General features: G+C 41.9%; 1 non-coding gene and 1 pseudogene across 1 annotated transcript; one reads left to right on the forward strand and one right to left on the reverse strand.

Moving 5' to 3' along the window:
• The first annotated feature begins 26,536 nt into the window (after positions 1-26,536).
• On the forward strand, positions 26,537-60,739 carry LOC102954737 (annotated as a pseudogene).
• On the reverse strand, positions 30,295-30,464 carry LOC122240691. Its single transcript, XR_006220461.1, has one exon. It is a non-coding gene; the product is annotated as a U1 spliceosomal RNA (small nuclear RNA).
• Positions 60,740-65,445: the final 4,706 nt, after the last annotated feature.

Consider the following 65,445-nt stretch of genomic DNA (forward strand, 5'->3'; position numbering starts at 1 on the left):
TGGGAAGATGTGAGGTTAGCCCATGCAGCCCAGCCTCCGGGTTGTGCAGGAGACCCTGCTCTTCAGGGCCTCCCTACTCCAGGCTCCTTCTGCTTGCCAGCCACCTATCCCCACCCCCACCCCCACCCCACCCCCAACCAGGCCAGGTGATTTCTCCACCCTTCACCTTGTCTGACCCCTGGACAGAGCTGATCTGGAAGCAGAAAATTCTGGGGGGAGTGGGGAAGTGGAGTGGGGACTGCTGAAGGAGGGCTCTCATGGTTCTGAAATCTGCCCAAGGACCTGTGCTCACAAGGACACTTCGGATCGGCACCCTACACACACACACACACACACACACACACACACACACACACACACTCACAGACATCACCACTGTAGATAGATAGCTACGTAAAGATTCAGAATTGCCCCAAAGATGAAAGAGATGTCTCCACACTATTAACAGCAAAAAGTAGAGAGAGCTTACTGGATGCCCAAAATGCGATAAGCCCTTTACATCAACTCACACATACGTCAACTTGATTCTCGCAACGACCCTATGAGGAAAATGCTATTATCCTGATCTATAGAGGACAAAAATTGAGAGGTTAAAAGCATGTCCAGGGTCACATGGCTAGAAAGCAGCAGCAGGACTTGGACCCAGGCTGCAGAGCATCTGTTCCCAACTACAACTTTGCTTTTCCTCTCCGCATTATAAATGCATGTGGATAAAGAAAACCTACCCAACAGGGGCCTGATCTCTCAAGTCACCGTAAAAACCCTGGGAGGTAACCCCAGTCGAACCCTGAGAGAAATTCCAACCAAACCTAGGCTGGGGGACATTTTATAGGCTACCCGGCCATACTCCCTCAAAACTGTCAAGGTCATGGGAAAGATCAAGAAATAGTCACAAACCCGAGGAGACTGCAGAGACAAGACAAAGAAATGTAGCGTGGTTTCCTGGATTAGATCTTGGAACACAAGGAGGCTGATGGAAAAACTGGGGAAATCCAAATGAAGTCTCGAGTTTAGCAGTAACATACCAATGTCAGTTTGTTATTTGACAAAGTGCCATGATCTCTGCAACTTTTTTTTTGTAAATCTACAATCACTCCAAGTTTATTAGGTAAAGGCCTACCAGATAGGTCCTATGACTATTTTACAGACAACTACAGTTTAGAGAGGTTACCTTGCTCATAGTAAAACATCTTTTGGAGGAGTCACCCCAATAGCCCCTCGGACAATTTGAAGAGAATTCCATGTGATTAGCTTAAGCTCTTAGAATTTTGTATTGTTTATGTTTATAGCAGCACTCTCAACAATAGCCACATTATGGAAAGAGCCTAAATGTCCATCAACTGATGAATGGATAAAGAAATTGTGGTTTATATACACAATGGAGTACTACGTGGCAATGAGAAAGAATGAAATATGGCCCTTTGTAGCAACATGGATGGAACTGGAGAGTGTGATGCTAAGTGAAATAAGCCATACAGAGAAAGACAGATACCATATGGTTTCACTCTTCTGTGGATCCTGAGAAACTTAACAGAAACCCATGGGGGAGGGGAAGGGAAAAAAAAAAGAGGTTAGAGTGGGAGAGAGCCAAAACATGAGAGACTCTTAAAAACTGAGAACAAACTGAAGGTGGATGGGGGGTGGGAGGGAGGCGAGGGTGGGTGATGGGTATTGGGGAGGGCACCTTTTGGGATGAGCACTGGGTGTTGTATGGAAACCAGTTTGACAATAAACTTCATGTATTGAAAAATAAATAAATAAATAAAAAGAATTTTGTATTGTTTAATCCTCAAAACAACTTTGGAAGTATCATTACATCTAACAGACAAGGAAAACAATGCTTAGGTGGCCACCCTGTAACCTATCCAGAAAGCCAGTAACTTCATACTCCAAGCGTCCATTCCTAGCATCTCTTCAAGTTGTATTCGCTCACTTCACTAACAGAACCAAGATTTTCAGGGTTTTTGTTTTTGTCTTTTTGTTTTTTTACTGCAAGAGTCCATATAGCTATGGTGCAATAAGCTGGAGGCTATTCTCTCCCGTGCATCATAGACAACCAATTGTCAAAGAAGAATCAAAGAATATACATTCTATTTGTTACTGAAACAAACAAAAAGCATGCAACTTCAACGTCCAGGATGATTTTATAAAACCTGCAGTTGAAACACAATTTTGTAACTTCATTAGCCCAGTGTTTAGAGACACAAAATTCTTTGTCCAAAATTCTTTGTAATTCTCGTTAAAACCAAGGTGCTTATAAAACTTCAGTCTTTTCTTAAATACATTTGTGTCCTATTATCTGTACACAGAATAAGCATTATAGAAGGTCTCTTCTTTTGCTCTTCAAATTCTAATTCTAATTTCTATGGAAACTTATTTTTTCACAGAACAGAAAATTTTTCCATTGCAGCAGGTGCTAGTTCTTTGTAGTTCAAGTTAAGAGCTAGTGTTTTACTTTCTCCAGCCACCAAGAGAGAGAAACCACTGTTATGTTCTTGGTCAAGAGACCAGAAAGGTCAATTGGATCATTTAGAGGCAATAAAGAGAACAAAGCAGTAACCTTTAACTGTCTCTCCCAATAGCTTGTCTGATAGGTCTGATAGCTTGGCCCAATGCTGGGACCATAAAACACATCTTCCATTCAGACCCTTACCTGCTGCCAAGGTGAAAGCAGCTGCTCTATTCTGCCCCAGGTGAGCAGTCTGAGTGGAGAGGCGGAAATACATCCTAGAGGCTCACTGAGAAACACCAAGTCTTGCACTGAAAGATTAAGATTTTCTTTCTGTGAAAGAAAGGTCATTTTTCAATAGTTCCGATGGTAACACTAGAAGGAGCTAATGTGTATAAGATGCTAAGTGGTTTCATTCAGATGATCTAATTTAATCCCAAGTCAGGTACTACTATCTACATTTTACAGGTGAAGAAATAGAAGACAATGACTTTGAAACTTTGTTCCTTAGGGCTCCCTCACTGTGGCAGATGGAGAGGACAGAGCTGGGAAAAGCAGGAAGCCTGACGAATGAGAAGCCAGGCTCCAGGACCCCCCTTCCTAACTTCACCAGAGCACTTATGCTTTATCTATTCTTTTTTTTTTTTAATTTTATTTATTTTGAGAGAGAGAATGAGTGGGGAAGAGGGAGAGAGAGAATTCCAAGCATCAGAGAATCTGTCAGCACATAGCCTGATGCGGGCTTGAACTCACGAACCATGAGATCATGACCTGAGCTGAAACCAAGAGTTGGACGCTTAACAGACTGAGCCACCCAGGCGCCTTATATTCTGCTTTTTAAGTGTAAGTGGAAATTTCCCTTTAAAGAAAGGGTTCTAAGATGTGATCAGTTTTATGGATCAACTTGGCTGGCTACGGCCATTTAATCAAACACCAATGAAACAGAAGTGTGGCTGTGAAGGTATTGTTGCGGATGTGGTTAGCATCTACAATCAGTTCACCTAAGGGAGATTACCTTAGATAACGTGGGTGGGCCTCATGCAATCAGTTGAAAGCCTTAAGAGCAAAAATTAAGGTTTCCTGGAGAAGAAATTCTGCTTCGAGGCTGCAGCAGGAGCTCTTGCCCCAATTTCCAGCCTGTCTGTCCTACAGACTTTGGACTTGCCCACCCCCACAATCACATGAACCAGTTCCTTAAAATAAATACCTTCCTCTCAATACCGACCCCCCACACTTATGTGTACGTATCTCTATTGAATTGGTTCTGTCTCCAGAACCCCCCGACTGGGACACGTGGCTTAAATAAAAGCCCTTATAACCTTGCTACTCAAAGTGTGGTCTGCAAGCCTGCAGCATCAACCTCAGCTGGGAGCCTGTTAGAAATGCACGGTCTCAGGCCACGCCAGATTTACTCCATCAGAGACTGCGTTTTACAAGACCCCCAGATGATCCGTATGCACGCCACATTACAGGGTTTGATACAACACAAAGACAGGAAAACACAACGTGTTTTACCTGAATAAAATCCTCAAACGTTTCAGCCTTGAGGGAGAGCCACTCTGAACATCTGAAAAAGAATAAAAACACCAACTTGTCTCTTTTAAGCTAGTTACCTTAATAGCTGCCTGTGTCAATGTCATCAACCAGATGAACTTGTCAGTAATCCTTCAGGCCACCAAGTGGTCATAAGCCCAGAAATAGGCCTATTTGCTTCAAAGACCTTCTCAGCTCTTACTGTATTCACATCCCCTTTCTCATCCTCCCTCCAGGAAACCAAGCATTTTATTCCTTTTAATTACTAGGAAAATAAATCCAAGGCTGAGAAAAGTGTTGAAATTCAGTTTCTTCTAAAAGAAGTTGCAAAAGAACTAAAAAAGACATTGTGCAGGCTCAACCTCAGCTGAAACCCATAAGGCTTAATAAAATTTAGCAGTTTTTTTTTTTAAATTAAAATTCTGCCTGCCTCTTATCAAGATTTGCATTCAATTACCATGTGCTCCTGGAGAAAAGGATGAGATAATTTCTTTAGCTGTTCCTGCTTAGCCCATTTTTCAGCCCAGGGATCCAACACCTGACAAGTACTTTGTGTCCTCCTCTGCAGCTGGGTTTTACGTTATCAGCGGGCAAATAAGTCACCACCTGCACCGTATAATATATCAGATTTATTTAAATCATTCTCCGCTTCTGCTAGAACTATCTTCCTGATTCATTTAGTACTCTAAAAGATTTGTGGGGTGCCATTTCACATTCCAAGAGTCAAAACAAATGAGTTAATGTGGTAGGAGACCGTGAACATCTTTATCTTCAGGCATCACAACAATTCTTCATAGAAATTAGAACATTCATGGGCTGCCTGGGTGGCTCACTCAGTTAAGCGTCCAGCTCTTAATTTTGGCTCAGGTCACGATCTCATGGTTTGTGAGTTTGAACCCTGCGTTGGGGATTCTGTCTTGGGATTCTGTCTGTCTGTCTCTCTCCTCTCTGCCCCTCCTCCATGCATGCTCTGTCTCTCAAAATAAATAAACTTTAAAAGTTAAAAAAAAACATTGTAAAACTCCCTCTGATAGGCATAGGCCATCGTGCCTTCTCTTTTGTGCCCCGCCACCTGCGGTTTTGTGGGTGCCCGGAGACCAGGAGGAAAGCCAATCCTAACCTAAGTTGAATGCGAGTTCCTATGGGTAGACCTTCTTCCCTCAATAACTTGGTGGCCAGATAGCAGCTGATAATTCCATTTTAGGTTGTCCTAAACATTAATGACTCTCAGGTGGAGAGCATATGGTAGAATTGCACCAGATACTCTCTGAAATTGCAGCCATACCTGGAAATTTTGGTTCAATAGACCCGGTCAGACACAGAAAATCATGGTGGGAAGCTCTCCATAGGTAATTCTGATCAAGTCCTTACCTTGGTTGGGTCTCCAACTTTACGGAAAGCGGCCTCCTTCGTTCTACATCTATTCTGATGTGGGTATGGTGGAGGGGGGTGGTGGATGAGGAAAGGGGGTATGGTTTCTCCACCTCAGCAAGTAATTCTCTGACACCAATTGGGTGTCCTACAATTCAGCTCAATTCTGACACTATCTACTTGGAGATAGTGTCATACCCCACAGGTTAAAAGTTCAGTTTTACAAAATTGTCTTCTTGACCCCACTTCAGATGCTAGTCTGGGTTGTTACCTGTACTTCTGACTGGCTATAAATAAGATTCCCACAACCCCCTCCTTGTGCTTAATTAACTTGCTACATCAGCTCATAGCACTCAGAGAAACATTTTACTTACCATATTACTGGTTAATTACAAAAGAATATAACTCAGGAACAGCCAAGTGGAAGAGACATATAGGGCAAGGAATGGGGAGGGGATTGGGTAGAACTTCCATGCTCTCTGAGTGCCCCACTCTCCCAGGACTTCTACATACATTCACCAACCCAGGAATTCTTCACGGCCTCACTTTCCAGATTTTTATAGAGGCTTCATTACATAGTCACGATTGATTGAATCATTGACCATTGGTGATTGGGGGGTGGGACTGAAAGGTCCAACCCTCTAATCACATGATTGGTTCTCCTGGCAACCAGCCACCATCCTTAAGTGCAGGCCAAGTCACCTCATTAACAAAAATCCAGTTCAGGGGGCACCTGGGTGGTTTAGTCAACTAATTAAGTGTCTGACTCTTGATTTCAGCTCAGGTCATAATCTCACGGTTTGTGAGTGCTAGCCCCGTGTTGGGCTCTGCACTGACAGTGCAGAGCCTGCTTGGGATTCTCTCTCTGCCTCTCTCTCTCTCTTTCTCTCAAAATAAATAAATAAACTTAACAACAACAACAAAAAACAGTTCAGGTGGGAGGGGTTTGTTAGGAATAACAAGACGTGCATTTCACTCTTACGCCTCAGAATCAATTTTAAGACAGGAGACCAAAATCAACACAAGAGACTCCCATTGCTCTTATTCCTTGGGAAATTCTAAGGGTTTTTTTTTTAGGAGCTGTGAGCCAGGAGCCACAGAGGATACCAAATACATACACATATGAGAAATAATTTTGATTATCTGAATGACCAAATATATATTTCTTATAAATCACAATATCACAGCTACACATTAGAATCATCTGGAGTGGAGCTAAGGGGTGTTAAAAAATAATTAATGTCTGTGCCTCAGGTCAACTAAATCTGATGCCCTGGGAGTGAGCCCAGGCACGTGTATTTTTAAAGCATCCAAGTGATTCCAACATGCAGCCAAGGTTGAAAACCATCATGTCAGGAATTCCTTAGATCAGGGCTTCTCAGACTTGAACAGGTGAACCCTTTACCTGAGGATCTTGACCCAGTGCAGATTCTGATTCAGCAGGTTCGCTGTGGAGCCTACATTTCTAGTAAGCTCGGGGCGAGGGCGCTGTTCCAAGTCCCTGGGTCAAACGCTGAGTAGAAAGGCATTTCTCATAGTTGCTCCATAGCCCCAATGTCCGTGAATTTAAGAAAACTAAGGTCGTGAGATAAAATAGTTTAATTTTAACTTCAGATAAACAACAAATAATTTTTTAGTATAAAAATATCCCAGATATTGCTTAGGGCATTCTTATACTAAAAAACTGTTCATTGCGCATCTGAAATTCACATTTTATGGATATTCCATTTGTTTTGTTTTGTTTTTGTTGAATGTGTCAATAGATTACTCAAATTTTTTTTTGTTTTGATGGCAAAGTGTTACTTAGGGAAGAGTGATGAATGACAAGAAGCTGATTTTACTCTATGTCCGTGGTTCCTTATCTTTTCAGGTTGGGATGTCTGAGAATATAATGAGTGTTATAGACCCTCTCCCCAGGAAGAAAGCACACGTATGTACATACACTCAGTATTGTGCATAGAGCTACTGGGCTTTGTGGTGCCTGCCTCAAGCCCACCCGTGGACCCTCTAGAGATCCACAGACCCTGGGTAAGAAAACCCGTGTCAGCCTCTCACTCGGCAGAATAAAGTTGTACTCAGTCGCCTGTGTTTCCCCAAAAGATATCCTGTGGGTTACTAGTTTCACAAAATATTTACAGATTCTGCTTGAAAAAAAAAATCTTTTATGAAAAAAGATGGAAAATGCTGGATTAAACTAAGTGAAGCAGGCTTCTTTTTTTGCGGGATCTTGCAAATGTTTAATATACCACTGTGTTTTGGGATGCTCCCAAAAGGAGATAGTGTCTAGTAGTTCCCAAATTTATATGTATCTTATTCTTGCAGGATGTTGCCAGGCATTAGTATTCTCCAAAATACTGTGCTGTGCTGCCTAAATAAGTCTGTTTCCTTGTGTCTCTTCTTAGCATAAGAAGAATAAATGCTCATTAGGAAAAATTTGGTGAGTTCAGAAAAATATAATAAGAAAATGTTACTTATAATATTGTGGTCCAGAGGTAACCAGTGTTAACATTTTAACCTATTTCCTTCTAAACTATGAAGGTTCATGACTCAGAAAATGAAGTTTTATGAGGAAAGCAGGATTTTTTAGTGTAAGAATGTAGTCCCGATAGGCTGGAGGAGAGAGGGCGGGATGGGAAAAAAAAATAACTCTTCGAATGTTGATAAAAATAAGTAGAAGGGACCAGGAGATAATTTTCCAATTTAGTGGCTCCTCCTGTAGATAAGAGACCATATAATTAGATTTCTAGATATCTACGCCAGTTGCTAAATTTCTGATAAACACACTGCGGAGATCTGGCCCAGTTAGCATAGAAATGGCTCCATAACTTCAGCTTCTACTCTATTATTATTTCCTGCATTTACCACTTCATTTGATCTTGAAGACAAACAGTATTGCTAGAATAGGCAGTTGAGCATTTTGCTACAACCATTGAAATAGGGAGATATCCCCCATCAGTCACAAAGTCACACGTAATGTAACCAAATGACAGTGTGTCCACCTGATACACAGCAAGCCAATAAAAACTGACACTGAACTTTTGCAGTGAAGAAAGACAAGTGATTTGTTGGTTTAGCACCACCCAGGAGAACAGACAGCTAATGCTCAAAAATCCTAAACAAGTGAGGATTTTTAAGCGCAAAAGTTGGGGCAAGGGTCTTTTGAGAAGGTGGATGCCATTGATCAGTGGTCCATGAGGCCATGCCAGCAGGTGTTCTGGTCCCCCAGAGGTCCTTTCCATCTCAAGAGACCTAGAATCTGAAAAATATCTTTATTCTTTATGTTAAGCTAGTGGGGTTGCATTCCTGTAGGTTCCTTGGCCATTTCAGCTGTGCCTGCGGGTGATAGGACTTCTGTTCATTCTTTCATCTGAACTGACAAGATGGGACACCGGCTTCAATAACATGCTTACCTTCTTCCATCATCAATGTAAAAAAATAGGTAATATCCTGAGAACCCTTAACAGTTGACACTATTACGAAGCACGTTCACATATGTAATATCTCTGGAGTCTAATAGCCACCGAGAAGGGGGGAGACGGCACAAGAGTGTTGGTGGGTTTTACTGCTTCTTTAATTTTTAACAGATAAAGAATGTAGGACTCGTGATTTACTCAAGCTAGTAAGTGGCAGAGTTTGAACAAGAAGTAACATCTCTGAAACCCCCTTCTGTGTGTTGCATAAAACAGCCAAGACAACAAATTATGTGGTGCATGTGGTTGAATAAAGACTTCAATATCTTTGTATTCATGGAAGACAGAAGACAAACATTTTTTGAGGTTAGTAAGTATAGGTATTCCTTAAGCGTGGACTTTATCTTCAAAAGCATCTCATATTTCATTCTCAGTCTTCTGCTACCATTTGGGCCCCACTATGTGAGTGTTTCAAAATAACGTGTTCTTAAAGCTGTGAGCCCAAACTTGAACTAAATTTTGAAACTTTCACTCAAGAGATTGTTAGTGGGTGCTTTTCTGGGTTTCGAAGGAGACACAGCCGGGTATTCTGCCGGGCCATTCTGTGCCACTGATCACTATGCTATCCACACTGTCCAGGTATGCTTTTGAGGAAATCCCAAACAGAGATTTTTTTTTTCGGTTTTACCATGTTGAAGGGAAAGATCTCCAATGAGCAATGCCTAACATTCATTTTGTCATTCCGTCAACAAATATGTACTGAGTACCTGCCAAGGAGCTGGGGCAAAATAGAAAATAAGACAGAGAGGATGCCTGCACTTGAGGACGCTCTACAGGAAATAATTTCAACTACATGCTGTAGAAAAAAATGAAATAGGACAATATGATGAGGTTGGTGATGTGAAATAGAGTGAGTGACCAGGAAGCTCCTTTTTCTTTTCTTTCTTTCTTTCCTTTCCTTTCTTTCTTTCTTGAAGGCTTTAAATTGGGGTTTGGGAAATCCCTCCCAGAGCTGGTATTTGAGCTGAAGATCTCAAACTTCTATGATGTTAATGGGTCTCCAGTTTGTTTCCAATTAACGCTCAATCCAAACGTTTCTACTTCAAGCTGTTTCATCGCTTTGGTTTGGTATTTTGGTTTAATTCCAAATATTTGAAATTTTCTTCTTTTGGCAAGGTTTCTTTGTGAACAGTTCTGTATTGTTCGATGCTTGAAAGGCAGGTTGGTAGGACTTATTTTTATAAGAAATAGTTCTCTACTTCCCTTTTTCTTCTTAGTATGGCTGTGTTGGCTGCATCAACAAACAGACTTTGAAAACATGCTCATTCCTGGTGTGTGAGACTTCACTTGGGTGTGTATGGTTTCCTCGCCTGGTGAGAAGGAGAGAAGGGAGTATCATTTGCCCTCTCTCTGCCCCCTTGCAGGTGTGCACAGTGGGAAAGAGTCTGTCTCCATTCCTCTTCAACTCACTGGACCATCCTGCATCTCTCTTTCTCTTCTTTTTTAAGTTTTTATTTAAATTCAAGTTCATTAACATACAATGTAATATTAGTTTCAGGTGTACGATACAGTGATTCAGGACTTCCATACATCACCCTGTGCTCATCACATCAAGTGCCCTCCTTAATCCCTATCACCTATTTCACCCATCCCCCAAAGACCGCCCCTCCAGCAACCCTCTGTTCTCTATAGTTAAGAGTCTGTTTTTTTGGTTTGCCTCTCTTTTTTTCCCCTTTGCTCATTTGTTTTGTTTCTTAAATTCCACATCTGAGTGAAATCATATGGTGTTTGTCCTCCTTTGACTTATTTCACTTAGCATTATACTGTCTAGCTCCATCCACATCCTTGCAAAAGGCAAGAGTTCATTCTTTTTTATGGTTGAGTAGTATTCCAGTGTGTGTGTGTGTGTGTGTGTGTGTGTGTGTGTGTGTGTGTGTGTGTGACATCTTCTTTATTCATCAGCCAATGGACACTTGGGCTGTTTCCATAATTTGGCTATAATGTCTTCAAGCAGCCTAGGAGCCACAGAGCCCAGGGCCCTCAGAAGGAACACCTCGGAAATATGTGACTTTTTTTTTTCCTCAATGTTTATTTATTAGAGAGAGAGAGAGACAGAGTGTGAGTCAGAGAGGAGCAGAGAGAGAGGGAGACACAGAATCCAAAGCAGGCTCCAGGCTCTGAGCTATCAGCACAGAGCCCTTCGTGGGACCCAAACTCATGAGCTGTGAGATCATGACCTCAGCTGAGGTCAGACGCTTAACCAACTGAGCCACTCAGACACGCTGGAAATATGCAACTTTTGAGTGTGTGTTTCTTTTTCCCTCAGGAAGATGGGAAATGTATATATTACAATAATCTGGGGAAGCCTTTTTGCAATACACTCATTCCATCACCACAGACTGTGTGAATGAGGAAGGAAGAGAAGCCAGAGAAAGCTTTCAGGTGAACCTCATGAATCCCAGGCTACTCACCCTTCTTAACAATGCATGAAGGTAGTGGACCAAATCTCATTTGTAACTCAGATTGACAGTGATGAATTAATTATCTTTTATTCAAAAAGTAATTTTTGAGTCAGAATGTTCTGCTCAGCGGTAGGGAATAGAAAGATAAATAAAACATGATTTCTACCTTCAAGGGCTCCCAATTTAGTTGGCAAAGCAGAATGGAAAATAAATAAGTTATAATGAAGTGAAATAAGTGATTATATAAGGAGTAAGGGTTCATTCAGTATCATATTTCCTTAAAATGCAGTAAGATCTAAATGAGTATCCAAGGCGGGGTATCTGGCCGGCTGGATTGGTAGAGCGGGCGACTCTTGATCTTGGGGTTGTGAGTTCGAGCCCCATGTTGGAGGTACAGATTACTTAAAAAAATAAAACCTTAAATGAGCATCCAAGGCTATGAGACTATTTAATAAATGTTGCATTTAAAAGGAATACATTTATAAGGAAGGAACTATCCCACATGTTCCTTCATGTGAATCCTCCACAAATGTTTCTTTTAAGGAGGTAGGTATATACTTGTCAAGGCTCAGCTCACAGAACATATGTAGAAACTACTTCATTGCTAGGCACTGTGAAATGAGGTGGGGAAATCTTTCAGGCCGAATGTTATAGGAAAGTTGGCCTGTAAGTTTTAGCATTGACAAGGACCTTAGATATCATCTTTTTACCAATCCACTCCTTGATAAGCCCTGTGAAGCTCAGTGTAAGTGACTTGCTCAAGGTCACACAGCTAGGTAGTGGTGGAGGCAGAGAGCCTACATTCTCCTGATTGCTCTAGTGCTATATTGCAGATGGCAACCCTGAGTTAGTTGGAGATGTTTTTGTAGAAAGAAATAGATAGCAAAAATCCTTCTCATCCTACCCATGTAGTAAGATCTAATCAAGCACAACAGACTGTTGAAAAAGAAAAAAGGGACAGGCTGAGAGATATAATAGGAAGTATTTGGCACATGCTCTGTTCACTCCTGTCCCTCCCCCCAACATATTCCGTGACTCTTGGCTGCAAGGATGCCCTTACAGGCTGGGTATTTTCCCTCAGGATGGATGTGCTATTAGTGACCCTTTTAGGGTAGCCTGGACTGATACTGAGTCGCTATTCTTGGTTGCTTTTTCTACATGGGAAGTTTAAAGGGTCGAGTCAGAACTTGATGATGTCACTGCAAAACAACTGCCTCAGAAGGGGAGAGTCTTTGTTTAGGGCTCAGTGCAACACACACACACACACACACACACACACACACACACACACACACACACACCTATCCATATGAGCAGGGCCAGTTTCTCACTAATCCCCTTCCTCTAATTGGCATTGGCTCAAGAGTCTGTGTGGATGGGTCTTACCAATGCCAAATTATCCCCCACTCATCCTACATTCCAAACTAAACATTAAGTATCTCTTTTACTTTGCTTCTACTCAGGGTGACCTAATCTTAAACAATTCTCTGTAAAATGTTCTGCAGGCTGACATCTGCTTTCCTTTCTTCATCTCCCAAAAGGTGATCATAAACAGAATTTCAAGAAATTTCTCCTGCAGCTGTTTGCGTTATACCACGACTTCTCTAGTTTCAGTCCTGAGGGTGTTTCCTACTGTCTGTTTATATTTGTGTTACCTAAGAAATAAATCCTCTTAATTTAAAAACAAATAAACAGTGTGTGGTGGCGAAGTTCTAGGCATGATATAAATCTCTCCAAAGTAATCTTGTTCACTGAAAACTCACAAAAATGGTTTCAACCTCAACCATTCTGCTTGTAGTAGAGAACCGTTTTGGTAACAGCCACTAACATTAAAAGATTTGTGTTGTGTTTTTCTTTTTTCCCAAGCACCCATATTGAAAACAGAATTCTCTGCGTTTGCTCAACGAAGAGAGTCTTTCCAAGGAAAATCTCTTTAAAAATCCAGACAAAGGAAATCTTTTGTAATGACAAAAGGGATTTGTGATTCTGGAGATGTGCTTGTTAGTTCCATAAACCACAGCTCTACTACATACAACTCAGGCCAACAGGAAATGCTGACCAAGGGGAGGCAATAATGCAACCTGTTCAGAGCGCAGTGTGTGTATGTCATAACATCATGACTGAGTGTTGTCTGTGGGGCAAACTCATAAAGTTGTGGTAAAAACACTGACTCTGGATTCACACGGATCTGGACCCCAATCCAAGTTTACCAATTGCAGTCTCTGTGAGGAAGCTATTGTTTTCCTGAAGATCAAATGGGGTTAATTATATTACTTTCTTCATAGGGTCACAGTTAGGATTAACTGAGATGATTCAGGTAAAATTCCCAGCCCTGGCCCTGGCGGATATCAAATTTGCCATAAATGTTAGTTAATAAGTAAATGAGTTGATCTGGAGGCTGAAGTACTGGTGAAGTAGACCAGTGAGCTACCCTTAGAGACAAACAAAAGTAATCCCTGTGCTATGGAGAGCTGAGCCAGAATGCATGCCCCAGATACGGAGGATGGCAGGGCATGCCTCGCTCATCCAATATGGCCAAAAAGGTACCTGACTAAGTTTAAGAGTCGCTCAATCAATTACAGACTCAAAGGATAATTGAGCATTCTTTGTTTCTCTTGGCAAAACCATGATTTGCAAAATCCTATTTGGCAAGAGAAATGTTCCAAGTTCTCTTTTTTTTTTTTTTTTTGAGAAAATTATTTTAATTGCAAAAAGTGGATTACATGAACAACCTCTAAAGTTCTTTTCAGGTCAAAGCATTCTGTCTCTAAGCATGGAGTATGTAGTAGAAGGAACATGCTTGGGCACTGGTGCCAGCCAGACCTGAGAGTAAGCCTGGGGGCCACCTCTTACCGCATATAACTTGGTCAAGGTCCGTCATTTCTCTGAAGCTCCATTTTTTCATCTGTATACATGGATGTAATAAAACCCACCTTACAGTATGGTTGTAAGAACTAAATAAGAATATTATACACACAAGGGCCGACCATGGTTCTTAGCACATGGTACATAATGAATAAATGAGAGTACCTTTACCCTTCCTTTCCAAAGTCACCAGCAGGGTGACCCAAGTCACTATGAACCTCCCAGGGGGAGCTCTTCCTTAGGGAACGATAGCTGTGGATGAGGCTTTGCCTCATGTTCAAATCATGAGTATATTCTCCATGTGGCCTATTACTTAAATAGCCTCTTGAGATTTTTATAGGAGGAAGAGGGATGAGAGAAGTCAATGGCAGAAACCTATGGGCTGGAACTTTGGCACTGCTTAGCTGGCTGCTTTGAGGACATTGCCCTGCCCTATATCCATCTAGCCACCTACCTATTCAACATATATTTATTGAGCACCGACGATTCTGTGTTAACATTGCACCTGGGCCTGGCAGACAACAGCGAAGAATCAGTGACCCCTACCCTTTAAGGGTTCACAGCACACTGGGTGAGACAGAGAAAGAGAAGTACACAGGCAATTAAAATACAGTCTGCTGTAATCAGAGCCAAGAGAGGGGAAGTACAAAATGCCACGGGCATGGCAAGAATGAGACGTGTACTTCCTGGGAGGCTGTTAACTTGACACTACTTTAAATTCATTCAGTGAGGGGTAGGAAAAAATGGATTTTTAAGCTATTTTTTTAAAAAGAACATAATAAACACTGATATATCCATTACACCACTTGAGAAATAAAACACTACAGGAGCACCTCACTGGCTCAGTCAGAGAAGCATATGGCTCTTGATCTCGGGGTCGTGAGTTCGAGCCCCAAGTTGGGTGTAGAGATTACTTAAATAAACAAATAAACTAAAAAAAAAAAACACTACAGCAGGGTGGGGGGAATGGGTGAAGGTGGTCGAAAGATAAAAAATTCCAGTTATAAGATTAATAAATGAGATATAATGTACAGCATGGTGACAGTAGTTAACAACACTGTATTAAATATTTGAAAATTGCTGAAAGAGTAGATCTTTAAAGTTCTTATCACAAGAAAAACACTATAACTACACGAGGTGATGCATGTTAACTAAACTTACTGTGGGGATCATTTCGTAATATATTACCTATATCGAATCATTATGCAGTATACCTTAAACTAATGCAATATTATGTCATTATATCTCAATAAAACTGCAAAAAAAATCAGAAAACAACCTACTAGAAATACCATTGAAACCTCCTACGTATCCCTTCCTCCCCTATTTTTACACTTTTATTCCATAGGCATGTATGCCATGTGATATATACAATATTTTAGTGGAACGAACATTAATAAAAAGTAGGCTTAGGGCCATTTACTTAACTAACTCACTTTTACTAGCTGAAAGTTAAAGCCAATCAAAGTTCTGAGAGATTTTGCAAAGATTTTTATTTTTCACTTTTTTATAATTATTTCCCAAGTTTGCCTTTGGGTTTCTGAGTCCCACACATTTGGGGGAAGAAAATTGATAATTTAAAAAAATTAGAAAATACAATAAGTCATTCATTCACTATAAATATCACTACATACTGTTCAGTTTCAGAATTTCTGCTGCCTTCACAGCTACTAGATATACATACTGTAAAAATGCTCAAGAGCATTAGGTCTGTGCGAAAGAGAACGATTATTTAATTTTTTCTAAAAGGTTCTGCTCAAAAGTGTTGTTTACTACAGTAGGCATGAAACCAATTTTCATCTCCACAGCTATGTAAGAGTTGAGTTTCCAATGATGTTTTAGCACACTCTTAGGTGGGCGCCCTGGGAAGTCCTGGTTATGAGAGCACACCAAGGGGGTAGCCGATCTGGACATAAGGTTTAGGGACAGTATTCCATCGCTGGATGGAAATGTGAAGGATTGGTAGAAATTACCAGACCAACAGTTAGAGGTTGGAAGGAGTACAGGCACTATTTCAGGCGTAACAAGAGAAGAGTCAGAAGTGAGAAAGAACATGGTGTATTTGAGACCATAAATGGCATTTGGTATTGCTGAGGCAGGGAATCTGAGGGGAAATTGATAAGGAATGCACTAGAGGAGCCACATGATGCAGGAGAACCTCTATCCGAATTTCCTACACTACAGAATACATTTATGGAAGTTAAGTAGAGCATGCAAAAAAGCGCCCAATGGATAGAACTGATAAATTCAGGTAGAATTTGAATGCATTAAAATTCTGAGCATAATTTGCCCTGAACATCCCTGTACAATGCCGAAAATGCGCCATATTCTTCCTATATCCTCTTCCTCCTTTATCCTGTTCATCATTTATTCAATAATGGGGCAAAACTATTAAACCAAAGAAGAAACTGAGTGCAATACAGTACAACTCCTAATACTTCTTGTAAGAACGGCACTTTTGCGTCCTGTTTGATTGTGCCAGGAAAATGCATGTGACCTCAACTGTAACACTAAATACAGCACTGGAGGACTATGCTGCGAGAGGAGGTTGCATCAAAACAGAGATTCTAGGTCACATTGGCTTGAAGAGCAATTTTTTTAAAGCAAGGGTTTGGGGTCTTCTACTTGTAACACTGGCCCTACAGCATACCTGGAGAGGAGGGAAGCGGGAGCTGGAGAGGAGCAACCAGATCCACAGAGGTCAGAGCCAGGTACCCTCCCTGGGACAGATGATCAAAAACCAGACATGGGCAAAAAGATTCAGTCTAATTTCAGACCTTCCACTCAAGTTCTGAACAGAAACTGGACCTCCAAGCACGGGGCACGCAGACAATGCAGCAGGAAGCTAGGCACCTGTTAAAAAATCACGACGGGGATGAGCCAGGTAATTCAACTACCCGGCATGAAGCAAAGGAAACAGGAACTGGAAATAACTCCCAGAGAGAAGCAGGTCTCTGGCCATCCCTGGAGGTAATTGGGGGGCAGAAGATGGCACAGTAGAAGCGTATGGATTATTCAAGAGATCCAGTCAGCATGGTGCACCCTCTAATAGCATCACAAGAGTGCTGGCCTGGCCCCACTTCCTGGACTTTGTAATAGCAGAAGCCACATGGTCTGGACACAGGGGAGACGGCAAGTTGTCCCCCCAAGTGCTCGGAAATAAACTTCCCCTCTGAGATGTAAACACATCACATTAACTGCTCAGAGATATACAGCTCGGAGAGGCAAAATGGCTCTGAGGCCCGCAAGACTTGACCTGGGTGAGGGCATCATGAGAGCCAAACACATGTTAATTCAGTGCAAAAAGCAGAGGTAGTTCTTGACTTTCCTGCGTATGTTACGCAAACTATAATTTTATGTATCACAAAGACACTCAAACCATCCTGTCATACGCTAACCGTGCCCTTTCCGGATTCAGCTGGCCAGTGACACTTGGAGCTACCACAAGGTGGCACTGCCTGCCACCCAATGGTTTAGTTCATCAATGTCAACCTCGTTGCTCTGAAGATTACTGAAATCATGTACATATTTGGTTGCCCTTTTCCTTATTACCTTATAAAATGTGCCAAAATCGGATGTTGCCATAAAGGAGAGGATATTCAGGCAAGGAGGCTCAAGTATCTAGTCCCTTTCGTAGTTACATTTTCTCTGTAAAATAATAAATTATCACTCTTATTTATAATTTTCCATCTCTCGGGAAGTTTCAGTAGTATAAGTCACCATCTCTAACTATAACCAACTGACAAGATCACGTACAATCACCTGCAAGATCAGACCCTGGATCAGGGGAAGCCCATCAAATAACCATTACTGTTTCTTGGCAGATTTCTGACTTTTCCTATTTGCACAACTCTATTTTTTAATCACTGTGTGCTTATCCATTTGAGGTTTTTAGATTTTTTTTCAAAGAATTTAAAACCACATAGATGTACAGAGTATAGATTCTGAGACCCTTTGTGTCCCCTTTATAAGGGAACAAGCAGATAGGAGAGGGCTGCCAAATTAGTGGGGACCAAGGGGTTGACTAGGATGGATGTGGGCAATCAATCTTAGGGAGCAGGTGCCAAAAGTCAGCATCAAAAAGATCCAAAGCAAACACCAGGGTCAAGGAAAGGAAAAGGATCATAAGGTGAAGACAAAATTTGGGAAAGGGACAGAGATGAGTATAAAGAGGAAGCAGTTCAGGAGCTAATGAAGGGGATCTGAGATGACATTCCGTTAAGACAGGAGAATTTTTGCACCTTACCTTGGTGAGTTGGCAGGTGTAGTTTGGACATGTACCAAGTTAGGTTAAAGCTTTCGGGTCAAGGGGCACCCGGGTGGCTCAGTCGGTTAAGCATCTGACTTCGGCTCAGTTGTGGGTTCGAGCCCTACGTTGGGCTCTGTGCTGACAGCTCAGAGCCTGGAGCCTGCTTCGTATTCTGTGTCTCTCTGGCCCTCCCCCCACTTCTGCTCTCTCTCTCTCTCTCTCAAAAATAAATAAACATTAAAAAAAATTAAAAGCTCCAGGGTCAAGACAGACTATTAAATTGCTAACTCGCCACCTTCTCCGTGGTTGCTTGGGGGTGGGGCAACATTCTGTCAAAGCCGAGAACTAATTAAAAGTCTCTGTTATGAGGCTGTCAAACGAATGATCCTTTACTCCTGTGGGCCTGGAGGGGCCAGCTGACTTTTATCCTCCTTCGCTGTGTGCCCTTCTCAGGTTTCCAGCTGAGTAAAAGGTATGGCTGCCAGCATCATCGGGGAGCAGGTCAAAGTTGAAAGACTGAACTGGGAAACAATAAAGGGAGAATTTGTGGCAGCTACTGTTTCAGTCCACGTAGTGCACTCCCTCCCTCTTCTTGGGCTTATGGCACCACCACCTCTTCCGTTGGGAAAATGCTGTTCCCCGACTCTAGAGGATTTGGGGAGACTGCCAGCCCAATTTCACCTGGCTGCCCCCAAGGATGGGCGTGACCAAGAATGTGCCCATCACAGTACTCACCCCCTGGCCAAATTATTGACCCAGTGTCCTTCTCTAGAATTTTCTGGAGTTCAAGGAAGATCTTTCTTTTTCCTGAGATGAAAATCTAGAAGAATGTGACCCCAGAACGGCTGACAGTCACATCCCCCACTGGATGCCGGGTCAAGATTCCTCCTCAGCGAAGGACTTGCCCCAGCTGCTGGGAGTATTGTTGGCACATAACTTTTGGCTGTCAGCCTTCAGGAATTGCCTCAGCTACAGACAGCCTCCTTGCCCAAGGTCACTCCCTTCCCTGGGCAGCCTACATGCAAAGACCGATGGACCCAGGAGCAAGGTCATCTCAGTCCAATGTGGGACAATTCTGACTGGCCATTCCAGCTCCATGCTTTCTTATGCGGTCAGCCTAGGCTGCCATTGGGTCTGCACCATAGCTTGACTTTTTCCTCTACCCAGTCCTGCATCCTGCTGTTCCCTTCCCTAGGCATTAGTCCTGACGGTACTCCTGAGCATTCTGAGCATTAAACTTCATATAAGGGTCTTCTCTCCAGCCTGCAACACGCACCACACTGAGGAACTCGAAAGAGTGAAGTCAATATACAAAGAGAATCTGACTTAGAGAGAGAATGAAAGAACTGGCTGGATGCAATCACGCAGGGGCCAGAGCCAGTCTTGACATCCTGGGCTTTGACTGTGTGAGTCAGTTAATCCACATTTGAGATGTTTTGTTTTAAAGCTGGTTTGAGCTGGCTTTCTGATATTTGAAGCATAAACAGTCCCAGCTAATACAAAGGCCAACTGAACTAGCTGCATGGGTTGTTTTTTTTTAATATTGGTTAAAAATAGAGGACTTGTGCGGGCACCTGGGTGCGGCTCAGTCGGTTAAGCCTCGGATTCTTGGTTTTGGCTCAGGTCATGATCTCACGGTTTGTGAGTTTGAGCCCCACATCAGGCTCTGAGCTGACAGTGTGGAGCCTGCTTAGGATCTCTCTCTCTCTCTCTCTCTCTCTCTCTCTCTCTCTCTCTCTCCCCCTTCCTGCAGTCTCTCTCTCTCTCTCTCTCTCTCTCTCTCAAAATAAATGAATAAACTTAAAAAAATAGGTGACTTGCGGAGGGTACTTCAGTGATACTGTATAAGTTACTCAACCTCTCTGGGACTTGGTTTCTTGGTAAAATGGCTACTATTACCTATGTTATTGAACTGTTGTGGGGATTGAGTGCATTAATGTGTAAATCACTTAGAACAATGCTGGCACATAAATTATTACAAATTGATGCGAATAGGAGCCTTTTTTGTTCCTTCACTTAAAATCAGTGGTACCAGGCCCATGCCAATCCTGAACCAGCGACTCATGTGGATCCCTTTTGTGTTGCTTTGTATGCTGATGCTACTATGGTACAAGACAATGAAGATTATTTATTACTGTACATCTGGAGTTGCAAACTCCAATGGCTATAAGGGTAAGCCAGTAGCCCAAAAGAAGAAAGCCAGCCTTGGGCAAGAATAATCAAGAAGGAAGCAGGAGAGGTGGGGGACTGTGGCAAAATGAAAAGCACACACTTTGAGGTGGGCAGCCACTCAAGCATAGCTGATTGCTGCCATATGCAAACGAGGGCCTGTTACTGCCAAATTTTCTGATTTCTCAGGAAAATTTTTTTAAACTGGATTTTCATGCAAAACATTACATTTTTTGCAATATTGGCCATTTAAAAAATACAGCGAAGGCCAAACAAAACACATCTGTCAATCACAGCTTGAGGCTTCACTTGTATGATACTTGTAGAGTAGTACATAAGTAATAGAATTTTCTTCCTTAAAATATTTTAATCAAAATAATACATGAGAGATGCCTAGGTGGCTCAGTTGGTTAAGCATCTGACTCTTGATCTTGGCTCAGGTCATGATCTCATGGTTCCTGGGATCGAGTGCCACGTCAGGCTTGCACTGACAGCTCAGAGCCTTGGGATTCTCTCTCTCCCTCTCTCTTTGCTCCCCACCCTCCAAAATAAATAAATAAATAAATTTTAAAAAGATAATACACGAGCATAGGCTTTTTCAAAATAGTGTAGAAGAGCTTACAATGAAAAGCCACAATCCCCTGCTTCACCTTTTCAGGCGCCACCCCAAAGAAAAGTTGTATTTTCCTAAATAATACCACTACCTCTTGATTTCTCCACTTTAGACATTTTAGATATCATGTATTTAATTCATACCATGATACATGAAGGTTGAAGCCATTTATACTTAACTGTATTTTTTGAGATTCAACCATGGGTATCTTCCACTTCCCCCTAATCATCTGATTTCTTTTTTCAACATTGAGAGCAGAGCCAGTCAGGGTTCAGTCAAAAAAACCATGCAATTATTTGGCCAGAAGGAATCTAATGTAAAGACTTGTTTGTGTATAAAAGTCACTGAAAAATTAACAGAGTTTCTCAACTTTGACACTGTTGACCTTTTCTTCTGTTTTTAATTTTAGAGAGAAAGCAGGGGAGAAGGGCAAGGGGCGGGGAGGGAGAGAGAATACTAATTAAGCAGGCTCCACACCCAGAGCAGAGATCGACACAGAGCTCAGTCCCACGAGCCTGGGATCATGATCTGAGCCCAAATCAGGATTTGGACACTCAACCGACTGAGCCACCCAGGCACCCCGACACTGTTGGCATTTTAGACCGAATAATTCTTTGTGGTGTGGGCTGTCCCCTGCACTGTGGGGCGGTCAACAGCCCTTCTGGCTCTCTGGCTGCTCTTCACTAGGTGCCCGTAGTGTTGCCCACACTTAATGCTGAACTGTCACAACCAAAAATCTCTCCAGACATTGTCAAATGTCTCCTGGGCAGGGGGCAAACTTTCCCCTGCTTAAGAACCATTGCCCTAAGGCACCTACCACTCCTAAGGTTGGGGGAACAAAGAGCAAAAGCTGGAATCATTAAAACTTAAAAATGTAGAAAAGGGGACATTTAGCCCCTCGGACCTCTGCCGGTGCTGGTGTCTCCGAGGAGGCACGAGGAAGCCGCTTCTGCAGATGTTGGAAAAACTGCCAACTGGATTCGACTGCTGCCAGAAGAGGGGCCGGCTCCTGCGGAACAGCTTTGCAGGGGTGAGGCTCTCTAGAGCAGGAGGGACACAGGGAGGGCGAGTCACGTTTTTTGCCTCCAGCCCAGACATCTCCCTCTAGTTCCCCTATAGGCAGAGCCAGCTGGCAATGCCCGGTTTGGTTTGCAAATCCTAGTCCCAGCTTCACAAAGCTGATCTAGGTCATTTGAAGCTAAAAGACTCTTACTGGCACAAACACCAAGCTCTCATGTATGATCCCAGGGGATTCTCAAACTTTGAAGGGCTTACAAATCACTGGGAACCTGAGATGAAATTGGGAAAGCAAGCAGGGATGACGGAGAGTCACGGTAAGAAGTTTGAACTTACTCCCAAGGACAGCAGAGAACCACTGAAGAGTGTAAGCACAGGAGACAGCATACTGGATAATTTTTCCTGATGGCTAATCTTATCCATCGTGAATTCTTACCGGTATCAAAAAGAAAACCACAGACCCAAAATGGAGTCACTTATGTCAGGCCACGACACCAAACCAGGGCTTAATACCTAAACCAATGGCCCTTTCAACCTCCCCCCGGAAACATAGTCTGAACTGGTCAGTCAGGAATTTTATGGTCAGCACCAGCAAGGTCACATGGGTCCTCTCTATCCCCCAAAGAAGGATGAGGTAATTGACCTAATAAGACCCTTTTGTCCTCAAAGGTGACTTTACCCCAAATAACCCTTTTTTTCCGCTTATGTCGTCCTTATCCTGTCTTTAGAAACCTTTCTGTAGCCCTTTGCAGCTCTCCTCTACTTGCTAGATGGCATGCTGCCCAATTCATGAATCCCAGTAAAGCCAATTAGATCTTGAAATTTACTCAGTTGAATTTTGTCTTTAACACTGGTTTTGCTCTATTACTTGATTTCCAATCTTAGGGATATTTCCCTTAAGCCACTCTAAGACTATCATCCCCATCAGATTTAGTGGCTCCCTTCAATGGGCGCTGAGAGCTTTGCTATATATGCCTTTTTGTCATTGTTGTTATTGTTTAAACGTCTGTTTCTCCCACTAGACTGTTAATGCCTTGACAGGAATTGTGTTGTATTGATTTTGTTTGCCCGCAGTCTAACATAATAAGTGTTCCTTAAAGGCTTAATGGAGGGGTGAACCTGGCAGGAAGGCAGAAAGAAATAAAAATATAAATGTACTTGCCAACCTACACCTTCTAGATGCATAATGATTCCTCATGTGAGAAAGAAGTATTTTTAAACTGCAGACCACAATTAAACATTTAATAATGTAGAATTAGCAGTGAGATGGCAGAACAGGTAAGTGAACCCTCTTTTTAATTATACATGGACATTTCCTAGTATCTGTGTAATAAATTACTCTGGTGGCAACTCTAGAAACAAAAGTAGATTTTCTCAAATGACAAAAATGCATAATAATTATAGGAAACTGCCAAAGTTGCATTTATTTTAGTTCCTTCAAAGATGTGCCCACCCAGTGACACTCCAGGGTCCACAGAGCATAATTCTGGGTTTCAGATTAATACTAAATTGCTGGGGCGCCTGGGTGGCTCGGTCCGTTAAGTCTCCGACTCTTGGTTTCAGCTCAGGACGTGATCTCACAGTTCGTGAGTTCCAGCATCGGGCTCTATCCTGACAGCACGGAGCCTGCTTGGGATTCTCTCCCTCCCTCTCTCTGCCCCTCCCCCACCCATGCTTGCTCGCGCTCTCTCTCTCTCTCTCTCCCTCAAAATAAATAAAATGAACAAACAAACAAACAAACAAAAAAGACTAAGCTGCTCTACTTGTTCGCTCCTTCAACTCATTCTTCTTCCCCTACTTTGTATCTGACTCTTCCTACCTATGGATCTCAATGTCAGCCTCCCCAGTCTGGCAGAAGAGTTGACTTCTTCAGCCTCCCACCTTGACTCCTTCCTTGCTTTCCTTGCTTCCTCACGGCTCAGCCATTCTTAACACCCTCCCGACCTGACCCCAGTGCCTCGCATTCCCACCCCCCCACTTCCCACCAGATTGGCCCAGGCTCTGGGTGGCACCTGAACAGGTAAAGCAGCTAGTAGGTTGAGGTGTCACAGTGACAAGAGCATAGCATTGGAGTTAGGTGGCCTTGAGTCAAATCCTGCCTCTGCCACTTTCTTAGCTCTGGGACTTTGGGAAATCTATTCAACTTCACTAGTTTTCAGTATTCTCTTCGCTAACATGGCAATAATGTCTACCTTATTGGCTGTTAGGAAAATTAAAATACGTGTCACATGTAAAGTGCCAAGCATAATGCCTGCTGTCTTACGTGGGAAACTGGCTCTGAGAGGGAGGCTTGTGTGCAGGAGTTTTTTTAGAGAATGCCCTTGGGATCAATATGGGGGAGGGAAGAAAACAGAAGGGGGCAGAGAAGAAAGCTGAACTATACTGTGGTCACAGTGAGCTCTGGAGCTGGGAAAGTCCTTCAGAGTAGCTCTGTTTTCCACCCTATAGGCCAGTTGACATTCCTCGGAGACGTTATGTGACCTTGGATGAGGCGACTGTCCTCAGTTGACGGCAATTCCCAGAGGCTAAAAGCTGTCAACTGCCAACAACACTCCCTACAGTTGAGGCAATGAGCCTCAGACCTGAGTCAGGGATCTGGACAAATGGTGGTGTGGGGGAATACAAAAATCTACGTGGTCTTTGTCTCTGGTTCCAGCCACAGAGCTCTAAAAGTTCTTGGAATTTCCTGAGTGATGAGATGTATTTTATTATTCATAACAAGCCCTTTGATCACACCTGAGTTTATGCTAATGAGGTGACTTAGGGTGGTACCCCTAGATCAACTAGATGGGGCTGGTCACCAGAAAGACCAAGTGATTAGAAAATTACAACTTTGAGCCCCACCCACCAACCCCCGTGGGAAGAAGATGGGGGTAGAGATTGAGCTATATACAAACTTTTGAATGAGGTTGGTAAATATGCGGAAGTGCTGGGAGGATGGCATGACTGGAGAGGGTGTGGAAGCTCTGTGTCCCCCTCCCCCCAACCCCTAGGCATCTTTTGCCTATGCATCTTTTCCATTGGCTGTCCCTAAGTTGTATCCTTTATAATAAACTGGTAAACATAAGTAGAGTGTGTTCCTGGGTTCTGCGGCCATTCTAGCAAATTATGGAACATGGGGAAGGGATCATGAGAACCTCTGATTTATAGCCAGTTGGTCAGATGTACTGGTGGCCCTCAATCTACAACTGGTGTCTGAAGTGGGGACAATCTTGTGGAACTGAGTCCCGAACCTGGGCAGTCTGCTCTAACTCTGAGTAGTTAGTGTCAGAATTGAATCGAATCTTAGGACACCCAGTTGGAGGTGGAGAGTTGATTTTTCATCAGAAAAGCACACCAGATGAATACTTGATAAATGTCGTAGTTCTATAAGTTGAAAGAAAAATAAAAATGGTACTAACACGTAGTGGACTTTTCAGTAAATATTTACTGAATGAGAGAGTAAATGCTCACCCCGGGCACCAAAATCTTGCCTACAGTTGTTAGTTGGTGCCACCCAGTTTCTTTTTTTAGTTTAATTTTTATTTTTTTAATGTTTGTTTATTTTTGAGGGGGGGGGAGGGGCAGAGAGAGAAGGAGACACAGAGCTCAAAGCAGGCTCCAGGCTCTGAGCCGTGAGCACAGACAGAGCCCAATGCAGGGCCCTAACTCACGACCTGTGATATCATGACCTGAGCCAAAGTCAGACACTTAACCGACTGAACCACCCAGGTGCCCTGGTGCCACCCAGTTTCCATCTGCCTTTAACTATACCTGAGTAGGATTCTTTAACTCACAACTTTTTGAAAATAGCAAACGGATTAACAACCGAACGCACAAAATGGAATAAGCGCTATATGCTGTTATAGTTTTATGACTATGAGCTACCTTTAAAGTGTGTGTGTGTGTGTGTGTGTGTGTGTGTGCATGTGTGTGTGTCGTCAGAACTGTAAGTAGACCCACTCAGGAAGGCACTGCTGGGATGGTTAGGTAGGGCTGGGGAGGAAGATCTCAAGCAAGCCAAGGAGCATGATTAACTCAAATCTACACCAGAGGTCCCTGGGCAGCAAAGAAAACTTCTCAGTCCCAATGCAGTGTGGCTCCTTTTCTCTCAATACCCAGGATGAACACGTCTACCCACCCACACCCCCCTCCCCCGGCCTCACTCTCTCCCTGTCAGCTTCTGAATGGCCAAATCCAGCTGTAGGGGTTTGTGCACACAGAATAGGATTCTCAGTTTCTGCCTCTTATTTCTCAGAGCTCACCCTCCAAGAGCATCGTCACACTGAACAGATTTTTTAAGAGATTTGCATCGCTTCTCCGTGCCTTCCTGCGAATGCCAGCTGCTGCCGCTATTGTGTAAAAGACACACCCCTCTCTTGCTTGCCTTGGAGCACTGCCTCTGCACTGGGCTACAGGATGACGCAGGATTTCACAACCACCCTCTCCTTTGGCCAGGAGCGTAGAGCTTCCAGGCAGCACACGTCCTGCAAATGGCCCCACTTGGCCTACACTAAAACGGTCCCTAGGATCAATTCGATAGGTAACTAACAAGAGATACGGGAAATGGGGAACAGTGCCAAGGGTCTGGCTGGGCTGGATGTGACGTGTGAGTGGCAGATCATACCTGCATTTTTGTGTCTTCCTTCAGCATCACTGTGGGACTAGAGACTAGGAACAGAGACTAAGAATATTACGGATGGACTCGTGTTGGAGTGACTCATTGGGCATATCAGAAAGGCTGGGGGCATTCCTACTCCATGTTCAGAGAAATTCCACGTTGAAAAACTGACCACAAGAGGTGCCTGGGTGGCTCAGTCGGTTAAACGTCATGATCTCATGGTTTTGTCAGTTCAAGCCCCGCGTCAGGCTCTGTGCTGACAGCTCAGAGCCTGGAGCCTGCTTTGGATTCTATGTTTCCTTTTCTCTGTCCCTCCCCTGCTCACACTCTGTCTCACTCTGTCTCTCAAAAATAAATGTAAAAAAAAAACTGACCATGTTTAAAAAATTTTTTTAATGTTTATTTATTTTTGAGAGAGAGACCGTGTGAGCAGGGATGCAGAGAGAGAGAGAGAGAGAGAGAGAGGGAGACATAGAATCCGAAGCAGGTTCCAGTCTCTGAGCTGTCAGCACAGAGCCCAACCCAGGGCTCGAACCCACAGACAGCGAGATCAAGACCTGAGCCACAGTTGGATGCTCAACCGACTGAGCTACCCAGGCACCCCTGACCATGTTATCCAGGCTGAATAAAAAAACACTAATGTATTCAGGAAAGTGTCCATATCCCAAGTGAAGGACAAACGCTTAACTAATTGGAGGTCCTAGGGAAAGGGTCTATAGTGTCTGGAAGATAAATTTCAATATAAAATAATCAGGAATATGAAACAGTAATTTTACATACACATAGTAGAAAAGCATGCTATGTTTTTTTTTAATTTTTTTTTTTTTTTTTTTTTTGGAGAGACAGAGAGAGAGAGAGAGACACAGTGTGAGTGTGAGCAGGGGAGAGGCAGAGAGAAAATGAGACAGAATCCGAAGCACGCTCCAGGCTCTGAGCTGTCAGCACAGAGCCTGACTCGGGGCTTGAACTCACAAACCGTGAGATCATGACCTCAGCCGAAGTCCCACGTTCAACCGACTGAGCCACCCAGGTGCCCCAAAACATGCTATGTTTTTATCCATCTTAAATCTCCTATTGAAAATTTAAAAGTAAAAAAAAAATGGAAAAAAAAAAAACAACTTCTCATGACCCCACTTTCCCTCTAGCTAACATCGCAAAACAACACTCCTCCAAAGAGCTGCCAACAGGTTGTCCCTAATTCCTTGACTGCTATTCTCTCATACCACCCCAATCAGGCTTCACTTCCATCACTGTGATGAGTGAAGGGCACCAATGACCTCTTCCTGGAAATATTTTCCTCATTTGGTTTCTGGGCCTCTGAACTCTCTTGCTTTTATCTCTCTGGCTCCTCCCTAGTCTTTTTGTTGGTCCCATCTTTTCTTCTCAGCATGTGACTGGTATAGTGCCCTATGCCTCCATCTGTCTCTTCTCTCTCCCTTGGTTGTCTCATCTGATCTTACAGCCTTGTTTGCCCTACGACTCCCACCTGTGTATTCCAGCCAGGCCTCGGCCCTCGTCTCTGGACTTATACACCCATCTGCCTTCTCCTTCCCTACCTGTATGTCTACTAGATGTCTTGTTCTGCTCTCCCACACCATTCCGTCTCCAACACCAGGCTCACTCCATCCACAGCCCTCCACATCTCAAATGATGGCAATTCCATGACTCCAGTCACTGAAGCCCCAAAGCTTGTCGTCACCTTTGACTCTCCTTTCTTTCATATCCCATATCTGATCCACCAGGAAATTCTATTGCATATACTTTCAAAATGTCTCCAAAATCTGATTGCTTCTCCCCAGTTTCATTCCTCACTCCCTGGTCACCATAATTCTCCACCCCCCCTTAGTTGTTATTGGCTCCTAACTGGTCATGTCACTCCTCTGCTCAAAATCTTTTAGTGGCTGCCTATTTCTTTCTGAATAAAAGCCGAAACACTTACAGTGACCTGCCAAGCCCTATAGGATCTTGCCCAGTTATTACTGATCTCACTTTTTACTATCCTCCCTCTCACTCACTCTACTCCAGTATTTTTGTTTTGTTTTGTTTTACTGCTCCTTGAGCATAGCAAGCATGCCTCTACCTCAGAGCCTTTGCCCTGGTATTCACTCTGCCTGGAATGTCCCCACATGTCTGCATGGCTCCCCTCCACCCCAACCTTTTCTAGTATCTTCAAATGGCATCTTCTCCATGAGGCCTTCTTGAGAACCCAATTTAAAACTATCTACTGTATCCCTACTCTCCCTAGCATTCCCAATCACCCTGCCTTGCTTTATTTTGTCCTCATACTCCTTACCACATTCTAACACATTGATACCATAAAATATTTACTGTGTATTATTTACCACCCCTGTTTTGTTCACTGAATCCCAGCCCCTACAGCAGAGTTAGCAAATGCTAGGATTTAATCAGTATTATTGAATGAATTAGTCATACTAGTTATACAATTATACTTAATTATTGAATTTCAAAGCAATTCTTTTTACAAAGCCAATAATTCCATTATTTTCATGGAATAGATTAAAATTACACACTGTCATTAACAACTACTAATTATTTTCATTAATTCAGTGTCACTTGGCTGAGAATCATATAATCCTCTTCTGCAGATTCCAAAGTACCTGTCCTTTCTAAACTTGCTACAAGGGAAACTCTCTATCTGTACCCAAACACTGCCCGTATTATAAATCATAATAACCAGCCTCTGTGACTCAGACACTGGAACAATATGGCCACACACAGGGTTGTGGGATCAGGTTGCCACGGTAACCCTCTACTCCCATCTTCTCTGAGTTTAATTGTTCAGTTCTAAAATTGCACACTCTTGAGTTCAGCCTGCTTCAACTCTGCCAGGCCTTAGCTGGCAGGAAATTAAGTGACAGTATTATTATTCACCATAATTACTTGCTAATGATAATTTATATTTAGAAATATGAGAAAATATAGAAAAGAGATATTTAGGAGAGCTTTTCAATCCATCTAATGCTGTTTAAATACCGGTACTAACTTTGCATGTTGTGAGAACACTATCTTTACTTTGCTGGCCCCCATCATGCACCACCCTGCCCCATGATAGACCTCTACCTTTCAGTTTATTGTGTTCCAGTGTAAGATAACTGAACTTGGCTCCTTGGTCTCCAGTCTTTTGGGAAACTCAAAGAAAAAAGTTGTTGGAGACTATATGATTGATATAGTTTAAGTTGTGGATAGTAAGTTTCCAGTTATTAAAAGGAAAATGAGCCAACAAAAAAACTGTTCAATTTCTTGATTATTTGGGAAAAGTAAGATAATTATCATTAAAAAATAATAAATCTGTAGTAGGTCAGGTAATAAAAATAAATGGCAACTTTTTAAAATAACCTTGTCCATTTTCAGGAACATAATTGTAATCTTTATAACCAAGTTAATTTCCTTAATAATGGCCTGAGGTTTTTTCATTTTTTGGTTTTATCTGTATTTTTTTAATGTTTATTTATTTATTTATTTATTTCTGAGAGAGAGAGAGAGAGAGAGAGAGAGAGAGAGAGAGAGAATGCAAGTGGGGAAGGGGAGCAGAGAGAGAGAGAGAGAATCTTTTTTAATTTTTTTCCCTCACTATCACAAATTATGCTGTCGAGTTTCCCACATTTGGGGAAATCGCAGGGGTCACCACATCTGGAGTGCAATGGATAAGGCTTGCCCTGGGAAACCACCTTTGTGATCATGGTATCTCCCCTGCCAGGTAAGTATTTTTAAATTTTTTTTAAATGTCTTATTTATTTTCAAGAGGGAGACAGAATACAAGCCAGGGAGGAGCAGAGAGGGAGACATAGAGTCTGAAGCAGGCTCCAGGCTGAGCTGTAAGCACAGAGCCCTACTTGGGGCTCAAACTCATGAACCGCGAGATCATGACCTGAGCTGAAGTCAGATGTTCAACCGACTGAGCCACCCAGGTGCCCTTGAGAGAATCATAAGCAATCTTAAGCTCAGTGCAGAGCCCAACACAGGTGTCAATCCCACAACCCTGGGCTCATGACGTGAGCCGAAATCAAGTCAGACACTTAACAGACTGAGCCACCCAGGTGCCCCTTATCTGTATTTTTCAAATCAAAGAGAGCTACCAGCTCCGCACTTAAGCCATAACCCTAAGCCTTAACAGATCCTGGAAGCCTGGATCAAGCCAAGACAGTGGGCATTAGAGGGGAGGAGTGCAGATGTGAAAGGTATTTGCGAGATGGAATCATCTGTGAGTGCATACACGTATGGAGAGAAGAGAACAGTAAGGTTGACTCTCAAATTTCTGACATGAGCGAGTGGGTAGAAGAGTACCAACCATCGAGTTAAGGCACCTAACCTGGGAAGAGGCTTTTGCAGGAAGATGAAGATCTTTCATCATTTGGGGCACGTGGCCCGCTGGATGAATATGGTCAGTAGGCAGTGGTCAGATGAGAGGCTTGGACTGGTACTGTAGATTGAGAGTGAGCTGGGTAGGCCATAGAAACCAGTCCAGTTTCCAGATTTTGTGAGAATAATGACTGGGGGCTCTGCAAAGGCTATGTTTTATTCTACTTTATTCCAACCCTGTAAAGAATATACACCCACTGAGGTTACACAGACATGTAAACTGGAAATGGCCCCCTAGGCCAATGTCTGGTCCCAAGAGTCCCTAGGGGTGAGGAGTCTGTAGGTCAGGAGAAGCAGAATCGTGGGGCTCAGTCTGCTGTCTTTTGTCCTATTTTAGGCAGGGCTTGGGGTAGTCCTTGGGGACCTCCTGGCCCCATCTTTTCTTCTCAGCATGTGACTGGTATAGTGCCCTATGCCTCAGTCTGTCTCTTCTCTCTCCTTTGGTTGTCTCATCTGATCTTACAGCCTTGTTTGCCCTATGACTCCCACCTGTATACTCCAGCCAGGCCTCGGCCCTCGTCTCTGGACTTGTACACCCATATGCCTTCTCCTTCCCTACTTGTATGTCTACTAGATGTCTTGTTCTGCTCTCCCGCTCCACTCCGTCTCCAACACCAGGCTCACTCCATCCACAGCCCTCCACATCTCAAATGATGGCAATTCCATGACTCCAGTCACCGAGGCCCCAAAGCTTGTCGTCATCTTTGACTCTCCTTTCTTTCATATCCCATATCTAATCCACCAGGAAATTCTATTGCATATACTTTCAAAATATCTCCAGAATCTGATTGCTTCTCCCAGTTTCAAATGTCCAGCTTGTCTCCATATAAGGAATTTCTTGCTGCACCTTAGCAACAGACTTCTGCATTTTATTTCTTGCCATACATTTGGCCTATTGGAGGTTTCAGTATATCAGGCCTCCTCCAGGGAGTTATCAGCACATAAATAGTAAACTGAGGCTTTGGGCTTGGATGAAATCCCAGGAAGGACAGAGTGAGGAAAGAAGGGGGCAGAGATGGAACCCTGGGGAACCCCAGCATCTAGGACCAGAAAGAAGACCAGTGAAGGGAACAGGGAGAAAAATGGTGGGGCAGATGGTGTTATGCAAGTCAAGGGATGGGGGCTTCAAGTAGGGAAGAGGGTTCTACTGTGCCAAATGCTGCAGAGAGCAGTTAAATAGGGCTGGAGATGAGCCCAATGGGCTTGGCAGTTAGGAGGTCACTGTGACTTTGGCCAAGCCAAGTCTTATTCCTTCAAGTCAAGGAGCAATGCTGGACCAAGAGGTGAGGATAGGAATCTATGTTGAACTGGCTACAGGAGGGAGTCACAGGATTCAGTAATTTTTCTGTCCAGAAAACATAATTTATGTTATATATATTATATAAAATATAATTTATACTGAAACTATTTGCAGGTTTTAAGCCATCATTTAATTCATTGTCTGTACAGATAATATGGGGGGGGGGGAGAAGAAAATACACCACAATTCTCACAGTGCTTGCAGTAGAATAGTGAGTTTATGAGTGTGTCTCCCTTTTTCTTCTCTTCTTCCTTCTTCCTCAAATGTTTAGTAATATGCTCATGTTGCTTTCAAGAGAAAAAAACGTTTGAAGGGTAACAAAAGCATATCTTGCAAGGTATTCACTGGCAAATTCCAAATGAGTAAGGGATGACAAATATTGTTTCCAACTTTATTTGAAACTTTTACTCAGGTCTATTTTAATGTAGACGATTTGCATTTGAACATCAGAGAAAAAGTGTAGGTACGATATTTAAACCATCCACATAAGAGTAAGCTCTTAACCCTAATGCGTTTTAGAATCACCTAGAAAGCTTTGCAGGAAGTATTGATGCCCAGGCCAATTATATCAGGATCTGGGGGTAAGGAGCACCTGGCTGGTTCAGTCAGAGGAATGTGCAACTCTGGAGCTCAGGGTCATGAGTTTGAGACCCATGAGGGGTGTAGAGATTACTTAAATAAAACTTAAAAAACAAAACAAAACAAAGAATCTCTGAGGGGTGAAGCCTAAGGTTAGGTATTTATTAAAGCTACACAGGAGATTCTACATGCAGCCAGGAATGAAAGCGGCTGGATTAAGCTGCATAACAGGACTGTGTCTAAAAAAATCATTCCATTCTCTTTCCTCCTCCCCCTTCCTTTATAGATCAAGTCACCCTGACACAGTTTGAATGCATCCTATACCATTCGTTCTATCGGTCTGTAATTATTTATGTACGTATTTGTGTGGCTTTTCCATTAATGTCCGTTTCCCCACTAGTCAGTGACTGGGGTGATGACAGGGACCTGATAGTTTTATGTACTTTACCAAGCTTCCAGCACTAGCCTGGCAGAGTGTAGTTGCTCTATAAATATCTGTTGAATGAATAAAACAGTATCAAAACGTTTACAGATCAGATGATGGGTATGTTTCACACTGGAAAATAAATTTTGTCTCTTCTCTCCCAAGGTGGGTCAGACTGGCCTGAAGGGAGAAATGGAACCAAAGGGAGCCACAGTCTGGCATTAGGCTCAAGCTGGCTAAAGCAAAGATGAATGGAATACACATTCACGAGAGGCCTGCTAGGAAGCCAAGAAGGACCTAAAGCTTCAAATTCTAGAGACAAGAATGAGAACAAGAGAAGTCTGGGGTTTGCAAGACAGACACAGGAAGCAAGTTCAGAGGGATACATGAAGAGCCCCCATCCCCAGGGCTGAGAGCCTTTTATGATGCCCAAATCCAATTTCCTGAGAGTTAAGGGCACCTATGCTGTCCAGACAAATTCCAGAAGGACCTTGTGAACCCCGAGATTCTATGACACTTAACTGTCAGATCAAAAAAATTAGATGATCGTGAGAAAGTATAACCTTTCGTTTCATGAATAAAACCCCCAAATCGGTGAACCGATACTGTGTTCGTACATTCCCTGTTTCAAGAATGTGCACAACTAAGGGGAGAGAGGGCTTGAGATGAATAATAAATATAATGCCTTATTTAAAGAATATCTTAAGTCTATAATAGCTTCCAAAAATGTTGCATGGAAAAGCAAGTGTTTTAGGTAACCCTCATTTCTAAAATGATTCAGACACATGATTGATTTATTATTTAAAATAGTCAGAGGTTTAACTTTCCAAAGGTTGATTCTAAACACATTCACGCATGGCTGCAGGTATTGCCTACCTAGATATAAAAACAGAACTCGCTAGAGATTGCCAAGGACACATGAAGAACATCCCACAGTCTGTAAGTTAAGGGACAGTTTGTCCTTATCTTCCTATAGCCATTTACCTTTTTGTTTAATACATCTGTTTGAGTGGGGTCATTTGGGATAAAACCTTGTAAATAAAAGAAGAAATTAGCAATGAAATAAAGCTTTTACAATTGTTTGAAAAGGGACCAAAGTATAGAAACCCACTTTTGTGAAAATGGCTAGAAATGAGAATTCTAGGTAAATTTTGAAAGGATAATAAGAGGTGTCATATTCTGAGAACTTCATCATGTAAACTGCATTTTCAGTGCAGTGGAATTGAAGCAGAAACAGGATTTTACAATTTCCAACAGGCTGGAGAAAAATTGTTTCCAAAAAGAAAGATTTTCTTAGTAAGTGTGAATTCTATTTTTACAAAGTGATTTGAAATCAAGGTTGTGAATCAATGAAGCGAACCACAAAGGATACCGACGGCAAGCCCTTTAATCAATAGGAACACAACTGTACAAGGAGTGGGTAGGCAATATGTTTCTAATCCTTAACATATCTTTAGTGGAATACAGTCCACACAGGCGGGAAAGTGCTCCCCTTAATACCACAGATTTCCACTCACAAAAAGCTTTCATACTGAAGCAAGTGACAAGATAGAGTGTGTCTTTCTTCTCCTGGAGTCCCCAGCCTGTGTGGGAACGTGACTGATGTCGTGTTCTACCCAGCGTGCAGGATGTCACTTGACCCTCCGCTGCACAGACTGCCTCTGACATTTCTTTCTGAGCCTGCTTCTTTGCTGCTAGCCAATCCTTTCCCGAGACAGGAGCATCCATATTCCACCCTGCTTGTTGTCTGCTCTGCCACTTTGTCTGGCTCCAGCGTCCTTGCCGTATGACCAAGCTCCCATCTGGCTTCCTGAGTAGTTCCATCAGCATTCCTGCCATGACAGAGCCCACAGGAATCAGCAGAAGACAATCACTACCAGCATAGCCTGGGATGCAGATGTTCACAAACCTCTAGGTAATATCCATCATCATCCGGCCCCAAGCTGGACGCGGCTGAGGAATAAATGAGTAACGCAGATGCTGCTGTTACTGAGAATGAGCCAGGCAGAAGCAAGATAGAAGTCCCAGGCAGACTTAGTAATTATTTATCTGCTGCCTGACTGTTCTTACATAAGAGAAAAGTAGCTCTTTGGTGTGAAAGGGGACACCTGAACTTAGAGCTGGTTGGAGTCCTGGGTCTCCCCTAGATCAACTATGTGATCTTGGGAAGGTATAATTTATTCATCAGTACCTAAGTTCAGCATCGCTGGGAGAGTTAAATGAGGCTCCTCGAGCTGAGCCAGGAGGTGCTTACGCCCATCTAGATCACCTCTCGGTGGCTTTGTGTGAAGCTGCTCTAATTCCATCTTCCCCAAGGCCCTCCACTCCTCAGTCCTCTCCTGGCTCCAGTTCTCATTACTGAACTTAGTACCTAAAGTATTCATGAGCTAATGCAACATATACTTAGGGCTCCTATTGTGTCCTGGACTGAGTGAAATGGGTACATTCCCTGCACTCGTGCAATTTACAAGTCAAATTGAAAGAACAGACATGAATTAAAAGATGATACAGGTGAATGAGTAACAAGCCCGGGGAAGTGCTGTGAAAGAGAAGGGCTATTGGAGTGAATACCAGGGCAACCCGGGCTTCAAGGAAGGATTTCCCAAGGAAATGATGGTTAGACAGAGAGATGAAAGATGAGAAGGAATTAACTAGATGAAAGGGCACTTGGGGAGGAGGTGGCAAAGAGTGTGACATGAAGAACTGAAAGAAGCCAGGGCAGCTGGCTTGGCTTGGAGACCATGCTTGGGATTTGGCCTCTATCCTGAGGGCAATGGGGAATCACTGAAGGGTTATGAGTAGGCTGACAGCAAAATCAAATCCGCATTTTGAAAAACCCACTGGGTGCTGTGTGAAGATTATATTGGACAATGAAAGAGTAGAAGTGCAGAGACTTGTGTGGAGGCTACTGCCGTGATCTGGGTAAGAACTGATGATAACCTAGCCTGAGGTGGTGACCAGCACAAGACAAGCACTGGATACTGGGGTGAACAGTACAGGCTGAATCTCTCCCCTCATAGAGCTTATGGGGAAGACATTAAACTAGTATTCACAGTGGGGACGAGTACGATAATGGGTAGAGAGTTCTCCAAGTGTACCAGGCAGAGGTTCTAGAATACTCTGCCAGTACTCCATCCCCTCCCAGTCCTGGAGCCCAGCTTTGAGACAGCTCTTCCCAAGGATAAGGTCTGTTCCTTGAATCCCAAGTTGGTGGCTCATTGATAAATCAGCCAGTTGCTGACTCATGCCTGGATTTCTGACTCTTTTTGGATTTTACCTCTTTGAAAAAGTGGACACCTGCTAAGCATCAAACTGCTTCCCATATCTGTACCTTTGTTCTCACCTTTCCAAGCCCTGGTCCAGACTAGAACCCATAGAACATCCAAGCTTGCCAGTTAGGACCTCTACTGTCAGTAGGTGTGACCAGGTCAGTCCAGTGTCTGATCCACCCCAGTGAGGGATTCTACACAAAATCTATGCTAGACCTTCTCCTGGTTAGACCCCTACCGTGTCCCACTGGTTCCCAAAATAAGGGATCAACTCTCCTCTAGCTATTCTTGATGAGACACTTTCATTAAAAACCTTTAGTTCCAGCTATGGAAACTTTTAGAAAATAGGGAAATTATACTTGCTCATCTTGATAGACTAATGACCAGTTTTGTTAAATTATTTTTATCATGATGAGAATGTCATAAAAACTTTGTTAATGTACATAAAAGCAGAAAAGAGATATTACATTTGAAAAGCACTCAAACAAAGTATTTATTGATATTCTTTTCTGAAATAGGTCACTTTCTGAAAAGACCAAAACCATCATGGCTTTCATTTTAGATTTCAGTGTAACAGAAAAGGAGATCCCGGTAAAAATCCCAAACTGAGGAAGATGTAACATGTAACAAAGGAGTGGAAGCAGAATATTAGAATACGTGGTTAATTATGACTTTTCCACCTATAAAATTCCACGTGATACAGTGAATAAAAGAATTGTGCATGTTCAGTATTGTGGAATGATAATTTGCATCGATGGTGCATTAACCAATTCAAGCAAGCTTAATGATGACAAGCTTCGAGAGGAAAATAAGACTCTGGCTCAGTTAGAATAATGATTAATTCGCAACTGCAATTAACACTTTGGTCTCAGTAGAGAAGCTAGCTGGATGTGCGGCAGTGATGTAATCAGACTGTTTATGTCTGGGTTGAGCTGCATCAATGATGTAGGACACAGGGTACTGAATCTCTATTTTTAAAAAAAGAAAAGACAGGTTTTTTGGAACTAAGATTGATACAAAGATTTGTCTTTATGATATAATTTAATAGGTATTTTTGTACAGAACTAGGATCCTGCCTCCCCCATCAAACATACTACCATCTTTCTTCTGATTTCTTCAGGAAACTAACAAAAGACACGCAGGGATCCATAAACCATAACTTTTACTTAGGGCTCTCCCTCTGATCTTCTGTATGCTTGCAGAGCATTTCATGTAAATAGCTTCAATGTCTGGATTCAGATTTGGTTTTTAATGTGTGTTCAAAGGCCAGGAGCCCAGGAACGTGCAGGTGTTACTGAAATGACTGGCGTGTGATTACTGATGTTTCCACATTAGGCACAGATAAAGAGCGACTCTCTGGTTTATGGTTACAGCAGCTCTTTGCAGGGCCTGCCTCTGCAGTTTGCCTCTGGGAGTCAATAGGAGGGCACTTACCAGTCTGAGTGCCTTCTCTGCCCTCTGTCACATTGCTTGCCACACACTGGATCACAATCTATCCTCAGGGCCGACCACCAAGTGGCTGACTGAGTTAAACATTCATAGCAACTAAACCAGATCACCGCCAGGCTCGGTAATCAGTTGTTCCATAAATAGTGACCACAATGGCAAAATCCACCAACTAGTCAAATTTTGGTCGATTTGTTGAAGCTGGTAGCAGCTTCTGGTTTGGTGAGGGGCAGTGTGAGATGTGGAATAAGGGGTTATTAAGGAATCAGCCCAAACTGGGTTGGAATTTTTACTGAGCCTATCAACTGGATTGGACTGTTTCTTGACCTCTTTGACCTTGAATTTCCTTATCTGTAAAATGAGAGATAAGAAAGCCTACTTTGTAGACTGTTGCAACCATTCCAGATAACATATATAAAATTCTATCACAGAGGCTGGCATGTAGTAGGCACTCAGTAAAAGGTAGCTGGTTTTTGAGAACCCTTCAATCCATCCTCCCATTGGTGTCAGATGATACCTTCCTTACATACAATTTTCATGTTGCCTTTTTCTGTTGGCAGTTTGCTATCTAAATATATCTTCCTGGTCCATTCACTGTTATGCAAATGATCCTTCCTATGCTTGCCTGGGTTTTTCCTGGCCTGAAAAGTTCTCTTCATTCGCCTCTGTTTATCCAAATTGTTCCCATTTTTTGTTTGTTTATTTTGTTTTTTAAACCCAGCCCAAGCCCTAATTCCTTCTTTAGGGAAAGCCTGACTCACTGGCTTCCCACTCTCTTTGGTAATTGTTCCTGTAGTTATTAGTTCACTCTAAGTCACATCAGGATTTCTTTTTTTTTCTTTAATATTTTGTCATGTTTATTTATTTATTTTGAGAGAGGAGAGAGAAGAGGGGAAGGGGCAGGCAGAGAGGGAGAGAGAGAATCCCAAGCAGAGATTATCTGGGTTATCAGCGCAGAGCCCAATACAGGGCTCCATCTTAAGACCCTGAGATCATGACCTAAGCTGAAATCAAGAGTAAGAGGCTTAACCGACTGAGCCACCCAGGCACCCCTAAGTCACATCAGGATATCTTGGGTGCTAACCTTTTCACCAACAGATGGTAAGTTCCTTGGTGCAAGGACGGTATTACAAATTTTATCTTCCATGGTACTCAGTATAAAGCTAACCACATAATAGACTCTCATATTTTGGTTTACAGATACAGCATTATCACCTTCATGTTGATTTTACTTGATGACTAAGTACCTGTAATATTCATACTTTTGTTGGACCCTAGAACACAGCTTTGAATGAAACAGAAGTCAAACTGGTTTTAAAGTCTTAGAATTCAGCTATAGAATCACAGAAACACTGCTTGCAAGCCATAAGTGTCCTACAAATTCAATCTGACCCCTGTAATTTTACAGTTGAGAAATGTGAAGATCATAGAGGTGAAATGACATGTCCACTGCAGCCAGTTCATGTGGGATCCAAAAGGACAAGTTGAGTTTCTGACCTCTAGGCAGTGACACAAGAAGGGGGCAATTCCAGGAATGTCTAGTACTGAAAGGTACACACAATTAAGTGGATACTTGTAAAGGTTAATTGACTGTGTCAACTTGACAGGGCCATGGGCTGCCCAGATATTTGGTTAAATGTTATATGGGAGGACGGTTTGGAGGTTGTTTCTGAATGAATATTTGAATTGGTAAAATGAGTAACGCAACTTGCCCTCCCCAGTGTGGGTGGGTCTCATCCAATCTATTGAAGTCCTGAACAGAACAGAAGATGGATTCAGAGAGAATTTATTCTCTTCCTGACTGTCTTCAGTTTGGGATGTTGATCGTCTACTGACTGTGGGCTCAGGCATGGGAGGAAACTTGTACCATTAGCCTCTTGGTTCTCAGGCCTTGGGATTCTGACTGGAATGGTACCATCCGTTCTCCTGGGTCTTCAGCTTGTTGACCAATCTTTGGACTTCTCAGCCTCCATAACCACATGAGCCAATTCCTTATATATAATAATCATATATATATAACTCATTGTGTGTTTTCCACAGGGCCACATAAGCCATCTGAATCTTAGTCCTTCAGTTGTAAAACAGAAAAAAGGAAATGGGACTAGACACACATGCCTTGCCCCTCACCGGGTTGGTGTCAGATTTTAAGGACATAAAGGATATAAATGTATTTCATACGTAAAAATTAGTATTAAGATGTTGTCAGCTTTTCTGGGTGACTTTTAAAATATCACAGGAAGGCCACACATAAATGCTGTTGGCTTCCCAGCCTAGCATCTTTACGAGAGAACTTAGAAAACTGGTAGATGGATACTTTGCTGAGGAAGGATTTTGTACAATAAAATAGTTTCTCCTAATTAAGTAGCAACTGCAGTTTGTTTCTGTTCCTAACAAAAATCAGAGCTGTGGGGCTAAAAAGTATTCTGGTACCTTGCTTGTTCCATCTATTTTCCTTCAGCAGGAGCACCTTGAAGCCACCTAAGGACTTAAATGACAGGAAGAAAGAAAGAAACAAAGAAACAAAGAGGAAGGGAAGGGAACTGGAGGGGAAGGGAGGGGAGGGGAGGGGAGGAGAGGAAAGAAAGAGAAAGAAAGAAAGAGAATGAAAGAGAGAGAAAGAGAAAGAAAGAAAAAAAGAGAAAAAAAGAAAGAAAAGACAGAAAGAAGAAAGAAAGAAAGAAAAGAAAGAAAGAAAGAAAGAAAGAAAGAAAGAAAATTAAGTCAGGGCTTTTTGTTATAGTAGACTTTCCTTGTCATGGGGAGGAAAATACCTCCAAATTTTTGGGACATTTGCCTAACTGCATAGATAAGCTTTTAGAAAGGGCTGATAGTAAGTCTTCTGTTAGGGGTTTCCTTGTTATCTTAAAGGGACAGGATATTTTTATTTTTATTTTTTAATTTTTATTTTTTAAGGGAGATAGAAGTTTATTGAATACACCACAAGGGAGCAGTGGGCTGGACAGTGGAGAAGAGGCTGTCTTACAGATATTTTTATAGCATTGGTTTTCATTCCGGTTTATGATATTCTAAGGCATCTCCAAAATCTCTAAACCAATTACTTTTTATTTACTTTTTGGTTAAAAAATAAGAAGAGCTCACAGAGTATTTTTAACAAAAGTGTATGATTGAAGGGTCTCAAAGTCAAACAACTCATTGTTTGATTCCAAGAATGCTAAGGATTACAGCCCAATATTGACTGAACTAAGGTATACAATAGAGTGAATGCAAATCAGAAACATCAGGCTGCAGAGAGAGGACCAGACTGAAGCCAGAGTTTTAGGAAGAGATGAGCTAAGCTGTACAACATCTGTGACTGATAGAAGTAAAGAGTAGGTGAAGTTTCCCCAATTGTAGATAATCCAGACTTGGCTGGAGAGCACAGTTATCTGTGCTCAGAAACTACCAAGTGGATTCCCAGGAATCGAGTGGCAGCAAAGAATGCCATCACGGAGAAATGGATGAGGAACATCTAGAGCAGTGGTTCTCAGTTCTAGCTGTACATTGAACCATCTGGGGAGACTTTTTAAAAAAATCATGATATCAGGGGCGCCTGGGTGGCTCAGTCAGTTGAGCGTCCGACTTCGGCTCAGGTCATGATCTCGCACTCCGTGAGTTCCAGCCCCGTGTCGGGCTCTGTGCTGACAGCTCAGAGCCTGGAGCCTGCTTCGGACTCTGTGTCTCCCTCTCTCTCTGACCCTCCCCCATTCATGCTCTGTCTCTCTCTGTCTCAAAAAAAAATAAATAAATGTTAAAGAAAAATCTTTAAAAAAAAAATCATGATATCAGTCTATCACCCCTTAGATTCTGATTTAATTGGTCTAAGAGCCCAAGCACACGTGTGTGTGTGTGTGTGTGTGTGTGTGTGTGTGTGTGTGTGTTGTTGTTGTTCTATTTTAAAGTTTCTCAGTTGATTTTACTGTGTAGCCAGCAAAGAGAACCACGGGTCTAAGTTATCATAGCTACATGTGATTAACAGCTATAACTAGGGTCATCCCTTCTCTAGACCAATCCCATACCCAAACAGTAACTCTAAGTAAGGAAGTTAATATATGGGTGCTGTTGACTCTACTCTGACCTAAGTTAAGTACGACTTTTGCACCTGGGCAAGCAGGGCCCTGGTGCTTCTTCTTTGTAGCACTTTCCTCAAAATTTTCCCGTCTCCATTCAGTGCATGGAATCCAAGACTAGATCAGGATTTGTGTGGATCCTGGTCTCCACTTCTATTTGGGGCTTCTCAGCACCATACCCCCCAACCCTTCCTACTCAACCAGAGGGGTTGGCCAAATGACCCAAAGAGCTCTGGTATCTGTACCTTTGGAGTCACCTTGGAAGCCCATGAATAGCTCCAGTTCCAAGAAGACAGTAAACATATGGCCCCACTGGCCAACAGGCACTTTTCTCCTTTGCAATTATGTGAAATTGGGCCACTAGAATGGTGCTGACACATTGATACCAAGTGACTCAAATTGGCCCATATACCCAGGAGTGATCTTAACTCATTCCCTTGAAATAATCCTTGTATCTTCCCATGTTTCTTTACAGTTTCTCCTTTCGCCAGCTTCCCCCAAACCAAATTTCTTCTGATACCTCATTCTCTGCAGAGTCTGGATTTCTTGCCTCTAAATCCCAGTGTCCTCATGACTTAGGCATTAATATCAGCTGACGACTATCTTCAAAACCAACTGTATATACAAAGACCTTCCAGGTATTGGTGATTTAAGTCCCACTGATTACCTGTCTTGAGCCCTAGATACCCAGGATTCTGGATTCAGCACAAACAATTGTCTAATGGTATTTCCATATTTCTCTCTCCCCTCCCAACCTTTTTACCTCTTTCTCCCATGGAAGCTGATGTCCCAAATTCAGTCTTGTCCCCTGTCCTTGTTCCCATGTTCAGACTTGCAGGCTTAACAGTGAATCTACTTACATTCTGGTCCTGGCCTCCAGTCTATACTGATTGTCCTTATTGAAGACCATAATTATGACAGATGCTGTAAAATTCTTGCTAGAGCAAGAATAAGCATCGGGATGTAGACCCTTCTAAATTTCCCAAAGCAGGTAATAAAGAACAAATGAAATAACTGTTTTTTTACTGACATAACTGATATTTGCTGAAGCTATGGCCCAAGATAGTGATGATAGCGGGTAACATTTATTAGTCATTTGCTCAAAAATAATTTCTCTCACACACACACACAAACTTTAGATTTTACAGAGTGCCTATCATATTCCAAGTACAATAACCCCATGAGTTGGGCATTTTGCTGTTATTGTTATTTTTCAGATAAGGAAGCTAAGGCAAAGAGAGGCTGAATAATTTGCCTATGGTCAAATTAGTACTAGAGTTGAAGCAAGAGACCAGCCTGTCTAACACAGACCCCTGTCTGTTACCACGTCAAAACACCACCTCCTGATGGGTTTTACCTGAAAAAGGCAACTTTTCTTTTCTAACACGTATACCAAATAAACTCCGAATATTTGGAAGGATGGTGTTTTCCTTTTCTACTTAAATATGCAAACCCATTGGGTCAGTGAAGATTCTCAAGGAAGAGTCTAGCAATACGTGCGGAAAAATTGAGAATGAATTGCGTACGTTAAGAAAATTTCTGATAAACATTAGTTTTTATTATTGTATAGAGATGTTTAAACATATATTAAAATTTATTTTCATTTTAAATATTAAATTCATTTGTGTGTCATATGTTTTATTGTTCTGGCAACTGATGCCTATTTAATAAGATGCTAGGCTCCCAACTACCATCCCGGCAGGCTTCCTTCTGACAAAGAAATTCAAGAATGATGCTGAAGAATAATCCCCTCTTCCTTCTGCGCTTACACCCTCTCCCCCCATGTTACCCTCCCACTTGAATTTGCAGTTAGTCAAAATGTATCTAAATTCTAAGATCAAGTAGCAATGGAAAAAGTGGCTTATTTTTCCAAGTCTGAAAATCTGACGTGTGTCTTTCCAACCACCGTAGCTCATCCGGTCTAAGGCAAACTCCCTCCGTGATTTATTTATGTAATTTAAGGATTCCTGAGAATTCCCATTACTGAATAGTCAGTTAGGAGTTTGTTACTTTTCCAATCTATGAAATTCCATAGTGGGAACATTTAAACAGACTGGAGGAGAAGAGTTTTGCTGAAGAAGAAAACTCTGTGGTAGATTTTAGATGTGATTTGTTAAGTAACATAAATCAGCATAAGAATCACTTTGGGGGCACCTGGGTGGCCCAGTCGGTTGAGCGACTGACTTCGGCTCAGGTCATGATCTCACAGTTCATGAGTTCAAGCCCCGTGTCGGGCTCTGTGCTGACAGCTCAGAGCCTGGAGCCTGCTTCCGATTTTGTGTCTCCCTCTCTCTCTGCCCCTCCCCTGCTCGTGCTCTGTTCCTCTCTGTCTCTTAAAAAAATAAAATAAAACATTAAAAAAAAAAAAAAGAATCAGTTTGGACACAGTACAGAGAACAAAAAGTAAGCTATTTTCTTCATAAAGGAACACTGTAGCAACAGGACCATAACCTTCTTATGGCTGATACCTAATGGTTGAACAAAGTATCTAAACATGTAGGTTGATTATTTATAAATGAATATGTAATACTATTATATTATTATGATGATGTTTATTACTATGTTATTTTATTTTTTAATTTTTTAATGTTTTTATTTTTTTATTTATTCTTGAGAGAGAGAGAGAGAGAGAGAGAGAGAGAGAATGAGCAGGGGAGGGGCAGAGAGAAAGGGAGACAGAAAATCCAAAGTGAGCTCTGCACTGATAGCACAAGCCCAACTCACGAACCATGAGCTCATGACCAGAGCTGAGGTTAGATGCTCAATCCAGTGAGCCACCCAGGCACCCCTGTTATTTCATTATTTTTGATGTAAATGTAAATTTATTATATAAATGTTTCAAGAAATACAGTGGATTTTTTTTTTTTAGGTAAATTCTTATGGATCTATCATTTGAGAAGGATGATTTTATACACTTCCAGGCTCAGGCCAACATTGATAGGCTGACAACAATTGAAATACTACTTTGGCGTGGTTGCTAAGCAAGACTCCTCGCTTTAAAGGCAAATGCACTCTGTGTCTCTTACTGCCCTCTTTTGGCCGGAGCAAGATGTGCTGACTTGAGTGGAATTGTTTATTCAGTAACCTAAAGATCTGATTGTAGTAATAGATGTACAAGGCACTCCGTACAGGTTACCCTCCAGAACACTTTGTTCTTAAGATTTGACACTAACATTAATTGCCACCTACCATAGAGTGTGGTGGTATGTGAAAATATTTCTAGAGATGAACCCAGAGCAAAACACCTGTAGATGCATCATTTCATTTGACAACCCCCTAATCTTGCAAATAGGTAGTAGAAGCTAAATTCTACACAAATTTGAGTTCAAAGTTTGTGCTTGTCCCACATCACCATGCTGCTTGTCTTTCCTATAATCAAAGCAGGTGTGAGGTCCCTCCACCACATTATTTCTTCTGCCTAGAACACTTTCACTTTCCTAAGTTAAAGAAACGACTTTGATAACTACTCATCTTTCATAGTGGGATGCCACTAAATATTTTTTAACATTGGTAAAACCAGACATAGGGGATTATTTAGAGGTAACAATCAGGAAAATAGAGGAATGAATAGTTAAAAATGGTTATCTAACCAAGTGGGGCTAGAAATGGGGCAAGAAGGGAGACAGGAGTCATTTAATTTTTGTATGTGTGTGTACCAGTTTTATAATCATCTTCCTAAACGTTTAAATCTTTCATAAATAGTGTAGTTCAGAGACACCTGAAGAATCATTCCTGTGCCTGGGGAATGGTAAGGTGTTGTGGTATATATACTAGTGAGGGTAAGCTAGCTGCTGTAATAAGTTGATCCCCAAATGCATGATGGCCCCAACACCATGGGAGGTTATTCTCTCTCTCAGAGCAAGGCAGTTCCAGGTAAGTGAGGCAGCCCAAAAGAATGGGAGGAGGGGAAGAAAGAGATGCTGTGTTACACACAGTTATTCAGGGACCCAGCTGGCAGAGGCTCTGCTATCTTCAGCACCTGGTTTCGAAGGTCACCTGAGAATCAAGAGCAAGCCAACAGAAGGGAAAAGAACATGGACAAGTATGCACGGGAGGATGTTTATGGGCCAGCCTGGTGGTGGTGCACCTTACTTCTGCTCACATTCCATTGGTTGGAACTCAGGTCAGGTGGCTACACCTAACTGCAAGGGAGGCTGGGAAATATGGGTCAGCAGAATACCCAGGAAGAAGAGAGTGTGGATTTTTGGTTGGCAGATAGCAGTTCCGTCACAGGCGATAGCCATATTTACCTCTAAGGTTCCTGCTTCTGGGGACCCACAGTCGTGTCTAATGATACTAGTATAAAACCTTTCTCCCCAAGGAGAGACTGTAGAAGATGGTTTGGGTACATCTCCTTGGCCCAGCTCTGATTTCAGCCAAAGTTGAGCAGTTCTCGCACTCACTGCCAGTATCCCACACTGCGTGCCCTTGGGACCCCCAGCTATTCTGCCTCTGAGGTTTTTCTGAAGCCACAAGAGTTGCTTTATCCCTTGCACAAAACAGCCCTAAAGTACAGGGGAATCAACACCCTGGGGACAAACCTGTACCAATGGTGGGCAGAGCAGGTGGATTCCAAGGAACATACTGCACGGGTTTTCAGAAAGTTTCCAGTGGAGTCGAGCCCCAGTCACTTGGTGGTAACTTAGGTGACTAATGAGCCACTTACTTTTTCCTCCTGCCCTGTGACACTCTCTGCTTGCTCCTCATCCCTGCCTCAGTCATCTTCCAATTGAACTACCTGAACTCAAGTCCTTGTCCAAGGCTCTGCTTTGGGGAAGAATCACCCAAACTAAGACAGAAGAGTTAAATGCTTCCCCTGTCTTCTCAAAAGAGGGTACTCTAGGAATTTAGGAACCTACCCTGAGAAAAGACCAGGGAAGGATTTCTCCTCTATTTCAGAATCCTAGGCTCGAATCTGTAGAAGGTATTACTGGTGCAGCTTGGAGGTGTACATAACAGATACCCGGCTTAACTCCCGAACACTTGCTAATATTCTCTCCCAGTGGGAATTGTACACTTGACAGAATAAGGCCCTTTTCGGGACTGTAAGAGCCATAGTCTATGTGATTTGTTTGCAAGAAACAGAAACCGCTTCAAGGTGGCTTAAGGAAAGAGTTTCATTATGAGAATTCAAGGAACTTCCAAGGAATTAAATGCGGGAAGTATAGTCAGGCCACATAGCAACTGGAAACCATTGAGCAGCTATTTCTCTGGCTTTCTGGGGCAGTGTATTCTCTCACCTCAGCTGTATGTCCACTTCAGTCTCTGAAGTCTGGCTTCTGGGCAAGGCTTTTATTTCTGTTCCTCCATAGTATATTTCATGTGGCTTTGCATCAGGAAATGCGCCAACCATAGCTCAAACACCGTATAACCATAATCTAGTGCCTACCTCTGCAACTGGGGCTTGGCATATGTGAGGGTTGGAGAAATGGAAGTCAAACTAGAAAAAGAGGTTGGCTGTGGCAGAGAAACTGAGGTGGAGACAGTGTTGAGGTGGAAACTTTGGGCCATAGGGACCTCAGCAGAAGGGATCAATTTTCTTCATTAAAGGCCAAAGCAAGTTAGAAAGGGAGCTAGAGAAGGTTTGAGTATAAATGTCTAAGGTAGAAGGCAAAATTAAGGCTAAAGCTGGATAGGGGTGTCTTGCTGTCTCAGCAGGTAGAGCACGGGACTTTTTGATCTTGGTGTTGTGAGTTCAAGCCCCATGTTGGGTGTAGAGATTGCTTAAAAAAAAATAAAAATTTTTTAAAAAGGCTAGAGCTGGGGGTGCCTGGGTGGCTCAGTTGGTTGAGCGTCCGACTTCGGCTCAGGTCATGATCTCATGTCCGTGAGTTCAAGCCCCGCGTCGGGCTCTGTGCTGACAGCTCAGAGACTGGAGCCTGTTTCAGACTCTGTGTCTCCCTCTCTCTCTGACCCTCCCCCGTTCATGCTCTGTCTCTCTCTGTCTCAGAAATAAATAAACATTAAAAAAAAAATTAAAAAAAAAAAGCTAGAGCTGGATAATGAAAGGAACTGAGGTGAGTTGTGGCACAAATGTTAGAGAGCAGTGGTGCCAGGCCAAGAAACATATGTGTCTATAGCTACAAGTGATAGAATGCCCAAGTGTGGCTTAAACAATAAGAATATTTAATTATGTCACATTAGAAACCTGGACATGGGTCATTCCAGAATTGGACAATAAAGGAGTTTGAAGGGACACCTGGGTTGCTCTGTCGGTTAAGTGTCCAACTCTTGATTTCAGCTTAGGTCGTGATCTCACAGTTCGTGAGATCGAGCCCCCTAACATCTGCTTGGGATTCTCTCTCTCACTCTCTCTGCCCCTCTTCCTCTTGCTCTCTGTCTCACTCTCAAAATAAATAAATAATTTTTTTTTTTTTTTTTTTTTTTTAAGGAGCTTGAAGGTGTCAGGGCTCTGGGCTGGCTTCTCTGTCATCCTCTGGGTATTACTCTAAGACTGCTGCAATACCAAATATCACGTCCTCCTGTGCGCAAGGCAGGTTTTCGCTGAAAGTCTCCCTTTTATCAAGGAGTAATACCTTTCCCTCATGTCTACAGCATGTATCTCTTCAGGTACTGTTGCCTAGAATGCAGTCACATACCTAACTCTAATCAATTACGTGTAAAGGAAATTTTCACAACAGCAGGAACTTTACCTATTTTATTCATTGTTGCATTCTCAGAACTGAGGATATGTTTGGTACATAGCAAGGACTCCATAAATATCTGCTGAATGAATGAAAGAGACACAGGACTACCATGATTGGCTTGGATCAATCTGCAATTCATCCCTTGGGGCCGGGACCATAGCATATCTTCCCTGAACATACTGATGCCCCATAACTATTCCCCATTTGGCTTTGACCCCTGTTTCACACCACACACAAAAATTACTCTAAGATGGATCATCCAACTAAATAAAAAGGTAAAGCAATAAGACTTCTAGAAGAAAACACAGAAAAATCTGTAAATGACTACGATGACATTTTGATGTGTCAACTTGACTAAGCTAAAGTCCCCAGTCATACAATAAGACACTAATCTAGATGTTGGCATTTTATAGATGTGATTAAAGTTCAAAATCAGTTGACTTAAGTAAGGGAGATATCCTAGATAATATGGGTGAGCCTGATTCCATCAGTGGAAGGCCTTAAAGAGCACAGCTCAGACTTCTCTAATGAAGAAGAAATTCTGCCTGTGGACAGCAGCTTCAGCCTACCTATGGAATTTGAACTTGCCCAGCAAGTTCCCATAGCACATAAGACAGTTCCTTACAATAACTTGCTTCATCTATATCTCCCTAGTGGTTCTGCTGCTCTGGTTGAAATGCGACTGAAACAATGACATAGGGACAAGCACAGGTTTCTTAACCAGGACTTAAAAAGCACTATTACAAAACAAAACAAAACAAAACAAAAAACAAAACCAAACTTGATAAATTGTACTTCATTAAAAGATACCATTAAGGGGCACCTGGATGGCTCAGTGGTTTGAGTGTCTGACTTTGGCTTGATCATGATCAGGTCATGATCTCACAGTTCGGGAGTTCAACCCCTGCATCAGGCTCACTGCTATCAGTACAAAGCCCACTTCAGATCCTCTGTCCTCCTTTCTCTCTGTGCCTCCACCACTGATGCTCTCTCAAAAATAATAAATAAACACTAAAAAAAGAGGTTCCATTTAAAGAATAAAAAGACAAATCACACACTGGGAGAAGATATTCACAATATGTATTTCTGACAGAAGACTTATGTTCAGAATATGTAAATAACTCCTACAAATCAATAAGAAAAAAATGAACAATGCAACTAAAAGTCACCATACAACCCGAACAGGTATTTCACAAAGTAAGATAACCAAACGTCCAATATGCATATGAAAAAGAGCTCAGTAATATTACTCATTAGGGAAGTGCAAATTTGAAACCACTGCGAAATACTACCAGACACCAACCAGAATGACTAAATTAAGAGGACTTACAGCGCCAAATGATGATGGCAAGGACGTGGAAGAACTGAGATCCTTATACATGGCTGGTGAGAGTGTAAAATGCTATAACTACTTCGTAAGCCAATTTGATAGTTTCTGCTAGAGCTAAACACTGCCAACCAGTAAAGACAGCAATTCCAGTTCTAGGAATTTCCTCAAGAGAAATGAGTACCTGTGCCCACAAAGAATGTGCATAAGAATGTCCATCACAGCTTTGTTTGTATTAGCCAAAGTGGAAACACCTCAATGCCAGTCAACAGAAGAATAGATAAGTAAGTTGTGGTATGTGCTTGAAATAAAATACTACATAGCAATTAAAAAAAGAGAGCAGACTTCTGTACATGCAACAACATGATGAATCTTGTAAATATTAAACTGACTGAAAGAAGCCAAATTTGAGAGAATACATACTATATGCTTCCGCTAATACAAAGTTTAAGAACAGTCAACACTAGTCAATAATAATAGAAATGAGAATAGTGATTACCTCCGGGTGGTTCAGGGGTGCAAACTGGGAAGAAGGAAGAAGGAAAGTGATGGGAATTTTCTACATCTTGATCTGTGTAGGGGTGACATAAGTGTATGCGTGTACAATAATTCATCGAGCTGTGAACGTAGGATTGGTGCTTTCGGTGTATATGTGTTACCCTCTATAAAAGTTACAAGAAAAAAAACCCACTGGGTGTTCTATTCCCAAGAAACTGTTGGGTAAGCAATGAACGTGTCCACTAGGGGCAGTCTGAGAACACAGGTTCCTGGTCTTCCTACACTATCTCATGAGCATTCCCCACTGAGCCTCCAAAAAGGCAGGGTTTCAGGAGCCCTCTCTCAGGACATCCACCTGGGAGGCTGGCTCATGGAGTTGGAGCTCTGGGAGCTCAGAATTCTAGTGAATATTCCTCTGATTGTTACTTGGGTTGGTGCAGTGGTGTACAGAAGGACCGCAGAAGGATCGGATTGGATTTTTTCAAATTTAAACCAGTGCCTGAAATTCAATTTCATGAACATTGTGGGAGGCCTGAGTTTTTGCTGTCAGACCAATAAAGAGGCTAGATCTGGAGACATAACTATTTATGGTCAGCACAAACATGCACAAATCTCAGTTGATAACTGGGAGGCCTCCCTTTCTTCCTGCTGGTATCATCCTAAGACTACACTGAAATTTACAGTTCCTAAGGTTAGTACCCAGGAACATCTCCTCATGTTTTCCATTTGGCTAGAAGGCTTAATTTAAATAAAGCAGCAGGTAAAGACTCTGTGCTATCAAAATTATGCAAAGCCTGTTCTAAATTACTTCCTCCAAAATACAAAGCCATCTGTTTGTTAAACATTCCATTTAAACTTTATGCCTATTTCTTCCCTAAAATATGTCAGACTGAGGTTTTCTGGATTTATATTTTACACTAGATTCAAAACAGTTGAAAACACAAATACTCTACTATTACACCTAATGGAAAAAATGATCAAAAATAATATAATAGGTGAAGGGGATTAAGAGGACACTCATTGTGATGAGGACCAAGTAATGTATAGAATTGTTGAGTCATTATATTGCACACCTGAAACTAGTATAAGTTAATTATACTTCAATAAAAATATATATGTAATATACTGTTGGAGACTTCAGGTTCTTGAAATTAAATGGGCATGACTTTAAAACTTAAATAAATGAATTATAGAGTTGATTTTCTTCCCCCATTTGTCTTTAGCTTACCTCTCCTCTGGCTTTATTCCTTTACTCTAGGGAAAGATTCCTGAACACATTACTAATTCCTCGTTACTGGTTTTTTTTTTTTTTTTAATTTATTTATTTATTTTTTTTTTAATATATGAAATTTACTGTCAAATTGGTTTCCATACAACACCCAGTGCTCATCCCAAAAGGTGCCCTCCTCAATACCCATCACCCACCCTGCCCTCCCTCCCACCCCCCATCAACCCTCAGTTTGTTCTCAGTTTTTAACAGTCTCTTATGCTTTGGCTCTCTCCCACTCTAACCTCTTTTTTTTTTTTTTTCCTTCCCCTCCCCCATGGGTTTCTGTTACGTTTCTCAGGATCCACATAAGAGTGAAACCATATGGTATCTGTCTTTCTCTGTATGGCTTATTTCACTTAGCATCACACTCTCCAGTTCCATCCATGTTGCTTCGTTACTGGTTTTTATACAAAAGCTGCATTTTAACATCTTAGCAAGAGTCAGTATTTGTCTTCTGACAGATCTATCTCCTGACGAACCAGATAACTATATTGAAGGGCCTAAAGCAAGCCTATATTCTTCCCCGTTCCCACACTTTCCTTTTATCTGCTCTTTGAATGATAGAAAACCATTGGGCGATCTGGCTGCATTCCCTCCCTGCTAGAGACATGAACTAGGAATGGCTTTCATGTTCAGCTTGCCATGAGAGCCTCATGCAGTTTTTTCTATGTCTGTGATGAGTGATTGGTAAAAGCTTCTTTGAAAATCTTCCATGCTAAGTCACTTTTTCCACATTCTATGATTTAAAAAAAAAACTCAGACTTAAAATTTATTCACTTATTAAAGGCTCAGAAAGGGGTCCTTAAGAACATTCTTGTCTTGGTTAAAGGTACTCCCTTAGTGGACTTTGAAATGAAGAGGGTGTGGCAGATTACATTTTACAAAAATGGCTGCAACAATATTTTTGGTCCCACATGCTCTTCCAAACTCTGCCACTCCCCTAGCAATGTCTCCTGGGGTCTAAATCCCCTCCTCTTGAAACTGAGCAGATCTTTGTGCATGCCTCAATGAACAGAATGTAGTAGAAATGACAGTACATGACCTACAAGGCTAGGTCAAAAAAGGTAATATGACTTCCATCTCGTTTTCTCTCTCTCTCTCTCTCTTCCTCCCTCTCTCTTTCCATCTCTCTCTTTATGAGCCACTGTGTAAGAAGTCCAGCTATCCTGGACCCATGCTGCTGGAGAAAACATGTGCAGAAACTAGACAGAGTTGCCCAAGGAGCCTAGCTGTTCGAGCCCCCAGCTGATCAAGTCTTCTCAAGCTGGTACCAGACATGTGAGTGAGCCTTCAGATGATTCCCAGCCCAAGTCACTGTCTGTAACTGCACAAGAAAAGCTGAACAAGAACTGCCTAGTTGAGCCCAGTCAACTCTCCCATAACCATGAAAGATAATAACAATGGCCATTGTTGTTTCAAAACACTAAGTTTTAAGATCATTTGCTAAGTAGCCATAGACATGGGCAGAGGGTAGCTAGTCATCAGTCTGAAAGTTTTGGTTAGATGCCTCAGTTTTTTGTTGTTGTTTGTTTTGTTTTGAGAGAGTCAAAACAAAACAAACCCTCTCTCTACTCAATCTCTGTCTCTCAAAAATAAACATTGAAAAAAAATTAAAAAAGAAAAGTCCTATAGAATTTTCTGTAAGAATATCATTGAGGATACCCACTTATCATATCACTCAATGTCCCAGATATAAAGCTCCATACCAGAAATTTATTTTAGAGCTAAGTTCCAAGAAAACCTTGAGAAGCTAGAATTTTTTGCCTTTGTAGTCAAGAGAGTCATTTTTGGCCTTCATTTTTTAGTGGAAAACTCAAATCTGAATCTGTGGCTCAGATAATTATAAGGAGCTCTATTGCCTGCATAACTCATTCTACTCCACTGACTTGTATTTGCTTAATGCATGTTTCTAATGATGCTGGTTTTATTTATTATTTATATTTTCTATTTGATCATATGTATTTTTATAAGCTTTTCCAAACCCCTTGTGAAAGAAGACATAATAGAAATAAAGTAGAAGTAAATGAATATATAAGTAAATTACCCCTCGGAGACATCACCGGATTATAAACCTCCCACAGGCCTGGCTTAATGATTCATCCATTTACTTCACAAATATGGATTAAGCATCCACTATGAGCCAGGCATTGTATTAGGGAGGGTCAGAGCTGAAAAGATTTTTTAAAAACCAGTCTCGGCCCTCAGGGAAATAGAATGCCTAAGGGATCCAGAAATTTGGGGCCCCAGTAGCAGCAGGCAGCAATTTCAAATAGTGACCTCTCTGGGGTTCATCATGAAGCCAGAGCTCCTAAGCTTTTTCACAAATGAGTCCAGGGGCTGGAGAAAGGGAGGGAGTGTTTTGGAAAGATGGATAATAAATGAACACTCACCTTGGGTTCCTGGCCAGGAACTTTGAGAGACTACCATCTCAAAAACTCCTTCCAGTTCTGGAGAAATGGTTGCAAACTTTTCTCCTCAGACCTGGATTGCCATTTCTACGCTGATTCGTTCATCCCAATGAGACCAACACTTGTAACTCCTGTTTATGACTCAGCAGCTGGTTGCACTTCTTTCCTAATTCTCTTCACTCCTACTCAGGTCATCAATCTTTGTACCAGGTGGGTAAACCTTTACACCTGTCTCTCAGGACAGACCAAGGGCCTCCAACTCTGCAAATTCCAGATTCTCCTGCCAAGGATGGCAATAAATGTGATCTGCCTCATCAACCTTAAATCTTCAGTTTGACACCCCTCATTATTTCTGACAGCCTTTAGGTGAATGCGTCTCTTTTGGTCTCTGTCCTTTCTTGCCAGCAGGGGGCTCTCTACTCTCATCTGCGGGAGTCCTACCACTTGGGATAGTTTGCTGTCTTTCTTTTTTTTTCTTTTTAATTTTTTTTAATGCTTATTTATTTTTTGAGAGAGAGAGAGAGAGAGAGAGACAGAGAGAGAGAGAGAGAGAGAGACAGAGCATGAGCAGAGGAGGGGCAGAGAGAGAGAGAGCGAGACACAGAATCTGAAGCAGGCTCCAGACTCTGAGCTGTTGGCACAGAGCCTGGTGGGCTCCAACTTGTGAACCACCAGACCATGACCTGAGCTGAAGTTGGAAGCATAATGGACTGAACCACCAGGCGACCCTTTGCTGGCTTTTTCTAAGAGAGCTGTCTCTCCCCATCCCAACATTGGCAAACATTGGTTACTAATCCTATTACCATGGAATCTAGACTCCAAAGAAGATGCTTGATTTGCTAACACAAATATTTATAAATTCTTTATGGTTAAATAATAAATCCCTTCTGGCTTCTTGAAACTCCAGTTCTGGGTACTTCAAAATGAAAATAAGCCTGTATTTCTATAGGTCCTTATCTATGAAGTTTAAACAAACTATGGTACTCTGAGCTAAATTTAAAAGGTAAAATTTGCTTTTTTGAAATATTCATGTGCTGTCTTCCATTTACCTAATGAAAGATATATGACCTCAGCTAATTTCCCAAGCAAATTGCTTGTCAAAAAGTGTGAGTACTCTTTCTGGCAAATAGTCTTCATGGCTGCCATTTTTTTTTCCTCAGTGGAAAGGAAAAAGGAAAAAAGATTCCCCCTTCTACATATAAAAAAATCATTTAGGGGTGCCTTTAGTAATCGTCTGCATCATCGGCCACTGAGCACTCTTCGCTTAATGGTAACTTGAAGAGTCAGCTGCAGAATGAAACCACATTTAGGTGATGATGGCCCCATGACTTCAACACAAAACCTTGAAGGTTGAAGTCATCCCTTCAGGATGGAATATTCAGAAAGGAATATTTCATCCTGCTCTAACCTTCCCATTAACACCATCTACCCTCCTTTCCCTCCAAAATTATGGCAAAGAAATATCTACCTGTAAGAACCATTCATACCAGTTTGGCTGCTGTTCTGAAGAATACGGTTTGAAAAGACATTATTTTACATCCTCCTGTCCACCTGGTCGTATGTATTAAGTAAGTCTTAAAGCAATACCTCCATGCTGTGCTTCTGCAGAGAATAACTAGGTCTGTCTCATAACCAAGGCACATTTTTTTTAAATTTTTTTTTAACGTTTATTTATTTTTGAGACAGAGAGAGACAAAGCATGAACGGGGGAGGGGCAGAGAGAGAGGGAGACATAGAATTCAAAGCAGGCTCCAGGCTCCGAGCCATCAGCACAGAGCCCGACTCGGGGCTTGAACTCACAAACCGCGAGATCATGACCTGAGCCGAAGTCGGCCGCCCAACCGACTGAGCCACCCAGGCGCCCCAAGGCACATTTTTTTTCACATTTATTTATTTATTTATTTATTTATTTATTTATTTATTTATTTTTGAGAGACAGAGCACAAGTGGGGGAGAGGCAGAGAGGGAAGGAGACACAGAATCCGAAGCAGGCTCCAGGCTCTGAGCTGCCAGCACAGAGCCTGACGTGGGGCTCGAACCCACAAACCACGAGATCATGACCTGAGCCGAAGTCAGACACTCAGCTGACTGAGCCACCCAGGCGCCCCCCAAGGCACATTTTATATACAACTCACTGCATTTCTCTACCCAGAACACATTCTTTCACAGAAGCTGGTTCCACATCTGCTATTAACTCCTACCTTTAAGCACCACCATTACCACTGTCCCCTGCCCACCCCCAGCCAACTGGTGGGTACCTGTAGAAGCCATTAAGAGAAGCTTGAAGGAAATTTACCTATCTGCCAAAAAGCAATATTTGTTTACTGCTAATGAACACCAAAGAAATGTGTTCAGGGGAGGACAGCATCTAGTTCGTTTTCTTATGCAAATATATCACCTGCTCAGCTAAAACTGAGATGACCAGCATCAGGGTTCCTCCAGGTCTTGAGAAACATTGACCTCCTGGCCTGCTCTTATCAGTAAGAATGCTTTGTATTGCAAGTAATGGAAAATGATTGAAATGATTTAAGATGATTTAAACATTTAAAATGATTTAAATGATTTAAGCAACGTGGGCAAATTTTAAGCTCCTAACTCACGTAACTCAGAGGTCCAGAGTGATGGCTTTAAAAGAGGGTTGACCCTGCAGTCCAAACCTTGTCACTAAGGACTAGGTTTCTCTCCATGTCTTCACTCAGTGTTGCCTTCTTTCTCTGTCTCTACACCGAGTCTCTACAGTAATTCTAGAATCCTCTCATGATAACAAAATGACTGCAGCAGTTCCAGCACATTCCATCACACTAGACCGTCCAGGCAGAAGCCAGTTGTTCCTGAAAAACTGAGAGGCTTTCCTAGAAATTGCAACAATCAGTAACCTATAAACATTCCTTGGGTCTCCTCAGCTGTGACTAAAATACATGACCAACCCTGCACAAATAACATCTAGGAAATGAGATTAGAGCTGATGAAAGAAATCAAGATGAGGAATGGATCTGGGGGTAATGGAAACAGTGTCCATAAAAGCTTCCTGTACATGTGCATTTACTCCGTCTTCCATAACTCCCTATACTACAAGACACCAGTGAAAGAAACCTTTGCTCATCTGAACTGATGTAATTTTTCTATTTTCAGCTCAGGTGACCACTCTCCCTGGGTTATCTCAGCCACTGCCAAGGCCTTAAATATCTTCCACGTGAGAGATGCCTCTCAGAGCAGTACCTTCAGGCCAGGAGCTATCTCCTGAATGTTAAAGAGGTACGTTCAATATGTTTTTACTCAAAAAACACTTGAAACTCTTTAAAAAAAAAAAAAAAAGAATCCTTATCTTTTAGAGATCCATGCTAAAATAGTTACGGAAGAAGTGGTACGACATTTGGGATTTGTGTCAACGTCCTCCCGTGGAGAGAGGAGGAAGTGTGGGTTGGGCTGAAACAAGATAGATGAAATGGTAGTTGTTGAAGCTAAAGGTGAGCATGCGTGAAATTATTATACTATTCTTTCTACTTTCAAGTATGTTTGATACTTTTTATAAGAACCTTCCCAGTGGTACCTCAAACTCAACATGCTTGTCAAAGTTAAGATATAGTTTCAGCCACACAAATAGAGACTGAAAATAATACTGGCCTACAGGAGAAAGGATTTTTCTCTTTCATGTAAGTCTGGTATATCACTCCATAGTGTCAGGGACCCAAGTTCCTTCTACTTCATTGCTCTATTATCTGTATGGTGTTCTTTTGGTCTCCATGATCTCAGGTGGCTCAATATCATCACCTTTTGAGCAGCAAGAAGGAAAAGAGGAAGGGAGTATGCCACTCCCTTTAAGAGTGAGACCCAGGGGGTGCCTGGGTGGCTCAGCTGGTTAAGCAGCCCACTCTTGATTTTGGCTCAGGTCATGATCTCACAGTTTCTGAGATTGAGCCCTGAGTTGGGCTCTGTGCTGACAGCATGGAGCCTACTTAGGATTCTCTTTCTCCCTCTCTCTCTGCCCCTCCTCCCACTTTCTCTCTCTCTCTCAAAATAAAATAAATAAACTTAAAAAAAAAGTGCAACCCAGAAGTCACAAACATCACTCCCCCTCAGATCCTATTGCCCAGGACTTAATCATATGAATAATTGCGCCACAAGCAAGGCTGGGAAATATATTGTCTTTCTGGGTGGCCATGTGCCAAGCTAAAGACTTCTAATATGAAGAAGGAAGAGAAGACATATTGGGAAGCAACTAGCAGTCTCTGGCCCATTTTCCCCCCTGAGTCATCCAAATATCCATGTACACCCTTATTCCCACACATTTTTTTCCTCTCTGGGGAGAGAAACCACCAAAGTTCCATTCAGTTTCTGCTTCCAGCTCAAAGTTCACAATCTCTGGCTAATTCTCAGTCCTATTGGTAACATCCACATATAATTTCTCATGGTCTGATAGCCTATAAACTAAAAAGACAAATCTGTCCTCCAACCTTCCTGTTATAAATTGCAGAGCAGGAAGGGGGTAACCAATATACACACAAACTTCCACAATCTATTTGAAAAAAGGGAAAATGGGAAGAAAACAGCAGCCTCTCATTCACAGCAATCATCAGACCCTGCAGAGGGGTAATTGCAAAGACTCCCTGACCTGGTAGAGAAATAAGTGCCTAGGTTATCCCATCTGGCAGTTGGTATTCTTGATGCCTGGGGGTTGGCGGGGGGCAGTGGAGACCTCTCTCCTGAACCCTTGTCCCTTCCTCCCCATGATCCCAGATTTTGTCCTATGCGGGGTGGGGTGGTTCTTCTCATCCATTTGTCTCCATGGCCACATCTGAACTAGACTTTGCAGAATGTGCCCTACATAGGGCTGCTTAGTTTTCAAAAGGAACTTCTGTGTACAGGCTTGGGGGCCTTTGTGCAGTAATCGAACAAAGTTTTCCTGTAGACATGTGTTTAAGTCTGAAGACTGATCTTTTATGGACAAGGCATGGAAATAGACTCTTCCCTAAAGCCTCAGAAGAAACCCTTGTTCTGCCAACACCCTGATTTTAGGCTAGTGAGACCCATTTCAGACTTCTGATCTCCAGAATGCTAAGATAACAAATTCGTGTTGTTTTAAGCCACTGGGTTTGTAGTAATTTGTTACAGCAGCCACAGGAACTACTACATGCACCTTCATGAAGCTGGGACACTACTTAACCTAAAGAAGACTATAAGCTCAAGAGGCAGGGCCGGGCATGTTGGTGACACCTCTCCTGACCCTGGGAACGCACCCTCTTGTGCCATAGGGAGGTAAGTGCAATAAAACCAGCGGGAACAGCCTCCAACCAGGTACGTGGACAGGCCCAGACTGCACACTCTTCACCAGACCTTTTTTCTCCACTCTTCTATGTCTGGCTTTTCAATTCCTGGCACAATTCTGACTTCTAATATCTGTCTCTGCCCCTCGCCCTCAGTCCAAAGATCCAGAATGCTCTTCTGCAGCTCACTCAGCTCAGCTGTGTGCTTAGCCTGCTCCCTCAATGCCAGTGACATTTACAGTTTCAGGCAACAGATCTCCCCACCAGCCCAGCTGGTCCTTGTGACTTGGGGAGGCAGGGATTCAGGAAGAAACAATGTTGTAATGGGACAATCATGTTACCAAAGACTTCACGTCAAATCACAAATTTGACCCATCAAATACCAAAAAGACACGTAAGACACTGGAAAAGTCTGTGGCACCTTGTAATAAGCTGCTCAGGTCTTATAAAAGAGAAATAAATGTCCTATCTGCATAGAGTTCTTAAGAAGACTGACACTATGGAGAATATAATCAGCGCATTAAATTCATTATTCATTATTAATTCATGTATTTGACTTACCCAAGGCAAATATGCTAATTACATACATATTAATAGTTAATTAGACATTCAATTAATGTCTTGCTGGTGACTTCCTTGTATTTATAATAACTTTGAGGGAAAATCTAGGGGATCCAAGTGTCATTAAAAATTCTTCTGGAGAGGCGTGGAATTGGTGGCTGCCACCTTTGGGTTCGGATGCACCACATTCTCGGTGGAGACCAGAGCCACGGCCAGTACGATGGTAGCAGTTGGACTGACCACTGCTGCTGCAGGAGCTGCAAGCCATTTTCTCTTACAAGCCGTGAAACTCCAAATGGAGCCTCAAAAAAAAAAAAAGTTTTTCAAAGTCTACCAAAATCTGTCTTCAGTGGTGGCTATCACAGAGGTGGGTTTGAACCCAAAATGATAAAATGAGAAGCAGCATTAATACTAGATGTAAACCCTACTGCCAATAAAGGGAAAATAAGAGATGCTTATCAATGAATGAAGCTTTTAAATCACCCAGGCAAGGGAGGATCTCCTTATATGGCAGCCAAAATCAATGAAGCTAAAGATTTACTAGGTCAAGCTAAGAAATGAAGTACTTGTGTGATAAACTATAAGTTCTTGTTAGTTTACATATATGAGTGCCAGCTTTTTATAATACAATGCCTCAAAGCTACAAATTTAAAAAAATTATTCTGAAAAATAAGTACTATTGCAATATCTGTAAGTGAAACTTATAGTGTTGTGAGCAACTTATATATTCAACAAGAGAGCAATAGCTAATTTAGTTACCCACAGCTATAAAATATCATTTGATCATTCAAATTTATCTTTAGAAAGAAATCTTAGTAACATGCAAAGTTGCTTAATTTATAGAAGTGAGAAAAGCAAGATGGAAAATGATACATAGTATTGCTTCAACTTTATGAAAATATGCACTGAGAAATAGGGTAAAGTCACACAAGGATAATATATATGCATGAAAGTGATACACAAGAATATTTGATATAAAAAGACATTTACATTATATCATTGGGCAAAAAAAGGGGGCACACATCACGACACCATTTTTTTAATGTATTTATTACTTTTATTTGTATTTTATTAAAAAACTTATTTATTTATTTATTTATTTATTTATTTATTTATTTGGAGAGAGAGAGAGAGAGAGCACAAGGTGGGGTGAGGGGCAGAGAGAAGGAGAGACAGAATCCCAGGCAGGCCCCACGCTATCAACGCAGAGCCCGATGTGGGGCTCAAACTCATAAACGGTGAGATCGTGACCTGAGCCAAGACCAAGAGTCAGATGCTTAACGGACTGCACCACCCAAATGCCCCTATGTTTATTTATTTTTAAGAGACAGAGAGAGAGAGAGAGAGAGAGAGAGAGCACACACACACACCAATGGGGGAGGGGCAGAGAGAAAGGAAAAGAGAGAATCCCAAGAAGGCTTTGCACTGTCTGCCCAGAGCCCAATGTGAGGCTCAAACCCCTGAACCATGAGATTGTGACCTGACCTGAAATCGAGAGTCAGGTGCTTAACCGACGAGCCTCCCAGGAACCCCATCATGACACCATTCTTTAAAACAAAAATGTGTATTTCTACATGCGCATCAAAATCTCTGGAAAGATACACATGAAATGGTAATAGGATTATCTCTAGTTATAATGCTAATTTTTATTTTCCCCTTTTTACTTTTAAGCATTGTCTAAATTTTTCTATAATTATCATATATCAATTTCCTATGGCATATAAAAATATACACAGTCACTTCCAGTCAGGGAAAGAAGCAAAGGAAAATATTCAAAGAAAATACCCAATATGCAAATAGCAGTTGCCTCTACACAGTTATTTTTTCTTTTACCTGTTATTATTATTATTATTATTATTATTATTTTTACCCTTTACTTTTTTACTCATTTCAACATTACTTTAAAGAAGATACATTGTTAGGTACAAACTTCCGGTTATGAGTAAGTACTGAAGATGTAATGTACAACATGATGACTATACTTAACACTGCCGTATGGTATATTTGCAAGTTGTTAAGAGAGTAGATCCTAAGAGTTCTTGTCACAAGAAACAAATACTTCTTCTCTTTTATTAGTATCTATATGAGATGATGAATGTTAACTAAATTTATTGTGGTAATTCTTTCACGATATATAGAAGTCAAGGTATTATGCTGTCCACCTTAAACTTATACAATGCTGCATGTCAATTGTATCTCAATAAAACTGGTAAAAAAAAAAAAGACATTGCTACCATTATTTTTATTAATGGCTAAATTCTCTTAAATTCTTTGATCTGATATTAATATAACTATGCCAACTTTTTTCTGCTATGTGCTTGTCACACTTTTTGGTATCCCTTTATTTTTAATCTCTCTGTGAGTCTTTGTTTAGGTGTATCTCCTATGTGTTCTCAAAATCATATTGACTCTGATAATCTAGGTCTTTTAACTGATGAGTGTAGTTTGATATACAATGGTTGTGTCCTGATGTAAACTGTCCCGATATAAACTACTATCTTAATTTGTGTTTTCTTTTTATACTTCTGTTTTTCTTTCTTTCCTCCTTTCCTGGCTCCTGTTAGATTAGCAAAAGCTTTCCATCTCCCCACTACCTTCTTCTCCCTGGTGTGAAGGCTATACATTGTTTTTCTGATTTTGGAGGCTACCTTTAATTTTTTTTAATAACATATTTAACATATATAACAATTTAATTTTTTTCTCTGACAGAGTCTGAAGTTATTCAATAGTTCTATCATACTCCAGAACAGAACCTTAGCATGGGCTATTTCTATTTTTGCATCTTTATCATGCAGGCTTTCCCCCACATGGCTATTTCCTCATGGTTGCAATATGATTGCCATAACTCCATTAGGTATCAAGTTTACATTCAAGGCAGAAAAAAAGGAGAGGAAGAGAAAGGTCTTATCTATCCTATATGTTAAGAGAGCAAAAATTTTCCCATATTCTACCAGCTAAATTTCAACTAAGTTGTATTGCTATCCAACTCATGATGCTATCTTAGCTGCAAAGGAAGCTGGGAAAACTAGGGCAACAAAGTGTTTGCCCATAGATCAGGATTCTATTCTTACTTTAGGCAAAAGTTGAAAATGGCTCTTAAAGAGGGAAGGAGATGCATCTGTTACACCATGATCTAGAGCAAGTCACTTTCCTACACTGTAAAATTAGCACATTGGATTAGATTATCTCTGTTGATTATTTGTAGGGGTGACGGTCTGGATCAGGATAATAATAGCAGCATAGAAAGTATTTAAGAAATATTTAAAGGAAAATTCAACAAGTCTGAGATTGAATGAACCTAGGCTTTTCAACAATTCGCACTGTTTCATTTTCTGTCCACACCATCTAGTAAACCCCTATATCTCAGTTCCAACTGCTTTTACTTGTTTATTCAAAGATTTGTGTGGTGGCACTGTTTTACCACCAACCTGTTTAGGATTAGGTTTCCTCTTTTGTGAAAAAAAAAAGGGGGGGGACTTGGATTCTGTATCCCTTGACCTCAAGGAATTCACAGTAAAAGTGTGATATAAGGATTTATCATCATTATCATCACTGCTACCATCATGACCACCTATGTTCTCTTTCTTCAGGCCTGCTTCTTCCAAGGTCGATCTTAACACTGTTGGAGCCTAGTGGAGAGACAGTTTGTAACTCTACCCTAGGTATTTCTGTTCCTGGATCCATGTAATTGGGGTTGTTGTGGATTTTTTTTAATGTTTATTTATTTTTGAGAGAGTGTACATGCGTGCATTCAAGCAGGGGAGGGAGGAAACAGAAGATCCCCAAGCGGGCTATGTACTGACAGCAGAGAGCCCAATGCGGGGCTCAAACTCGTGAACTGTGAGATCATGACCTGAGCAGTTGGGTTTGTTTCTTGCTGAAGGAAGACAGCCTACAGAATAAGGAGTGAGTGGCAGAATTAATTTCATTTTGGGAGGGTCTAGGAAAATGAGATGGAGTTGGGGATACAATAGCTTGATAGTCAGAACCCATGCTCCATAATAGCTTACCTAGTTATTAGGGGTAAATGAGATGAAACATTTCTTCTTGACTCTGAGTGAAGAAGAGGCATTTTAAGAAACTGGTTATGCTCACTACTGAACAATTTAATCACTGAATTGGCCATGTGGAAAGCTTACCCAGAGTTGACTAATACACTTAAATCTCATCACTTTTGACCCAGAATTTACAACAAGGCTGGTTCTGAAGTAAGACTGGCCTGGAAAGATGCCTTCTCTGAAGTTCCTGCTCTTCAATAAGGTGGATTACAGCTTTTTGATACCATAAGTGAACATACGTGGGAAGCAACATTTGCTTATTTCTATACTTTCTTTTTTAATGTTTTATTTTTGAGAGAGTGCGCAAGTGGGATAGGGGCAGAGAGAGAGGGAGACAGAGGATCTGAAGCAGGCTCTGCACTGATAGCAGCAAGCCCAATATGGGGCTCAAACCCACGAACCACGAGATCATGACCTGAGCAGAAGTTCGACACTTAACTGACTGAGCCACCCAGCCGCCCCTCATTTCTATACTTTCTGTGCTAGATACCCTCCTTTGCTTCTCCAGATCTACTTTCCACCCTTTCTACCCTGCTGTCTGCTCCAGTGGGTGACCTTTTTTGACCATACCAACGGTACCTCTTACTCTCTGACTTCCAGTTGGGTTCAACCAGTGGGAGGCCCTACCAAATCTAAGGTCAAGGGAGATGTAATGTCAGGACTTATTTTCCAGACTCTCCCCTGTATGCCTGAAGGCTACAGCTGATTCAGGCAGCCTTCACCAACAGCTACAGATCTCCCTGTCTGAGTTTGAGTAACTGATTGTTCCCTTTATCCCTTCGGGCTTGCCCTACAGTGCTTCATCATCTTCCATTAGTTTCTCTCAACCTTGTCCAAACTGTCATAAATGGTTATTCCATCACATCCTACTCCATTTCCCCGTTGTGTGTGCCATCTCTTTCCTGCCAGGTTCTGACTGACACATATTCCCAGAGATTCCAACGTGATATCTGTACTCTAAGGATTACCAGCTCACCCATCTCTCACACTGTACCTATACTTTCTAATTTGAGTTGATGTATATAAAGTATATATCTCAGGGACTGGCACATAATACTATGTGCACAGTAATTGTTGGATTCTTTCCATTCTTCTATTTTAGGTGGATATTATTATCTCTATTTTTTGCAACAGGTCCCATTGAAGTTCAATAACTCTTGCCCAAAATGACACAATTGAGTCTCAACCGAAAGAAGTGGGTCTCAAACC

The sequence above is a fragment of the Panthera tigris genome, chromosome B4 (genome assembly GCF_018350195.1).
Source record: "Panthera tigris isolate Pti1 chromosome B4, P.tigris_Pti1_mat1.1, whole genome shotgun sequence".
Taxonomy (NCBI): Eukaryota; Metazoa; Chordata; class Mammalia; order Carnivora; family Felidae; genus Panthera; species Panthera tigris.